This window comes from Actinia tenebrosa, unplaced genomic scaffold (genome assembly GCF_029948245.1).
Source record: "Actinia tenebrosa isolate PJP-AT-01 unplaced genomic scaffold, QUT_ActTen_1.0 PGA_scaffold2__45_contigs__length_23673736, whole genome shotgun sequence".
Lineage (NCBI taxonomy): Eukaryota > Metazoa > Cnidaria > Anthozoa > Actiniaria > Actiniidae > Actinia > Actinia tenebrosa.
The window spans coordinates 5,569,416-5,641,504 of NW_028292579.1; the positions used below are offsets into that span (position 1 = coordinate 5,569,416).

Genomic DNA, 72,089 nt, shown 5'->3' on the forward strand with positions numbered 1-72,089 from the left:
AGGATAACGATGCAAATATTTCTTCGTATTTGAATGTGGACGACTTGCCAAAGGACGTCAAATTTTCATTTTTTTTGGCAAAGGACGGTTGAATTTTCAAGTAAAAGTTGTTGTGCGAAACACTAATAATGTCAATGTTGTCGTTGATTCCTCAAGATGAAGAGAGTAAAACTCTCGTAAAGCACATTGCTTACACGAATTGGAATGCAAGAAGATTTGAATACTCAAAACGAAAACCGCCGTTGGATTCAAATAAATCTAAATCTAAACTCTTCAGTGTCGTCCGCCTTATCACGGGACAGGCCTGATGGCTAGTCCAAACGCACGATCAGTATATGATTGATTGCTGTCCATCAAAGATATTTAAGCCGAGCCAATCAAAAGGGATGCTGGCAGGCGTTCCCTTCTTTCCCCTCCCCCTCCCCCCACGTTCCTTTTTTTGCTAGGTCCCATAATTCTCGCGAGCCCTTGGTCGAAACAGCCCAAATCCTCGATTCTTCCTCAAACCCATCAAAAGAACGCCTGCTCTGCAGGCTATCATATTATAGCCATAATAATTTTTTAAATTTCATAATGTGAAGGCACAAAACACTTTCCAGCCTCCTTAAATCACTTTTCTAAGAATATAATGACACTTTGTTGTGATCGTGACACGCATATATTCGTATTTAGCCTACAGCCTTTCCCCCTATAGAATAAGATATCGTATTGTATTTTATAGTTTGTACTTAACCAAGATAAAATTTTCTTTTCACATACAGAGAGTCTAGCTGGTCGTCTATCCTCCAAAATGAAGAAATACTTGTCTATGAGAAACCACTGTGGTCAAAACAAACACGAAGATTTAGGTAAGATACGTGTGCTTGTTACTGACTGTCTTATCGCCTGTCATATACAGTCAATTCAAAAAACGTTGTCGTCGACCCTCAAGCCTACTAGCGACTGGACCGAAAGGGAATATGGGTAAAAATCACAGAAGCGGTTAGATATTCGTTCTGAATGAATGGACTCGTACTTCACGATACTAAACAAAGACAACGGGAAATATACAGAGTTTCGTGTTTTCTATTATGGGTTAGGGTGATAGTTGTGCAGTATTAATTCATCTTTTGTTGTATTCACTTAGTGAGCTGTTAATATTAATCGATGTTGTTACTGTAACGAAGCTTTATTTGCCCCCTGAATGCCTCATTGTAACACCTTGCGATCCAAGATGGCCGTCGTATCGTCGAAGTAGTCCCGCTAGTATAGTAATAAGATAATAATGGTTACCAACCACCCATTAATTCTATGTCTTTGGGTTTAGCGAGAGTAGGCTTGAGGTGTTCGAAATATACTTTTTTTGAATCGGCTTGTATATATGTGTGGCTTAAACTGTAGTACAATCCTAGACTTGGCATCACATGTGCATACGCCCTATGCAAAATGAGGAAGACTGGTGACGAGCAGCATGAAAGCGAGGTCCTACAGGCCTTCGCGGGATTTTCCTTCGTTGTTTTGAATAATAATGGGTACTTCAATTAAACTTTCTGAAGAAGTTACACCGGGCGCTTCGCTTTTAGGCCGAAATCCTTCAACTCTCAAGACAGATGAACTACGATTTTGGCTTACATGTAGAGGAGATCGAGGCAAAGGCTTAAAAACAAAAGCTCAATTGGTGAAGAGGCGAGTATCGCTTCTCGCGCAATTTATCGTACAACCGGGCCCTGTCAAAGAATAATATCGTCTAAAAACAACAATTATGCATAAATTTGTAATTTGATGAATGAAAGTTGATTTAAGATTAATATGTACGGCTGCTGGAGCACTCAGAAATGTAATATTCCACAAATTCGAAGTTCGCGAAGTTATTTTTTCGTGTGTGCGAACCGATAACTTATGCCTGAAAATATTATGAATATTGTTGTCCTTCTAAACTAAACTAACTTGTTATTCTAAACTACTTTTTGAATTTCCCTAGAGTTCAAGATTATATCGATACAGGTCGAGATAAAAATATTATTGACCCTGATCCTCAACAGACTAGAAAACGTTCGTGACAGTCATGAACAACATGTACAGCAAGCTTTTGTTGAATGTGCCGTAATTAATGTTTTCGCATTTCTCGCCTGGATCAAGGAAATTATAAACGGCAAGAAATGTTTGGTAGTTAGGGAATCCAGTGTAGTAAGAAATGTATTCATTTGAAGTAAAGTGTACAACAGTAAAGACTTTTGATTGTGATGTTTGGTACCGACTTTCTAATGTTGACACTTTAGATCGCAGGTCAGTTTAAAGTGTTTCTCCGAGAGTGAGTTTGGCATGCGTGCCTTGAGTTTAATCAGAGCTTTTTTTTACAGACATTAGAGGTTTGCAAATAATTGGGTAGTATCGAGTATTGCTTCTATAAAATGCAACATAGCCTTAAATTAGCTTATTTTAAACCTTTGCTTTTGAAACTAAGGGAAGTTTCAATATTAGCTTCATTGTTGTAGACGCTAGAAAACTAATACCGAATTGAAAGCGCGTAAAACTGCCTTAATGCAATAGCTATTTCGATAATACTTGAAATTAAGTTTGAATCTAGCCGTTCCAAGCCCAACCGAAAAGCGCAGTATAGCAGAGTTTGACTAATTGGCGTGCATCGTGGATCGTGGGTGAGGTCGCGGGACAGAAATATTATAAAAATTAATTATAAAAGTAAAATTGTTGATTGAGATGCAATGATATATGAACCAATATAATTCTCTCTACAAAATACCTTTTTCAAAAAGACAGTCTCGCCGGACTGTCTTTGCCTTGTAACCACGATGGTTAAAACGAACGAAACTAAGATCAAGGTGAGATACTGGAGCTTGATATCCCTTCTAGTGGCTGTTTTGTCAACTGTCACATATATGGAATGAACCTCCCTCATTTCCGTTCATGCTATTCATTCATCTCTGTTATCCCTCTTCTTCCCATAGGGTTGCGTTGCACTAGTGCTCTTCCCTCTCAATTCTGGGGTCATGGATTCAATTCCTGGACTTGGAACCAGGTGTGAGTAGATCTATTATAGATCCTTCCTTGAATTGAGGGTTAACCTAACGAGCTAAATTCGATTTTGATCTGGCGGTCTGAAAATTATTTGTTGGGATAGGAATAGGGTGTGGGACTGGTGCTAACAAATTTACTTATATAAAATGTACAACTTAACTTTTATAATTTGTTGAAGTTTTCCTTTTAGTTTCCTTGTTGTAGAAAATGGCTATTCTTAATAAATTGCAACAACATTTCGATAGTAAAATTGCTAACGATTTTCCACATGTATGAAGATAATTTTATTTTTTTGAATTTCGAAATTCGTTTTTCATCATACTTAACAAATTTACGATGGTTTAGCGTGGTATGTCCTCTTATTTATCACGATATGACGTCAAAAGTTGGTCAAAATGTTATGGACTCACGAGGCGTAAGCCGAGTGGGTCCATAACTAATTTTGACCAACGTTTGGCGTCATATCGTAGTAAATAAGAGGACATACCAAGCTAAACCATCGTAAATTTGTTTTTTACTACAAAACTCACAAAACTCTAGGAAATAGACTGCACGAAATCGAGAGGAAGAGAAAAAAACAAGGAAATTAATGCCAGAAACCACTCCATTCAAACTCTAAAATAAAAATAAAATAAAACGGTTTTTCTTGCTCAAGCTGAAAAATAATTTTGACTTTATTTGATGGTAAATTTTCACAAACGTTTTTGTAAACAAACTTTTTGATTGGTTTACAAGTGACAAGCGAAAGTGACATGTGACTTCAAATTGGCTTTTCAAAAGCACGAGGTGATGAAAACTAGCGAAAGATTGTTAGAAATACATTTCAAGAAGAATGAAATAATATTCAATTAAAAGTTTGTTGAACTTAAAAGTTTCACTTGTGATAACTCTCTGGTGGAACAACAAAGATTTGGGCTTGCGAAATATTGCAAGATTGGAAAGCGACGTTCGGATAAGCAACGGACGAGAATGAAGAACTGTACTGGCGCTTGGTTTGGTAGCCGGACGATTCCATTTCACACCCAACAGCACTGGAAATAATCTCAGAACATCGCTTTATTTGGCTTGTGGATGGTCTGGAATTGTAGCTTACCAGACTCTGCTCACTCTTATGGCCAGAAATGGCCATGATATGCCTCGAAGGAACTCCTGAGTTTGACAGCGTTGTGATCGATGTGCTTCGTACGCTATGGTTGGTGTAGACCTTTGATAAATTGGCACCAATGGAGATATTTTTCATCATTTTTGCCAGACTGTTGACACCAAGTGGCTTGTTTTCGTACCATACTGGGTCTGAGGCATTTTTGAGTTGCTTAGGCTTTTGGAAAAAGGCTTCTTGCAGAGGGTTTAGCTTTGAGATGTAGAGCTTGAGACACCAGTATGCATCTCCCTCGGTGTTGGTGCTGTAGAGCCTTGTTAGTACTTCGTTTGTGTCTCCATAACCTCCTTGGTGGTTTTTGGTGGCTTCTTGGTGAGACATGATTGCATAGTCACAGCCCTTGGCATCTTTCTGAAAGATGAAACTGCTTTTGATAAGCCCTCGTTGGCCCTCACATCCACGCCGGCACCAAAACAAGGTCACATAAAACTATACTATACGCAGCAATCCATCGGGAGTAGTTGGACTCATGAAAGGACTTTCTTTAATCTTGGCAATATCTGCTGCTTCGACTACTGGTTTGTGCTGGACTTTTTCTTTGTTTTCACGCCTTAGAGACTTCAGTTTGGATTCAAGCATCTTGTTGCTTTTGTGAAAACTCGGGTTTTTGGTGATTGATACGTATCGACCTTCCGATGCAAGATGCCTTTCCATGGCATTTCTAAAGCCAAGCAGTGTGGAGCGGCTATATTCTTGACCAGCTTTCGATCTAGCTTCGGCATAAAACCGGTAGAGATGGGCATCTAACTCTTTATCTGTCATCTCTGCTGTGTTTTTCAAGATGCCTTTTTCGTCGCACCAATCTGTTTGAAAAGAAAGCAGATTTTCCTAGCGTCAATTTTGATAATCAAGGTAAGCTAAATATATATAGTTTTTGTTCATTTTTTTAGACTAATATCTTCAAAACTGGATTCCAAAAGTTTTTCTAATCGATAAGATACATGATATTTACCTCCAAAAGCTTTTAAAAACCACCTTGTTTGCTTTTTCGTCCCTTTTGATTGTGCTTTGGAAACAATTTCGGTGAGCTCGCTGTCTTGCAAGGCTGGGAAGCGACTTTTCGGCTGTTTTTGCTGTATTTTTCTGCTTCCATACAAGCAGACAGTAGTTCTTCGTCATCGTTATTGACGAATGGGATATCAATATCGAAAGAAGGTAGAATTTCACTCATTTTTTGGTTTGGAAAAACCCGAAAAATTTCTTGACAATCGTGACAATCTTGCATGACGCCATTTGTTGGTATGGCCTCTTATTTACGACGTTTTTTAACCAATCAGCGCGCGAGAAAATTTACAATTGTGGTAAAAATTTCCATCTAACATTTAGCTTTTATTTTGATTATCGATATTCTGTTACATTTCATTGGCAAAGCTGCTTCGAGGTCTTCAGAATCTAACGGCTCTTTGGACTCTCAGTTGTTAGCCCTACAAGCAGAGGGAGCGGTTAAAGTGTATTTACTGACTGTCAGCTCACTCTTGATGTCAAACCAGTCTTTGACATTCCCTGCAGCGTCGCCACAGGATTCTGCCATTTTGGAAATTTCAGTTTCCGTTAACAATCTGTTCCAAATATTGACACCCGATATCTTGCCACGGAAATTTTTATCCCTGAATCCTCCCAAATGCATCGTTCCTCCAGCCTCTGGAACTCTTCCCGGCTGTTCGATGAGAGTAATAGTAGGGCGGAGGACGTTTTTTCCATCAATGAAAAGACTCATGATGCCTGTGCTGCTCTCTCTATTGACACAGTATAGGTGCCATTTGTCGTCTTTTTTGAATTTCAGAAAGCGTCCACTATTAGGTTGTTTACTACAAATCAAATAATAAACATTAATTATTGGATGAGGTTGAACGTTATATGATATTATTATCAAGACCACGGCCATGTGAAGTTAACTGCCAAAGACGTAGGCTGAGGCAAATATTACGGTCAAGGTCTTGATAATTTACGACTGATATTATGCGTAAAGCAAATTCAACAATCATTACATTAGTGGTGATAACTAGTAGAGTACTAGCGTGGACTACGTCGGTGTTTCTGAATAGAACAGTAGGAACTTGTGGATAAATTGAATCACCGTAAAAGCTTTGTGAAACTGACGTTTGATCGTTGGTAAAAGATTGCGTAAACGCGATGGAATTAATGAAACTCTAAACATTAACCTAAACAACAAGGCCATCAAACAGGTCCAGCACCACAAGCTGCTTACTCACCACAATACTAGATTTAGTAAACTTAATCTTAATTGCCCACTTTTCAAGAAAACGACCGAAGGCGGTCGTACTTGTTCTGTAAGGTCAATTCAGGATTGGAATTGTCTCCATAAGAGTTTAAAGGAATCCAGTAATTTTAAATCCTTTAAGAAGAGCCTTTTTAACAGTTTAATGAAGAAACAGAAAACAGACCTAATTTTCCATTCATAATTATTCTAATTAACTAATTAACGATTAGTATAGACCAAGTGCGAAACTCACACTGGTGTGGGGCTTGGCTTGTGGACGGAGGGATCCAGCGCTAAAGTCACAGATCGCGCCGGATCGCTTTGTTCACAGGTTGAGCCTTGTATTGGTGTGGGTTTTGCATTTTATTAGGTTTCAATTTTATTAGGTTTTAATTTTTAAGATTTAGATTCTATTACCATTTTAGAATACTTTTATATATATATATATATATATATATATATATATATATATATATGTAGATAAATATTTAATATATAGAGAGTGAGTTAGAGTAAGAGTGTGTGTGTGTGAGAGAGAGTGTTAGATATTGATTTTCTTTTATAGAGGGCCACAGGTTTGTCGGTTTTTAGTACTGTTACGTGTTTACCCTCTTTAAATAAAGTTTATTGATTGATTGATTGATTGACGTTTCGGACGTTAGTCCTTCGTCGGAGTAACGGTGATCCAATTTATCCACGAGTTCCTACTGTTTTAATCATTATATTATACATTTTGGAAACTAAAGAAAAAGAGGTTTCAGTAAATCTGCTTTCAAAGAAATAGAAACGTATTTCAATCTCTGCTATAACCTTGAGTGAATTTATCATGATAAATGTAATATCTGCAGACAAATTATACCTAAAACATTTATCATGTCGAGTTCACGCGACATCAGGGATTGGATGAGGGCTCTCGGTCAATCAGAAGCGGGATAAAGAGTAAAATGTATAATAATACGTTTTGTTATAAATGATTTTATACTATACCCTTTTTCACCAATATAATAACTTATTTTCACGTCGCGCTTTACAACAGCATTGATTTGGAACAAGGTGTGAGCTTCACCCTTGTTTACGTAATTCAAAACAACATAATGATTGTCCTCTGCGCCTTGGGAGTTAATCCAAAAGCAGATGGCCATCTCGTTTAGGGTTGGAAAGCCAGTTATGTCGGAATCTTCAAATCCTGTATCCTGCTTGAATTTCAAATCGAAAGACTCTGTCGAAATACCAAAACTATATATTAAATATCATGTGATAGAAAATCTTCTTCATAAACCTCAAGACTTACCCATGCAGTTTTTTTGTTTATTTGGCTTTTGTCCAGCAGGACACTCGGTAATACAGACATCACTCTGATCTTTTGCGTAGCGACATTCATTACATTCAGACGCTTTTGGGTTACCTTGCGAATGAGACTTGCATCCTGAAATATATAACTTTTTAGGCGCTTCATCTCCTTCTTTCATTGTTTTTATAGTTGTTGTTTTTTGGATGAATTTTAATTACATTTTCCCCTTCTTTATCTCCTCCCTCTTTTTTATTATTCATCTTTTTCCTTTTTTCCTTCGTTTCAACTTTCATGAATTAATTATTTCTCCTTTCTCATTCCCTCCTTCTTTTCTTCTGTTCTTTTTTTCCAGTAATCCTCGCTTGGTTCAATACAATTCCAATCCGGAACAACACAGACTTATGTTGCAAAGTGGACACGTTGCAATTATCTTATGATCGAACGACGATCGATATGACGGTCTTATGATTCAAACATTTTCCTAACCTGCTAAAGGGGCACAAGCTTCGTGACATCTCTGTACACAGTTTGGCTCCTCCTTATCTCTGTACGTATCTCCTTTACAGTCTGCGGCGGTTAGCTTACGAGATACAACATGAGAGTCTACTATTTGTGCTGATTCTTCTCCATTAGCAAAGGAATAAAAGCGAACATGTAGCGGCTGATCGTGATCGATCATGGTCAAGTAGACATCTCCACTGTCGGTGGTGCCCTGGGACTTGCCATACTCAATGACGGTACTTGTTGGTGACTCAGTAACACAGACAAAGTATGACTGGTACAAGAGGGCGTCTCCTAGGGCTACAGCATTGGTATTGACAGTAGATACTTTAAGTCGTTGTGACTAAAAAAGTGAAAATTTAAGGTTAAAGCATATCATCCTTTCTTATTGATGAATATTTTGTATGCGCAGAGCATCGTTTCCAATCTAAAATATACGTGGACTTTTGAGGTGTTTTGCCTATTTTGATTTTGTCAAAGTCGACATTTCGGATTATTTCTACAATACATTATCTTTTGGTACATAATTTGATAATTTATAAAAATACCATTGCTTTCTCTGTTCTTTACTGGGTTGGATAACTTGTCATTCCATTCATTCTTCACTCTTCACTTGAAAAACTTACCTTGTAGATGGCAACTCCAAATGGTGATATCTCGACGTAGTACCAGGCGTCTTTGTTACTGGGAACTGCCGAGAAAACTACATACAGAGCACCTTTGGTAGAAGCTGTGAAATGAAGGCATTTGCCATTACGGTCACTTGGGTCAAACCTGAGCCCGTTGGACCACTGGAGATTACACGGTAACTGCCCTAAAGCACGTTGATTACTTTTCGTGAAAGAATTAGCTGTTGGCCACTCGACCCTTGCGAGCTGTCTTCCCTTCAAAATTTCACTAAGTTCTGGAAAATACCTTTGAGATACTGCATAATCTGCTTGGTTTAGAGCAAGACTACCTTCGCTTTCGTCATACTGCAGAACGAGACCAAATATGGAGATTTTCTTATTTGTTTTGTCACCGCTTCCACCATTGTTAAAACCATCATAAATATGAAACTCTCCATTTTCATTTGTTGTATACCATTTTCCTTGACTGATGAAATTAATTATAGATCAAACGATCAGTTAAGAGAAATATCGGCGATATTAGTCAATAAACTATTGAGCCGTTCTTTCCTTAAAATGCGGCAACATTTGGCTCTCGGATCTTTAATTCAAGATATGGAATCTGATATCAAAGTTGTGGAATTTAGAAGCCAAGTTACGGAATGTGAAACACTGTATCAAGATGGACGTCTATATTTAGTAAAGGACTCCCATCTAACAACATGAACACCGGTGTTAAGTTACTTTGGCAAACGGGATATACCCGGACACCCGATTGGCTTTGTGTACGGCAGGTTTCAATTCCCGCTGCCGACAAGGATTCATAGTCTGAAAAATATTCTAGAAGAGGCACTAATCTGCCCTAAAATATTTGCAAATCTTTCAATCTTTTACTGATCATCATTGCTTTCAAAGAATATTAGTGCTCAGCTTTACTTTTACCTGAATTGAACGATTCTTGACATGGACTTTGGGATATCTATGCCACCATGAATAGCCCCTCTGAGGTCTTTCAGCATGTCAAAAATTACATGAAAGCGTTTGTGTTTTTTTGTCATCTCGTCCCAGGAAGGCTTCGTGGTTTCTGATTGATATTCAGGGTTTCTACTTTGGCACCCGGCTTCTCCAGCGGGCAGACTGACATCAGATATGGACATGGTGCCCTAGAATGAAAAGATGCAAAGAGCCGGTTGAAATTATTCTTTAAATTGTTTCTTTGTAGCTTTTTTTGTATTGGTTTGCTGTTAAAACTACCTCAGAAATATTGAATTGCCGAAAAATTCCAACGACTCTTCCTTCAGACTTTTATTTTTCTTTTGTTGTCCCACCCTAAATTCCACCAAACCTCACCCATGTTTCTTATCATTAGTCATTGATAGGTAGGAAGTAGGTCTGTATTATGAAGGTCATAAAGTAACGTCAAAAAAGTACTTGATGAACAGTTATTTAAGTCTATTGAAATGCACCAATTTCAAAAAACGTTGTCATCGCAAAAGGCGACAGGCGATAGGTCATTCCGACACAGGAATGGTTTCGTCGACTAGAACCAAGGTCCATGTTCTTGACGAGAATAACAAGCAGAAACACGAGTCATTCCAGCTATTCTTGAATCTTGGAATGACCTATTTCATTGCTTTTTGCCTAACATATATTGGCTATAACTTTTTTTGAAATAGGTATATCATTTTGAACGTTCTTTACTAACCTCTTCCATGTAGACTTCAATCGCTCTTTTCAGACTCACGCGTTTGCGTTTTAAACTGTATTCCATCTCCTCTCGACTCGAGAACTCACAGTAAACTCTTTTATTTTGATTCATGTAGTAGCTCTTGCCAGACTTTTCGTCATTAATTAGTTTGTCTTTATTGATTTCGCATCCCCATACGATGGTTTCGTCAGGAAACAAATCATTGCCACGGAAATTCAACAGATCAGTGACAGATCCCATAAGGAACTTGAAGGCCTTGGGGTAGGCAGGGATGCTTTCAAGCCAAGCCTAAAATAAATAATTACCAAGTGAATAAGACTCGAAGTTTTAAAACATTGCATTCATGAGCCATATTATGTAGATGCTGATTCTACTACACCGTGGCTTGAATGACATCGTGATAGGGCGGCACTTATCGCGGCATCTTTTCAATTAAAAAAACTTATTTTACTTACTGTGAATTCAGTCTTGAATGTAGGTGAATACATATCAGAAATCACCGCTGCTATTCTCTGACTTCCTCCTTGCACAACTACAGATGTAGACATGTAGTTTCGTTGCGATTTAGACGAGCTGCCAGATTTGGTGCTTGATTTTGCTCCTGCACTCCAAAACAGACTTTTGAATTCAGTCTCACTCTCTTCGGCAAATTCTTCTTTGCTGGCGGTCATGCTTGCCAATTGTGTCTTCCGTAGTTCCAGCTGACCACCAAATCTGGCAGACTTGGTGTAGTGAGTTCCCCACCGAAGAATGAAGTCCTCTGATAAAACAAGAGAAAGAAGTCAGTTTTAGGATTCATTTTCTGCAAAGACGCCATTTCTATATCGTATTGTTCTAACATAGGACAACTGTTTGCCAGCGGCGTAGCTTACATGTTGCCAATAGGAGGCCTTTAAGGGTGAATAGTTTTGTCATCTCATCAACCTCCAAAAAGCAGTCCCCTCTACTCTTAATTAGCATTATGTTTTCTTATGTTCAGAACACATGTAATTCTCTTGTTTAAAAAAGAACATGTTCCATATCAATTTATGTACACATATCATAATTCTTGGGACGCAACCACATGACTCAAAATCCCTTGAGATATAAGTAACAATGAAACAGTCGCATTGTTGGTTGATTTAACAAGAGAAGCTTATGAGGAACAATTTGTTATCGTTAACCAAGATGGCGACCATGACGTAACATGCACCCCAAGAATAGCGTTCAAAGAAATGATTGTCATGCGATAGGCATATAATGCAACCCTGACACAAAATGAACCTTACAACTCTAGGCCAAAATATCTTTTTGAAAGGATTGAAATGTATCTCACGGAATTTAGCTGGTGCTCCAGGTTCAAAATAGGAGTTTGGAAGGTTAATAAATTCTCTTAAGAAACTTCTGCTCAGATCCTGTGGCTTGACTTCATCTTGAAAAATCTCGTATCTAGAAAAGCGACAACAAAATTAGCACCAATGATGGTCATTGACCGAATTCAAAAGTGGTTTTCTTTCAACAAAGGCAACGTACAGCAATTACGTTTTCTCAAAGAATTAATTTTAACTTCCTTTTTTAGCTAAACTAACAAGATAATTAGCATACTCAAACATTTCCAGTTCATCAATGATATAAAACAAAGAATGGGTGAAGAAAGGGTGTTCATTTAGCACAAAGATTTAAGAGAGAAACCTTTTAGGCATAAAGGGATAAAAAGAACAGATAGATCAACAAATAACTTACGCGAGGCTCAAAATGGATACTTGAAAATGTTTCTCCTACCTGTCCACATCGATATCAAAGATGGCAAGATTGGTTTGTTTTGCGCCGCTTTCGGAGCTTCCCCACGCAGTCTTGACACCAGCGTAGAACCCCAAGACGGACCCTGACACTCCTGCTTCATTTTGTAAATACTTTTGATACTCAGATCGTGACGTAAATACGGTCATGTGTGCACTAGTATCGTAGATTCCGTGAACGTTCATCGTGTCTGGCACTTGAAGATTATCATATCTGGAGGCAGCGTAATATCCTGTTAGTTAATTTCAATAAATCAATCGTCTTTGGACCTTTCATTTCAGCACTTACGATGAATGTCCACCACAGCTTCTCTGGATAATACTCATCTTCCTGGACTCAGGGCTGTATTGACCACGACCATCAAAACCAACACCAATAAATGCAGCACCATCAATCATATCCTGAAAAAGAACAAGTCCAATTAAGGTAAGGAACAAAAATATTTTGACATAAAATTTTGAAGTGAAATGTTTACTCACTCTGCACTGCTCAGTTTTTTCCATCGCATTATAACACGGGTCTCCCTCTTTATAATCAGTTCCCCAGCAACCATTCATTAATACACCCCCAATGCCTGCCGGGTAGTTATAGGGTTGTACCGTGTCATCAGCACCGGTTGATGGTTCTGAACCTTCAACTTCGGCATTGATGTGGTATCCAGGAGGAACAAACATATCTTCAGTTTCCCATCCTTTGTCTGGCATTATATCAAGTTTAATCTGTGTATGATAAAAAATATTGGTTTATTTACACATGCGCAGAAATAACAAGGAATGTTTCCTGCAACTATACATGAAAGTCTTAATCAATCCCCCCTTAGCTTACTCCTTCAGGGATTGTTCAACAAAACTAGAAAACTAGTTTAACTAGAACTGAAACCTGTTTTTGAAGTCTCAGACGCCATATTGGAATGGGTTTACCACAGAAATTTCTAACAAATAAAACTGACAAAAAGCGTGTGCGCAGAAGTGACGCATGAAGAGTGCACGCCCACATTACCTTAATCATAGGATGGAGCCATGCAAGCATTACAAATTATATATATATATGTTTTTTTTCATAAAAGAATTGATTATTTTAAGAATTGTATTCAATTCAATGCCAATGGGCCACTTACTTGTTTCTTAAGAAATTCTGAGGATTTTTTTTGAGCTTCGTCAATATTTTCAAAGTATTTGTCAACCAGTTTTCCCGCTACTTCGATTCCTTTATCGACTACGGCTTCTTGGACCTTCTCGTTTCCCGCCAACTTTGTTAATGCGCCCGTTACAACAGGAGCCACCCTTTTCGATGCCGTCACATCGTCATTAGCTGGGTTTGCTTCTGGATTGATAGAAGTCTTCTTGATGACTAGAGATGGAAACAAAATATGTAAATTAATATTCAAGAAATACACCACAAGTGTCACTTGTCTGACCGTTTATACCTTTTGCAAGAAGATTTTTTCTCTGTTGTTTTGGCAACTTCAAACTGTCGTTTTCGCGTTTTGTCTCATTGGGGTTGATATTAGCAAATTGATTCTTGTCCTTTCGGTTACCTCCATCTGATAAAGAAACCTTGTTCAAAAAGTTGTTCCAATAAATTTGGTTGTTTGGCACATTATTGCTGACGCGAGGAACAGATCGATCGTTATGGTTTTTCAAAGCCGGATAGTTGTAAAGATGTTCAGCGCCATTTTGACGGACCTGGTGCTTGCTGTTCAATCCAGGTTGCTGATTACCTGTATTTTGACAATGAATTTACTTACGAATCTTTTAAATTTAATCTTTATTAGAATTAATATAAATATACAATGCGGGTCTTAAATTACTATTGCCAGCATATTCAAACTGTGAAACAGTTACCATGGGAACAGGCAATCTAACCAACTTCCAGAAAACAGTACTAGTGGAGTAAGTACCAGTTAGGAACGTAGTCTAAATAGTTGCTTTTAAATATTGCAAGAACTGTTTATAAAAGTAAATATGCTAAATTTAATTAAAAGTAATGCAACCGTGCAGCTTTTTTTTCAACATTTTTACCAAATTTGGCATAATCGTTTATTATAAGTTTTAGTATGAAAATATGAAATAAAAAGGGACCCCGAATTTGTAAATTTTGCGGCCGTGTTTTCGGGGAAAATAGGATCATGTAAATTAGGTCAATTAGTCCATATCGCTTGGAAATAATAACATGAAATATAATACACACACATAATACAAAATTACTCGATTCTGATTGGACAAGAGGAGTACAATTAAATTCCAAATTATACTCTACAGAGTGTATTATGAGAAAAAAGCACAATCTTCTCGTACAATTCGGAATTTATAGATACTATATAGATTTCCTATACCAATTCCAAATGATACATACGTTAACATATTACAATTTATACAAACTGGAAGTCTCTAATTTTTTACAGTTTTTTAAGAATGAGTTCTCAATGGTTAAATTTCCAAAACAGTACATTTTGACAGTGCTTTACGATCCGAATTTTCGGACATTTTCGCGATTTACTCAAACTCTAACCCAATGTTGTAGCCTTAGTAAACCTGGACTTACAGTAGAAAAACCAGGGTAGTTCACCATGTAAGATTTTTAGATAATAGCCGTTGAATATGGAAATGCCTTATCCGCCATATTGAAAGAGCTTTACCACAGGAAGCCCAATCACTGAAAACTTCGAAATTGAATAAAAATTGCGTGCGCAGAAAAGATGCGCACGAATGACGATCGCATTGCCTTAAGGTAATTCCCTTGCTTTGCACTGCGCATTTTCTTGCGCGTGCAACTAAAAGCATGAAACTAACAAAGTTTACGCATCTTTCTTTCGGAAACTAAATAAGAAATACGTTCAAAACCAAGTATAAATTGACATATTTGGAAAGCATGTAGCGAAAAAATGAGCAGGCTCCTTTAATAACAATAAGAAATATCTTCAAAGCAATAGTTTTGATACTTACATAGATTTTCCGTCAGAAACGTTACCAAGGTAACCACTACCAACAGAGTCTTCACCATGACAACACTATGTAATGACTGTTAAACAAAGAATCAAAAATTACATTCATCTATTATTATTATTATTATTTATTATTTTATTCACTATTATCATTATTATTATTATTTTTAACATTATTAAAAAAGCCGGAATAGGAAGAAACAGTCATTTTTCATTCCCGTTAATTACGACTTGTTCTAAGAAATTCAATGGATGTCGTGCCGAGCTCGCCGTTGTGTGTGACTAGATTTGTTTGTTGGTTCTTGTACTTCAACGGTTTTTGTGTCCACTGCATATTACCGGCGTTTGCATTACTACGCGGCCACCCCAGACAAAAACCGCGTCGTGTAGTTTGCAATAGACTGCCGTCAATCAAACATCTCATTCTACTTGGATGTACTCAAACTCTTTGCAATCGCTTTCGGAACTTTCCTTCGTGATATCTGACTGAGAAAGCTTGATAGAAAAGCCAACTCACTGATCCAAACGTGTGTAAATGGCGTCAACATGAATGACTGACAGTAGTCTATTGCAAACTACACGACTCGATTTGTGTCTGGGGTGGCCGCGTAGTAATGCAAACGACGGTAATAAGCAGTAGACACTATGCCATCGAGTTTACCCAGATTTGCTTCATATCCTGTTTAACTAGCGAAAGATATAGTTATATGACATACGATATGACTGACATAAAGTTCATCCCGGTATAAGGGTTGTAAAACTTAGGATTACTTTCAGATCCCACGTGCACAGCTAGCGGCGCATGGCGAGGATAGCCGATGTTATCCGAAAGTCCCGCGTACTGGCTGGTCAACTTGGCTGCTCTGTTTGCGACTGCTTACGACTTTTTATCGACTGGGAAACGTTTGATTAACGTATCAAACCATGATTCGGTAGGATTCAGTGATTTCTACAAGGTAATCGCAGCCATTTTTGTAGAGAATTTTATCAGTTTTTTGGAACAAGCTTAAGGCACACAGGTTTCATGGAATGTGTCAAGTGCTGTTTAATTAAAGTGCTTTCAGGTATTTGCAATATCTAGGAAGAATTTATCGCAAAAAACGACCACTGAATTGGCGTGTTTGTGCTACACGAAGCATTTCAACAATGTCGCTTCATTGTTACAGGCCAATGCGATGTGAAACTGACTAAGATTGTTACAGTGACAATATTTGAGCCCTTTCAAGGGATAATTGAGCTCCGTAAGCAGGATATTAAGCCATGAATACCTGCAAGTGAATATTCTACACATACATGATTGAAAAATGTTGCTGTGTATCTATCAGCAGAAGACACATGTACTCATCGAATACGTATTTTTCTCTTTGTATTTTCGTTTTTCCTCCCACCCCAAAAATGACCTAAATTTACATTGGAATTGAGTTGGTAAACTTTTATGTATTTAATAATTTATTATTGGAAAAACTGATAAATGACAAGAAGATCAACTGGTGGTAATGAATCAAGACATTTCATGATTATAGTTACTGAACCAGCTAGTATTTTTATGATGAAGTCTGGAGCTGAGGTCCGCTGAGGCCCATAAGAATAATGAAGAGCTGTTAAAATCGATCTTGGGCTTCCTCGAAATGAAATTTATGAATCTAAAAAAAATCCTTTAACCAAAATTAGACAATTTCCTAATACCTCAGCAAGGAACTGTACGTAAAATAAAGTCACCCGGCCTCTGCTGAAGAACCATTTGGATTAAAAGTAAATTATGCATCACTGTCTACGTATACGACGAGCAAAAACTGTAGAAGCCGAAATTCAGTACTAGGTATGAACAATAATCAAGCAATTTTAGGTCGGATCTCCCGGTGTTTTTTTAGTCTAAATGTCCTAAATCTAAACTAATGTCGAAAAAGAGCAAACTAATTCAATTTATTGTTCTCAATATTCAATGGACAAATAATAATATAAAAACAAATGTCAGAACGGAACACCAAGAAAATATATTAAGGATATCGTTATGTCTGCCTCGAACAGGTTTCGTCGGATGTCGAGCCCAAACAACCCACATTTCTCTGAATTCGAGAGTTTCGTATAAGGCGCTCATTGAATAACCCAAGCTGAATTTTGTATATGAATTAGCTTGACATTCGATGGTATTATGGCTAGAATTTCAGATAAATACGAACACCCGTTGCACATGAAAATGCACTTTGCTAAGTAAGGGGGAAATTTAAAACGTTCCTGTCTTATTAGAACGCGTTTCCCTATTTATATTTTAGCTTAAAATAAGCATTAATATTTCCTTTACCATATTCCAAAAACTGATCTTCTCTAGTGTGCTTCATTTTTATACGCGAGCGCCTTTCTCGCGCCGACGGCCAAAATCAATTTTCACGATTTTCTCAAAATAAAAGTGAAATTATTCAAAATGAACATCCTTGGGTGGTATCACACATCTTTGGACCAAAGATGAACAAAATCGAGTTTTTCAACGTGGCCACGGATTTTCGATTATGTTTGATTTTTACAGACATTGCCTATTAATTTTAATATCTTCTTACCTTTCACTTGTCGCGTTGTTGAAATCACCGATACGATGTGTTGACTGGCTATTAGTGGTTTAGGCCCCGTCCACACGTATCCGGAAATTTTTTTATCCGCAAATTTTTTTTTGCGGATACAGGTTGCGTCCACACGTGTCCGGAAATTTTTGTATCCGTATCCGGAAATTTTACGAAAACGGATACGTGTGGACGGTGAAAACGATTCGAATACGCTGCGTGTGGACGCAAACACTTTCGTATCCGCAAAAAATAATTTGAGGATACAAAAATTTCCGGATACGTGTGGACGGGGCCTTAGAAACCTTAGTTCACAGGTTCATATATTATGTATGAACATGTCGTATCAATACTTCAGTTTCAAGTTCTCGCTCTCACTGAGAAATGCTCTTCAAAATAGCACATGCGCTCGAGGGTTCGCTTCTGGCCCAACAGTGTTCTTTTTTCTAGAGGTACTAGTGTACCTCTACTAATCGCTGTTTTAGTAAATAATGTCTTAATGTCTCGGAACCAACAGGAAAGCACTGTGTTTAAGCGTCTGGGATCTTTTTGGGCGGAAAGATGTTGTCCAATATTCTCTTTGTACAATAGCGTAAGGCTCAGTGACAAAAATCACGGTTTTCGGTTTGGTCGGTTTCGCATTGTATTCATAACTTAAGGTGATGACACACGGTGCAACATTGCATGCAACATTGCACGCAACAGGACTGTTTCAGCGTGTGTCTACCCCAAATTTGCTGAACGAAACGTTGCATGCAACAAATCTGAAGTCGAATTGCGCTCTACTCTTGTAACATTGCGCGCAACAAATTTCATCATGTGAACATGGCTGCGACATTACCTGCAACATTTTGAAATTTCCAGCCAATCAGTTTGCACCAAATTTATAACTGCTGACCAAATATCTTAACACAGCAGGCTGACACAAGCGTTGTTGCGTTATTTCGTTGCAATGTGTGTCACCCCGATTCATTGCGTGCAATGTTGCACCTTGTGCCAGCACCTGTATTCTATCCATGGCTTCAAAGACAAATGAATGTGACTAGACCTGTTCTAGAATATGAGTTAAGTTTAAAGTCCTAAAAAATCTATAAAAAAATTGCAACAATTTTTTTAAGAATCAGTGATATAGGCGATTAATTTTAAGAAATGATATTTAAGGTTGACTTAAGCATTTAAAAAGCTAAAATATTTGATTAATATGAAGGTTTGTGGCTGCAATAGTCCTCCAAAAGGTTACCAAATCCTTTAGTGGCGCTAGATATCCCTTCTAGTGGGTGTTGCGACGTATAATATTTTGCCTCCGGCTAAAAACCTTTTTTTTTTTCCTTTCATTATTCTCTCCTTCCCATTTTGCCTTTCTCATATCAAGCTTTACTCTATATATGTTAGTGTCGAAGTTGGAGTAGAGAAAGCTCACTTCATATATGGCATGATCAATTCCATATTTCGATTGTGCGGAAAAGCGGCAAACAAAAAGGCCGTCGTTTTATAACGAATTTGACATGAACATTTTTGAAGAAGAAAAGAAGAAGAAAAAAAGACAAGTAAAAAAGAAGAAAAACTTTGTAAAATCGAGGAAGAATATGGGGACGATGTTAACTCGTGGGTCTGCCCGCAGACAACAGACACAAGGAAATACGACACTCAATGTTATATTTAACACCCTCTATTTTTAAGTCTCTACTTTTTCTCTCTCTTCTTTCGATTCCCTATTAGATCTAACTTTATGTGTTCCTCCCGTTTGCTCTTTGCTGTTGTTTTCAAAGTCATGAAAAATCTTAGATTATCATGAGTCGTCATTTATTTTAATATCATTAATTTGTTTTGCACTTGGAAGGCGATGTAATAGTGTATTTACTCAGGTTCAATTCATTCTTGATGTCACTCCAGTTTTTCACATTCCCTGGATTACTGCCATCACACGACTGAGCTATTTTAGCAATTTCATCCTCCGACAAAATTTTTCCCCAGATATTAAGACCTGATATCTCTCCTGGGAAGTTGTTCACGCCAAATCCCCCGAAGTGCATCTTTCCTTCTGCCATGGGAACTGCTCTTGGAATCATAAATTGGTTAGAAATATCCGCGTTTTCTTTGATGCCATTGCCATAAAGATTTGTTGAACCTGAGTTACTGTCTCGAGTCACGCAAAAATGGTGCCATCCGTTGTCGTTTTTAACATCTGAAGTTCTACTATGATAACGCATATCTCCCCTGAAAAGTAGAAAGCAAACTCCTATCAAAGATATTAAACCTTAAATATTACAATTTTGAAAAGATTTCTGAAGAAAAATCTAAGTAGTATATATAGAATATATAAATAATTTATAAGTAGTAATTTATTACTATGTTTACTTATGAACAGTTTATTAACCTGTACTCGAATTAGAGATAGAGCGACCACGAAAACTCGCGGGCGTGGACCGTGGACCATTAAATCTCGATGGTTCTTCATTTCTGATATGCGAAGTGAGCCCAAAAAGGTTTCCATGAATATAGCACGCAAATAAAAAGACAAATGCGCTAGTTGACAAGTATTTGCAGGTAGTTAGCGATTGTTAGATGGTCCATGGTCGCTCACACTGAACAAAAGGATTATGAAGCCTAGCAACCAAGCCGCAAGCTATGAAACCTACCTGACAACCATATAAACGCCGACAAATATCCTTGGTATTCCTTGTGTAGTGCGCAGAGCACTCACTTCAAACACGGATTCTGTTGCACCTTTGTTAAAATATTTCAAAATATCCAAAAATTTTCCACTTGGACTATTGGAGAAACGAGTCCAAAAACAGATCGTGAGTTCGCTTAAAGTCGGGAATCCAGCGAGGGCGGAGTTTTCAGTGTTAGGTTTGAATTTTAAATCGTATGATGCTGTGGACAAAAAAAGATATATAGCTATTTAAGAGAAGGTTGTCTTCGCCAAAGACGATAGGTAATAGGCGATGGGCAAAAAGCTATAGGAGATAGGTCATTCCAAGATCCAGGAAAAGCTGGAATGACTTGTGTTTCTGCTTCTTATTCTCGTGAAGAACATGGACCTTAGTGTTGAGACTGATTAGATGTTGTTTGTAGTCGACGAAACCATTCCCGTCTCGAAAAAACCTATCGCATACCCGCCTTTGGCGATAACAGGATTTAAAAAAATAGGCGTTCAAGATAGATTTGCAGCTTTTTCAAAAGAGGTTGGTGAAGGTTTTGTTTCTTCGGTTGCATGTTACATGTTGCAGACCATGTTAAATGTTGTATTGTAGACCAACCTTTTAGAAATAGCTGTAAAATCAAAACCGAAAGAATATCTGCAGCTGTAGTATAAGGATATGGAAGACAGAGGTGTATATAAAGTTGTAATGATGAAAAGGTAAATTATACACCGTGAAAAAGATGAAAAATCTTACTGACGTTTCGAACGCTAGTCCTTCGTCGGAGTAAATGACTCGCTTCCGAAACGTCAGTAAGTTTTTTCATCTTTTCACGGTGTATAATTTACCTTTTTATCATTACTGTTTCATTAGAAACTCCGACGCAGCTCACACTAGTTTTTAGCTAGTTATATCTTCTGTATATAAAGTTGATGATGGAGATGAAAACGAATAATAGATCATTGGTATAATAAATATATAGTGATGAATAACTTACTAGCACAATATTTATCCTTATTTGGTGACTCTCCTGTAGGACACTGGTCCACGCACACACTATTCCTATCCCTGGCATAACGACATTCGTTACATTCTGATGCTTTTGGTGCTCCCTGGGAATTGGATTTGCACCCTGAAAGAAAATATACTCAATAAGACATTTTTTCTCTCACGAAATGATCTTTTACTTTACTATCACTATTGAATCAAGGAACACTCTAGTTGCTTTGTTTACCTGCTAAAGGGGCACAAGCTTCGTGACATCTCTGTACACAGTTTGGCTCCTCCTTATCTCTGTAAGTATCTCCTTTACATTCTGCGGTGGTCAGTTTACGAGATACCACATGGGAATCTACAACTTGCGCTTGCTCTTCGCCATTAGCAAAAGAATAAAAGCGAACATGTAGCGGCTGATCGTGATCGATCATGGTCAAGTAGACATCTCCACTGTCGGTGGTGCCCTGGGACTTGCCATACTCAATGACGGTACTTGTTGGTGACTCAGTAACACAGACAAAGTATGACTGGTACAAGAGAGCGTCTCCTAAGGCTACAGCATTGGTATTGACAGTAGATACTTTAAGTCGTCGTCCCTGATAGGAAAATGCATTTATCTTTTTTTTTTTTTCAGTCCAGTTTACAGTCATACAAAACTCCGTAGATTTGTCAATTTTCAAAGTTTTCTCAGCCGATATAAAATCTGAAAAATGTAAGTATTATTTCTTTTGCTGGGATAGGTTTTTGATTTAACTAATTTGAATTTGCGGCCGTCATTTTGGAAAAAGGTCTATTAATCTGGCGTGCATTTGGAATGATGAAACGAAACACAAAGCAATCAATTACTACCAGTAAATTAATAAAGGATCGGTTCTTTGCCTAGCCCTTACCTTGTAGATGCCAACTCCAAATGGTGCAATTTCAACGTAGTACCAAGTGTCCTTGTTACTGGGAACCGCCGAGAAAACTACATACAGAGTACCTTTTGTAGAAGCTGTGAAATGAAGGCACTTACCACCACGGTCACTTGGATCAAACCTGAGCCCGTTAGACCAATGAACGTTACATGGTAAATGTCCTATCGGGTTTTGAACTTTACTGCCACCACGCTCCTGGAAAACTTCTTGAACTGGCCATTGAGCGCGAGCAAGCTGTTTACCCTTTAAAAGTTCGCTTAGACTAGGAAAGAACCTTTTAGACTCTATATAATCTGCACTGTTTAGAGTGAGGCTTCCGTCGGCCTCGTTGTAAGTCAGGACAAGACCAAATATGGAAATTTTCTTGTTGGCAAGGTTACTGCTCCCGCCATTATTAAAACCATCATAAAGATGGAACTCACCATTTTCGTTTGTCGTATACCATTTGCCTTCACTGACAAAAACACAAACATGCAAATAGTTAGTATTTGGACGGAATTATGTATATAGAAATTATGTGACCAGCCGATCAACAGGAAATGAACCCCTGAAATTTCATCAGGCGATCATCTCAAGAGAGATATCGATATCTAGAGATACAGAAATTTTAGTGCAATGGCTTCTTTTTAATACCTGTATTGGGCAATCCTTGACATAGACTTTGGGATGCCAATACCATATTCGGGTGCCGCAAGTAGATCTGTCAACATGTCGAAAATCACACGAAAGCGTTTGCGTTGAGTTGTAATCTCCTCCCAAGATGGTCTCTTGGCTGCCGACTGATATCTTGGATCCCAGCGAGGTCGGAAATTAATTTTTCCGAATTTAATTCCAAGGGCTTTCGCCCGGAATAACCTCGTTCCCAAGCACTACAACTTACCTATATTATCTTCTATCATCTTGGATCATTACTTTGACAGCCAGCATTTCCAGCGGGAATACTAATATCAATGATGGACATCGTTCCCTTGGTAATAAAACGAGTTAGTGATTGGATATTCATCCCCTATTATCAAACCCTGATAACTGTGGTGCTTACCGTTTAAACCAATCCCAGAGAATAATCCCAGAAAAGAGCGGGAAAAATCGTAATGACTCGTCCACCGAAAGAAGCGAAAAGAGCGGGGCGATTGGGCTGATTAAGTCCGGACACAAATAATTAAATCCGTATCTTAGATTAGCTTATAGGTTAGTTAAACTGTTTTGTGTTGCTGTTACAAGGTCAGTTTTTCTCTTAATGACAGGTTATCTAGCTAGGCAATTCCATATTCCATAAACCAACACACATTCAAATCATTTAGCTTTCGTGGCCGCCATCTTGAAAACAATCTAAATATGCGTTTTTCTCGGAATCAAAAATTTTCTTTTTTAAAACGAGACACTTTTAATAACTGATTTGAGGATTTTCCTGAGGCTTAAAACATGCTGCACATTGCTTAGGACCCAGGAGCAACAGAAGACTGTGGATTTTGTAGTTAAATCCTGCCAAGTAATAGCCGAAAAAACATTTTGGTAGCTTCTTCAAGACTCGAGTGCGTTTAAGTGATCATTATTTTATAAGATAAACGATTTCCAACAACTTGAGGTAAATTCCTATTCTCATTTGAACAACCACATTTATAAATACATACTGTTGGCACTGCTTGTCCCATACTCTTGATTTTATTTCTTACACATACGTAAAACGTACGGTAAAGACTGAATAAACACATTAAATAGATAAATAACTTAGTACGTATGACAAATAGGAAAAACTACGAAACATTAAACTGCAAAACGATAAGAACTATAGAAACGAATAACTTACGTATGTGTAAGAAATAAAATCAAGAGTATGGGACAAGCAGTGCCAACACATACCAAATAATTGTTTGAAGTCATCATGTTTCGCTCAGATTTGACAACCGCACTCGAACGACGCCATATTGATTGTTTGTGAAAATACTCGTTTTAAGAAATATAATTTTAGGTGCCCCCTCTTTCATCGACAGACCGAGGGTGGTAGAACTTTTACTGTTAGAGCCATTAAATTATGGAACAGTATGAACAATGACATTAAGCAATCACAATCAATTAAGGGCCTCAAAAAGGGTTTGTAGGTTAAGTACTTAGGATATCAGAAAGAAAGTTTAACATTTTATTAGATTATTAGATTATTTGTATGAAAGTCATGTTCATTTTAGTAACGATGTAAGGCGTTTGTTCTGAGTCATGGGGGCTCCGTGCCAGCTTCACCCCAAGTCTTCCAGGTTGCGGCCTGAGGACTTGGAGTGGAGCTGTGCTGCGGTGCTCTTGGCTTGGAGGAAACGTCTTACGTTATTATTATAATAATAATAATAATAATTATTATTATTATCATTATTTTATTATTATTATTAGAGATTCCTTAATTTTATTTAATTTTTATTCACGTTTAGTTTGTTGTTAAATTTTGTTGATTCATTTCCATTTTTTCTTTTTTTTTTTTTTTCGATTATGTATTTTTTAGTATTTCTTAGTTTTTTATAGTTTTAATTTTCAGAGGGCCACTGGGTTTTTAGTACGATGTGTTTTATTGTAACTGTTGTGTGTCCCCTCTTTAAATAAAGTTTTATTATTATTATTATTATTATTAAGGTCAAGGTCACGTGATATAAAAACAGTCAAACAAAGACACAGTCTTTTGTAGTTTGCCGACATTCCTAACCATCTACCTCAGGTTATTCAGGGGATTTGGATTAACTTATTAACTTATTAACCGACGCGTACGCTTATGTAAACGAACACGAGGCAGGTATAGGATACAGTAGTTCGTTACGTACGATTGGACCGTTGGTCACAACAGTATTGTTGGCGTATATAGACGGCGGGAAAACTTAAAAAGTCGAGCCAGCACATTACAGAACAGATAAGTAACAGTTTAAACAGTTTCTAACGGCCAAAATAACAGAGTCTAACGGCTAAAAAAACAACAATTTTTTCCCTAGCGCTATTGATTTAACTATGAGACAACATATTGCTTAAAGTTGAACCATTCTTTGTCCCGAAACCTTCGACTAAAGGATACTTTTCCTTTTATTGTCCTTGATGTCCGTTTGCCCTTACCCCTTCTCCTGATCATCAAGGATTGAACGCGGGCGGAATATGCATAGGATTAATGCTTTTTGGAAAACACGTTTGGCAATCTCATTAACTAATCTTACCTCTTCCATGTACACTTCAATCGCCCATTTCAAACTCATACGTTTGCGTTTCAAGCTATAGTCCATCTCCTCCCGACTGGCAAACTCACAGTAAACACGTTTGTTGTTGTTGCCAACATAGTAACTTTTTTGAGATATCTCGTCCAGTGTAAGATTCAATTTATTCTTTTCGCAACCCCAGTCTATGTTTTCCTCTGGAAACAAGTCGTTGGCACGAAAATCCACCAGATCAGTGATAGATGACATGAGGAACTTGAAGGCTTTGGGGTAGTCGGGAATACTCTGTAACCATTCCTTGTAAAATGTTATAAATGTCATAAAGTGTCTTTAGTATTGAAATATAAGTTAACCTCTCTACTTTATGGGATGTAAACTGCACTAAAACGTCTTTCATTAACTACTAGTATTAAACTTGATTTTAGATAATATCTCATATTTATTCGCAAAGCTACACAGCACAAGCTAACGTCACTCCTATAAACCAAAGCTGTGTTGTCGGTCTTCAAACTATTTAAAACATACACGTTTCATCAGCTGTTTTTACCTTTGGGGATCAACCTCCAATTTTCGTGCTTGATCAGGTATTGATTTTTGATTATGTTAATGACACACTTACTGTTAATGACACACTCGTTTTATGTGCTTGATGTCGCCAGGTATACCAAAATCACGTGATTATTTTAACCAATGAAATGCTTCAGTTTTGGACAGTAAACGAAAACTGAATATTAAAACTGTAAAACTTGCGCGCTGTTTCATTAAGGTACCATATTCCACTCTAATAAATATAATGTTTAAAGGCAAACAAATACTTAACTATATAATCAAATAGCATAATATTTACCACAAATTCAGGCTTAAATGTTGGTGAGTACATATCGGATATTGCAGCTGCTATTCTCTGACTTCCCCCTTGCACAACCATAGATGTTGACATGTAGTTTTGCTGTGACTTGGACGAGCTGTCAGATTTGACGCTCGTCCTTTTGCTTACGCTCGAAAAAAGAGTTTTAAATTCCATTTCACTTTCTCGAGAGAATTCTTCTTTGCTGGCGGTCATGCTTGCTAACTGTGTCTTCCGTAGTTCCAGCTGACCACCAAACCTGGCAGACTTGATGTAGTGAGTTCCCCACCGAAGAATGAAGTCCTCTGTGAATTTACATAGAGAAAATATCACCTTTTTAGTGCCTACTTTCTATATTTCTTTCACAAATAATTTCAAATCCCTAGATATTGGTTCCTTTATGAAGCCATTAACGTGAAATTCAAAACAACTTTATCGTGCGCGGTCAAAACTATGCATGGAAAACTGAATGTCCTGAACAGCAAAAGGAAACCAAAATTTAGCTAGTATTCTAGAGGTAAATTCCATTACAGGGCTAGCTATAACGCAATAGTGTAATAGACCATATGAAAAAGGCCGTATCCTTTGAGACACCTTACTTCATCAGTTATAGAAGACAACAAAGCTTTCATTAGAAAGAGTATATCGAAATTAGTGATCTTCCAAAATTTTAGTGTAGTAACATTAAATAATAAAAAGCTACAGCTGGTTGAAATTAGAAAGGTTTGTATGGAAACAACCAAGGGCCTACCAGCCTCGCTATCATGTTTTCGGTACATTTCAATGCACATAACTCTTCAGGGATTAAATGTATGATAGCAGAAATCTCCCAAAATTGCTAATTTAGACAGTCTTTTTCGTGATGAAAATATATTTTTGAAATCATTAATTGTTCGTGGGGCTCGTTCCCAGTCTTACACTCGTTTTTCATATGGTCTATAAAAGTGTTGTTGAAACATCGCGAAGAACTCACGGAATTTTGCTGGAGCACCAGGTGTGAAGTAATGCATATGGAGACCAACGAATTCCCTTAGGAAGTTTCTGCTCAGATCTTGTGGCTTTACCTCGTCTTTAAAGATTTCGTATCTTAAGGAAATGCAAATTAGTCAGATTTATAATGCATTAGTTAACTGCTGATATTAGAGTGCTTTCAGATAATTGTTTTAAGTCAAGGCATCTTGGTGAACACAATGAAATGTATAGAAACTAGACCCAAATGCAACAATTCTTGGGAGGCGAATAGGGTGTTACTCTAACATTTGCTATCGATCGTTTCCAAGCATACTCAAGAGAATAAAACAACAAAGACTAGCGGTCATTTTGGTAGTATGAACAAAGAGAGTGGCGTAGCGTAAAAACAAAGAATAATCTGTTTACCTGTCCACATCGATATCAAAGATGGCAAGATTGGTTTGTTTTGCGCCACTTTTGGAGCTTCCCCACGCAGTCTTGACACCAGCGTAGAATCCAAAACTGGACCCAGAAACGCCTGATTCTCGCTGTAAATACTTTTGATATTCAGATCGTGACGTAAATACACTCATGCTTGCTGTTGTATCGTAGATCCCATGAACGTTCATCGTGTCTGGCACTTGAAAGTTTTCATAACTACAAATGAAATAGACGCAGTTACAGTACAGAATTGATTACGATGAAATAGATGCAGTTACAGTACAGAATTGAGGACGCCCTTTAAGATAATCACCGCGCGCGGGAGATTTTCCCTGTTTGTGATAGCACTAGAAAAACTATTGCTATAGTGATTGTTCCAGTATTATTTTCTTAATCAAGCAAGCTTAAAATTAAATATTATTTTATTTCCAGTGACCCCCAGACTTACGTGGACCCTCCAGCACAGCTTCTCTGGATGATACTCATCTTCCTGGACTCAGGGCTGTATTGACCACGACCATCAAAACCAACACCAATAAATGCAGCACCATCAATCATGTTCTGGAAAAGCGGACAAAGAAATAAGAAAATATATAAATCATACAAAAATGAAACAACAAAAGGTTAACCTTGTTTTACAGGTAAATATAATTCTAAATATATAAATCTAATGATAAAATATTTGAAATTTAATGCGCGCATTGATTGGCTGGCTACAGTGTTTATATCAACGGATGCTTATGTCTCTGTACTGTTATTAAAAAACACGCTGGGAGCTGTAGAGCACTCGAGAAGCAAGAGAAACTCTAGGCTTCTATTCTCGGGTACCTAAGCTTGTTTCTTTTTTGCTCTACAGCTCCCAGCGTGTTTATATCACAGTACAGAGACATGCGCGCGCTTTTTATATTCGAAACGCTCGACATTCATTTAATTAGTATTACCTTATTATGTGCAATTTTCCGACATTAATTTTGCGAGTTTGAAGGTGGCATATTTCACGAAACTTTAATCTGCGGCGATTGTTTCAATTGTATCATACTTAAGTCACTTTCAGTAATTTCGCGATTTCATTAAATCATCCATGATTTGTTTCCAAATACACAAGTTATCACCTGATACCATTACAACAAAAACGCATTATATTTCACGTTAGTTCTTTAGATTTGACTTGAGTATAATCCCTACTGGAGGTGCCAGTACATTATTCCTTGGATGTGACTTGAGTATAATCCCTACTGGAGGTGCCAGTACATTATTCCTTGGATGTGACTTGAGTATAATCCCTACTGGAGGTACCAGTACTTTATTCCTTGGATTTGATCTGAGTATAATCCCTACTGGAGGTGCCAGTACTTTATTCGTTGGATGTGACTTGAGTATAATCCCTACTGGAAGTGCCAGTACTTTATTCGTTGGATTTGACTTGAGTATAATCCCTACTGGAGGTACCAGTACATTATTCCTTGGATTTGATCTGAGTATAATCCCTACTGGAGGTACCAGTACTTTATTCCTTGGATTTGACTTGAGTATAATCCCTACTGGAGGTACCAGTACTTTATTCCTTGGATTTGACTTGAGTATAATCCCTACTGGAGGTGCCAGTACTTTATTCGTTGGATGTGACTTGAGTATAATCCCTACTGGAGGTGCCAGTACATTATTCCTTGGATTTGACTTGAGTATAATCCCTACTGGAGGTACCAGTACTTTATTCGTTGGATGTGACTTGAGTATAATCCCTACTGGAGGTGCCAGTACTTTATTCGTTGGATGTGACTTGAGTATAATCCCTACTGGAGGTGCCAGTACTTTATTCGTTGGATGTGACTTGAGTATAATCCCTACTGGAGGTGCCAGTACATTATTCCTTGGATGTGACTTGAGTATAATCCCTACTTGAGGTGCCAGTACATTATTCCTTGGATGTGACTTGAGTATAATCCCTGCTGGAGGTACCAGTACTTTATTCGTTGGATTTGACTTGAGTATAATCCCTACTGGAGGTGCCAGTACTTTATTCACAATACCAACGCCTTTTATCACTGCTTTCTTTATTATTTCTTTCTATTCTTTATTTTTTCAATAATTGAAAGTCACTCATTTTCACAGTGAAATTTCAAAGTGTTTGTACTGTTGAAGTTGTACATTCTTTACCTTACCGTTGAAATCTGTAAATATTTGGACACAGAAATGAGGCTAACTCTATTTAAATGAGTCTGTAATCAAGGAACACAGCGGTTTTTGACAAATAGTTCGAAAATGGTCTATTTTGGTCTAGCGAGGTAGGATTTATTTACAAGTAAAACATTTATAATATGGATAATTGTCAGGTAAAGCGTGTTACAAAGCAACAACTTACCCTGCATTGGCCAGTTGCCTCCACAGCATCAAAGCAAGGGTCCCCCTTCTTATAACCAGTCCCCCAGCAGCCATTCATGATCACACTCCCCATGCCTGCTGGGTAATTATATGCTGGGGGAGGATTTTCCGGAGAACTCGATGGACTTTCATCTTCAACCTTGGCATTAATCTGGTATCCCGGTGGAACGAACATATCTTCTGTCTTCCAACCCTTTTGTGGCATGATATCCAGTTCAATCTAATCCAGGAAGAAAACGGTTTTTTACGTAATATTTCAAAGCCGAGAATGAGGACTGGACGGGATTTCAAGTCTAAGCAATTAGTTCCAGTCCGAGGCGCAGCCGAAATGAAATGACTTCTCATCTCATTACTTATTCGACTTAGAGTAACTGGAACAAAATTAATTCAGTCCTTAATTTTGTTCCAGTTACTAGGACTGAATTAATTTTGTTCCAGTTACTCCAGACTGAATGCATTCCTTTCACAGTACTTTACCAGGTTTCAAGTAACATCATGTGACCCAAAAATAACCCATTGATTGGCTGGTTTACTCATGAATTATTAATGAGTATGAGAATGTTTGATGCAATGGTTTATTTTATATACATATGTCTGTTTGTAAACGAACAGACCCTTTTCGAGTTCCAAATTACCGCTGTGTTCCTTGATGACAGACTCATTTACTCAGGCTAATCCTCGATTTTGTGTAGAATATTCACGTGTCTCAGTCTAGGTCCGTCGAATTTCAAAGCGTTTGTATTATTGGAGTTGTGCATTCTTTACTTTACCGTTGGTATTTGTGAATATTTAAACTCTGATGCGAGGCTAAGCCTGAGTTAATGAGTCTGTAATCAAGGAACACAGCGGTAATTTGGAACTCGAAAAGCGTCTATTGAGGCTTGCCAAATGCGTAGCAAAAACGATTATTATGATTGATCTTTCTCGTTTAACAGATAAAGTGACAATTCTCTGTACACCCTAATCAAATAATTGGTAAAAGTGTAATGGCATAAGTCGTTGCCAGCAGTCTCTATTAGGCCACGTTCAAGAGATATAGTAATATAGATTCTCAACATTGTTGAGTAGTGAACTGACTAGCATTTCTACCAAAATATATTTATCACCAAAAGGTATTGGTGATCCCATACATGAAATACCATATACGATAAAAGTCTCTCAATCAAGCATGAAAGCCCATGTTGAAGCACTCCAATGTCGACTTATACAAAGACTTACTCTTTTCTTAAGAAAATTTGAAGCTTTGTCTTGGGCCTCGTCAATTATGTTCAGATGTTTATCAACCAGTTTCCCCGCCACTTCAATTCCCTTATCGACCACAGCTTGTTGAACTTGCTCGTTTCCCGCGATTTTTGTTAGCGCGCCTGCTACAGCCGGAGCCACCCTTTTCGATCCTGTCACGCTATTAGGATTTTCTGGCTTCTGCTCTGAATCCTTCGAAAGTGTCGTTTGAATTACTGAAGCAAGAAAAAAAAACCTAAAAGGAATGTGAAATAAAAGGTATTAGTTAAGATTTTTATTTATTTTAATTCTAAAACAAAATTCACGAACGCAACCAGCGCCGCGCTTGACATTATTTTTTCTTAAAAAACTTTTCGCCTTTTTTTAGCTACGTCTTGTGAGTAGATAACATTTTGACCAACAATTGACGTCATATCGTTGTGAATAAGAGGACATACCATGCTAAACCATCGGAATATTTTTAGATTTTTACATACATAACTGTACTGTGCTATTATGTTTGAAGATTCATAGCCTTGAAAGTAATCAAAGAATCTTCTTTCATTAGCCGACCTATAGGGAAGCTTAAATATATGTGTAGTCAGGACCTCTATGTTTTTACAATTCTAGTTCTAATAATTATATAATGGTAAAATATCATATCTGGACTCCTTTCATTTTGAATTAGAAGAACTTTTTCTTTAAATATCTTGGGCTTTGCCCTTTGCTTTAGAGAGCAACAAGATTCACCTTTTCCGAGAAGATTTGTTTTCTCTTGTTTCAAATAACTTCTGGTTATTTTTGACGAGACTGGATTCTTGACTGCACCAAGAACACTGCGGTGTAAGGGCAAGTCACTTTGATTGTTGTATTGATGGGTTTTCGATCCATTGTATTTGATCTCTTTTTTACTATCTAGAAACAAACGTTGAGAAAGGTTGAAAATTTAGCTTTTTGTTTTGGTATATATTTAATCCAAATATTTTGTAAAAATACAACCCAATGCTTACAAGAATATTCAATCATTAGCAATGTTACCAAGTTAATCGCTATCATCGGAATCTTCACCATGGCAACACACTTTAGACTGCAGAAACAAAATTATTTCAATTGGTTTAATATTGAGGCGTATAACAGCGAATAGCATTACAAACAATATATCCGTGAAACACTAATTGTTAAATTGTTCAAAATAGTGCTAGTTAAACAAAAGAAAACAATAAAATTAGCATAAACTAGTGTAAGTTAGTATTACTAATATTTCACAGATATATTGTTTGCACTCTACTAATTAGTATTTAATTACTTAATACTCTATTAAGCTCATTTTCAATAGTATAGAGTACCCCGCAAAGTTTGTCCTCTTGAAGATCAAAACATGTATCCATTTGGTTCTCAATCTAATTATTCAGCAGTTTTTGTGCGCGCGCACGTCATGCAATTGTTTTGTTTTGTTTTGTTTTGTTTTGTTTTTTTTAATTAAAAAAATGAAATAAAGATATTAAACTGATGCTATAATTTGAATAATACTTTTTTTAGTTTCTTTTTTTTTTTTTTAACAATTTTTGTTGCGGAAAAATATATCAACTATAAACTTTCAGGAGCAGCAGTAAGGGGGACTCGCGGAATCCAAGTCACTAAGCATCGAATTTCACGGGTATTACCTGCGTTTCAGGCCCCTCTAAATGTATGCGTCCGCAGCGGGTATTACACACGCGATAATTCCCTTACTGCTGCTGTGTTTGCGAAATCTATGTATTTATAAGAGCATATTTTTGCCCATTGTTTCGGCAACCATTTTCGGCTACCTTTTCTACTCCCGCACGGGTATTCCTCGTAGACACATTTTTGCACAAAGTAGTATTTTTTTGTGCCCACTGTTTTGGTAGCAAGCACCAGGAATGTCTGTAGGGAAGTAGGTAGAGGCGAAACACCTCTTCTTTTCGTATGGACCCCAAAACGAGACACCGCTACCTAGCAAGGGCTGCGAAACGCCGCTCTCGGAAAGTTTGTACTACGCAGGAAGAGAGGGACGATTCGTTCCCCTTCTACTATCTACGTCGCGGTAGTTGTGCCAAAGTTGCTACGTAGCCCGGTATGCGAAGTCTGTAGAGACCTTCTAAGATCTCCAGAAGTATTTGCGTCGTTCTTTGTTTTCCTAGCATGTAGCTAGCTATGCCTAGAGCTATGTAGAATTACATTTATATACCTATGGACCCACGGAATACCCCAAGCTATCTAGGCATAGCAAACCCGTATCCACAGATATATATGGCAACACCCAAAATACTATCCGAGGAAGAAGTCGCAGGATTGTTAGAAGATAGGCGAAATGGAGTAGGACTGCAGAAGGTAGCCAAAAAGTACGGCATAGGCATACCAAAGATACGCAGGATAGAGCGAGAGAATGGTTTGGAGGTAGCAATTTCCGAAAAGCCGCCTACTACGGATTTGCAGAAACATTTCCTAGAAGTGCAGGATTCCTTTGCTATAGTCCTGGACGATCTCCAAAAAGCTAGAGAAGAACTGCGGGACGCAAAGGAGGAATTGCTAGCCAGAATGGACCAAAAAGATGTGGAAATAGATCCCGAGTTGGAAAATGCGGTAGAGGACTTGTCCGACGAAGTAGAAGGAGTGGACAAAAAGATAGACTGGCAAATAGCCGGCAATGTGCTATTTGCAGTCGTAGGCATAGCTGCCATTGTTTGGGCGCGCATGCAACCACCCAAAGTTGTCTACTACAGACATCCGGCGGAGGATACGAAACCGCAGAGAAATTCTAGAATTCCGGAGATGGAGTAGAGACGTGCACCAGTCTGTCTTTCTTCTTTGCTTTGGTGGTCTTTTCTCTACCTATCTTGCAGTACAAGGGCGGCCGCGATGTCCAGTCTATCTTTTGCGTCTCCAAGAGTGTTCTGCCACTCCACCAATATTTCTTCTCCTGGTATGGCAGTGCGTATGTTGCCGTTGGCTTCGAACTTTGCAGCCGCACACGCTTCCAATAGGGCTTCTGTGGCCCATGCTACAGACGTTTCTCTATTCCTTCGCAATACTACGCGGTGCCCTCTTGCCAACCAGTTGGCATCCAAGTCTCTGGGGATCGCATATCCTAGTATCTTGTAGTCTCCTGCAGGTATTTGCTCCATTCTATGCACTTTGGCCCTAGGCGTCTCTGGGCCAAACGGGCTTTCCTCTCCAAAGAACAATCTACGCAGATTGTCTGTCCTTCTGGAAATCCTGTCCAATGTTTTGCTGTACTTCTCCAACTCTTTCTCTATTCTTTTTCTGTCCTCTTCTTTTTGCCGCAGGATGGACTGCCTTTGCTCCGACAGTTCTGCGTGGTATCTTCTTGTGGCTTTTACCCACTCGTCTCCTTCCAAGTCGTCCCGTATGTCTTCCAATCTTTGCTGTCGTTTTCTTTTGGACAGGAAGGAAATCCTGCGGTCCGTAGGCACTTCTAGTATTCCGAAGAGACTCTTTTCTATGCCTATCTTTTGTGCCTTCTTGGTGCGCCAAACCCACTCCACGTGTTCCGTAGTTGGGAGAAAATCTGCGATAGTAGGAGGATCTTTGTGTACGCGGGTGGGTTTGTTAGACTCCGCCAACACCGTGGGAGAATCCTTCGTGTAGCAACGTAGCGGTGCTATGTCCACCGGGTCCAATCCTCGCACATCTATGCGGAATATGGGGCATTTGCGCAGGCCAAACTCTGCTATGGTCCAAAGTACGCACTGTTCCTATCTTTCGTTGCCTCGCACGCGTATGCCAGCTATGCGCCCCGTTGTTGCATGGCAGTACCAAGCTAGAAAGATTTCTTTTGTTTCCTCGCAGCAAATACACAAACATCTATCCAAGTGTTCCGCAAGCGCCAACCACATATTTTTGGGTGGTTGTACTACGAATATGTCTGCCAGTGGCTCTATGGATTCCGCAATAGCATTTGTGTTTTCTTTGGAGAAATCCCTACCATAGATGGATATTTCCACTCTGCTGCATCCTCTTTTCTGCACGTCTGGGTGCAGGAATGTCCTACGCAGGTGGTCGTTGGGACAATCCACGTACTCTGCCAACTTTGCGCCTACTGGATTCTGCACTTCTCCGGCCTCGAAGTTGGATACTATCTTGTTGTATATTTTCGTGCGTTTCCCGTCTTCCATCCAAGTGCAAACATGCCCGCCTACTTGGTGCGTATTGTCCAAAATAGTACCTTTGCGTCCACCCAGTTCTCCCTGGTGTTCGTAGCCCAGCTGCAACAATCTGCGCACCAAAGCTTTTCTATCCAAGGTTCCGGAGAAATCCTGTGTGTAGTCCACGGAGTAGATACCATATCCGTGCGCATCTAACAAAGTAGCAAACTTGGGTATCTTTTCCTCCACGGTTTCTATGGACAATTCCGAGGTGTCCACTTTGGCTACAAATACCGCTGCAGGTTCTCCATGCAAACTGGACCACTTGGCTGCCATATGGGAGACGCGATCTACTATTTTTCCTTGCCTGCAGCTGTGTACTATTTGGACATGTAGGAACGTACCAAAGGCTTCCTGGGTCGCAGTGGATATTTTGGATACCAGCGGCTTCGCGTTTCTGCATATGCGTCCATACATGTCGTTCTCTGCGACAAATCCATAGACAAACACATCGTCTACGAACGGTGGTAGCCCGGATAGCGGCTGCAGGCTGGTAGTACCTTCGTTTCCGCGCAAATAGTCGCACTTGGATATGTCGGGCAGTAGATTCCCGTCGTATGCATTGTCCAGCAGCAAATGTGCTAGCACCCTATTTTTTGCACGTATACCCATCTCCTGCAATGTTGCCGAAATATTCTTTTGCTCTTCCATGTATATCTAGGAGTCGAAGGTTTTTGGCTACTAGTAGAAGGGGAACGAATCGTTCCTCTCTATCCACGTCGGTGTTTCTCCATGCAAAGGTGTCGCGATTTACGACCCCTTGCTACGAGGGCACTGTTTCGGGGATCTGGAAATTGCTACTATGTGGAGGTGTTCTACAGACATTCCTGGTGTTGCTACCAGCGCAGAGGGCACAAAAAAATACTACTTTGTGTAAAAATGTGCCTACGAGGAATACCCGTGCAGGAGTAGAAAAGGTAGCCGAAAATGGTTGCCGAAACAATGGGCAAAAATATGCTCTTATAAATACATAGATTTCGCAAACACAGCAGCAGTAAGGGAATTATCGCGTGTGTAATACCCGCTGCGGACGCATACATTTAGAGGGGCCTGAAACGCAGGTAATACCCGTGAAATTCGATGCTTAGTGACTTGGATTCCGCGAGTCCCCCTTACTGCTGCTCAGGAAATCCCAAAGTGAACAATTCATCTTAATGGTTTTGTTTAAAAATAAAATTGTGTTTAAACACCGGAAAACCAAGTCTTCCAAAAATTGGCAGACATATAATATTTAGCAAAAAGGACAGGACGTAATACCCGCATAATCATCAGTATTGTACATTCGGGAGTGGTATAGATATTTATTACACATTTAGGGTCGATATCCGTGAAATAAAGCCGTGAATAAAAACCATATCAGTGAAGTGATACGATATCACACGTGAATAAAAACAATATCAAGCTCTAAACATGCATAAATCTCTATTTATCATGTAAATCAGGGGAATGTTAGAAAAAGAAAAAAATCCTCAATCTGTGTCATAGCCTATTAACCAGTCTCTTACCTGAAGAGTGCCGGATGTCGAGTGACTATAGTTATAGGATTTCTTTTGGTTTTGGAATCGTCAATACACCTGCTCCATGAATTATTGATAGTATTTAGTCGTGTGTCTCATTAGAAAATCAATTTCCTGGAAATCACCTAAAGACCTATCAAACTTTAACGAATAAAGAACTAGCAGATCAGGATAACTTTAGTGAGGAACGCTATTTATAATAATTGACAATCTTAATAACCCCATAATGATAATTTATAAAGCGGAAGCTTTCTAAAATATTAACCATGGCCATGATAAAGAAATGTAGTTTTTATTCGTTTTCCAGTCATAAAGTCAATAAATATCGTACCACATAAATCATACCTGTAAATGGTGACTTTTACTAACACCAACACAGTGAATGACAGTTGGAGAAACGAATGTCTATAATGAAAATCCGCCTCTTAGCTTCAATAACCTGTCAAATGACCTGTGGTACCCGAGTGCGCTCATTTGGAAAATGCTTTTGACATCAAACTGTATCTTTTTTTTCAAGATCAAAAATTGGCAATAAATGAGAAATTTTTTTTGAAATAACCCTATTAAAACGATTTTTTTTAAACATTTCCGTTAAGAAAATGATTGTTCTTCAGCCGTTATTATACTTACTTTTTCCCCATCACCAAATCCTTAAGATTTGTGAAAGTTGGATCATACCAGAAATACTAATCACTTAAATGAAGGCCATAACAACGTGAGCTGGTTTATTAAAGATCCTTGAATAAGATCCCCCCTCTTTCAATTAAAATGACCTATTAATAAATGACCCCCAAGTAACCGAGGACATGCCACTCATAGACGAAACATTGATGAAAGATAGCAACTAGAAATGTAGACAGGAAGTCGGTGTCAGTGTATGAACAGCTGAAGAAGATGACATTCTTGCCAAGACGGGATACAAAACAATGGCATCTAGGGAACGAGAAGAAATACTGACCTGTTTCGAGACTATACATTCCCCTTCCTCATGTTCTATAAATAGTATTCACTCCACCACTCCAAAAATATCTCGTTGCGTCGTTTAATATGTTTCGTAAATCGTAATAAATACTTATTGAAAGATAAATTTTGGTAGCGCTTTCTTGGGCTGAAGAATTCAAGACCAAAATGAATAGTAAAATAATCTTTTTATTTCATTGGTATAAAACTCTGAGTCCAGTAATGCCAAGAACCAAAATGTCTTGGGCTATGTTCTAAAGTGATGCAGTCTCAGCCACATCACAGAGGTTTTTAGTTGGAACTATAAAGATGCTGCCGGTCCCACAAACAACGAAGAAATACCATTTATCAAGGCAACGGCGGATCTAGGAAACTATTACTATACACTAAGAATAAAAGTCAATTTCATTCTTCTTGGAATGAATGAGAAAATAATTTCCAGCTGACTATGGGATTGCTATCCGTATAAATGCGTCTTTACATGCGCAACCGTTAAACAAAGAAATAATACTCTAGGCAATGACCTGTGGCCTGAAATGGGAAAACATTCCACCCATCCCGAAAAGGTATATAGATATCAAAAGAGAAATATATCGGCTTTGCGGTTCAACCCAAAGTAATGCTAACAAGATCGATTCAGTTTTGAGTCCAGAATGATAAGTTAACTTTTTAAAACAAAACTATGTGACTTGACAAGAAAACCTATTTTCGTTACGTTTTGTTATGTTTCAATGATTTTTTCTGTTTTCATTTTGCCTTCAACCTGAATTGCATTAATAGGTTTCGTATTTCCTTTCAACCGACAGGCACGTTTAGCACAACAAAATCTCTCAGGATATATCCAAAAGGCTGTTGGCAACAACCTGACATTCTTATCAAAACGGCGTCCAGGAATGCTGGTGCTGTCATTTGTGATTCAGTTGCGATTGTGGTAAATCTGCTGAACAACACTACAGTTTGCTTCATAAATTTGCAAAATTTCAGACACTTTCGTGAAGTATCGTAAGTATGTTATTTTTTAGTATACATTCACTTATCCTGTCAATCGTGACTTTCGAACTTCAAGGAAAAAGCTTTGTCATCTCGTTTTAGCTTACAACACCAGTGCAAGCGGCACTACGGGAAAAAACATTTTTGCATTCAACACCTTTTCTAAGAATTTAGAAGAGTTTTAGTGAGCTAAGATAAATATTCCTTTTCTCCGAGTATACCTTTTTTAAACCGGCAATAATAATTGTTTAATAAAGAAAATATGAAGTATTGAATTTTCATATTTTTACGATAGTATGAAAACGTTTCGACTTATTTGTTTACGGACTTAGAGCAAGCGCAGACGATTTTAACTCTTGTCAGTGCAAAGATGTTTGTCTTATCTCATGCTTATCCTCTATTCTCCGGTTCCTTATTCTCGACTTTAAAATTGAGGCATTACTTTAAACACTTACTATACTTTTTCTTAATTGCCGTCTTTTATTATGGCATACAGAAATGTCACATAAGAAAATCTAGTTCTCCAATACCTCTAAAATTTGATCTTAATGGCCACAAAGAAACGCATGGTGGGATATTACAATATTGCAGGAAGTTCTTCTATTGTGCACCAGCTATACATTCTACATCGTACTATCTCCTTAAGGACTGGCCAGAGCCTGAGGTTTCAGATAATCCTAATACAAAGTAACTTAAGTATTCTTTTGCCATTGCGACTTATATTCAAATACACCGACTTTAGCAAGCTGGGATTTAAATTTTGCTATTGACATTCCAAACTTCAAACTTCAAACATTAGATAAATCAACAAACAAGCAAAAAAGTCAATGGATTAGGAGGGGAATAACAAATACTCGAAGAATTTCCTTCAGCTGAAGATGTTTTGGAATGAAAAGGGACCTTTTCAGACATTTTCGACAAGTTCAGTATGAGTTAATAAATGATTTTTTATTGTTGTTTTTGTTCTCATTCCTTATCAACCCGTTTTTTAGCCTTACATGTGGAAGGTTTGGTGACAGTATAGTGACTGGGTGTGAGCTCATTTTTGATATCACTCCAGTCCTTCACATTCCCTCGATTACTGCCATCACACGACTGAGACATTTTAGCAATTTCATCCTCCGTTAACATTCTATCCCAGATATTGAGATCTGATATGACTCCTTTGAAGTTTGTTTTCTGAAATCCTCCCAAATGCATCTCTCCTCCTGCCTGTGGTACTTTTCTTGGAACTAGGAATTCAAGGGATGGATCCTTGTGGGAGTTAATGCCATCACCATAAACATTCGTTTTCCCTGAGTTGCTGTCTCGAGTTACGCAGTAATGGTGCCATCCGTTGTCTTTGTTGTCGAATTCTACACCTCGTCCTTCCTCCTCATTGCTGGGGAGTTAATAAATATGCACACAATGTTTTTTCGTCCATAAATCATCTACTCTTCTCTAGACTGAGAAAGAAAGTATTTCATATAACTTAAAGGTGTAATATTATTACTACAAGGAAAATTTTGTCGATCTTTGAAAACAATTTCATTTCATTTCATTCTACGACAGAAGTACTGATATTTTCTGAGAAGACTGAAAACACAGGAGGAATTCGCAGGTCTAAGCTAAAAGATGTTTCCACTGGCAGCCCAAACAAGGTTCCTGTGAATGGTTTATAAGGGAATATTTGGGAGCTATGATGAAGATATAACAATAGAATGTTTCACTCAGCAATTTGCTTCAAAACTTCATGCTGCATTCGTTAATTGAACTTTGTCCAGTCTTCTGATGGTACATTCCCTTAAAAACCATACAGAGGAACCTTGTTTGGGCTTCCTGTGATGTTTCTAGACAAGGCGAGGGGATTTTCTTTTAAGCTTCTCCCTGTATAATATTGCATGAAGATCAGTGGGTAGAATTAGCGTACGCTGCTAGCTACTAATAATCTACACTCACCTTGTCTTGGTCACTGAAAAATAAACAATAACTTTATCCTCTTCTTCACCTCCTTGGATTTGCAAATGGAACCGATCTTTATCTGCGTTGTTGTTGATATACTCTAATACATTATACCTAAAGAATGGTTTAATATTTCCGAATTTCGCCCAGAAACATAGAGTTAACTCGTTCATCGTCGGGAAACCACTAAGTACAGATTGTTCGGTCTTCGTATTAGGTTTGAAACTCAAATCATACGAAACTGTTGAAATAATATAGATAGATATTATTAGAGTTGTTAATAATTCATAAAAGCAACGCAGTGAATAATGTCAGAAATATGTCATTTATACAAATTGAACAAGCGGCCTTGAGCCTAGTCTCCTACGCAGCCGCTATTTGTGTCGTCACGCCACGCTCACTCTCCTAAGTCGAGGGAGTCTACGCTACTAGGTCGAAAGAGAGCAGCGGAGCTCATCTGGAAAGAGAGTATGGGTAAAAATCACTGAAGTGGTTGATTATTGGCAATGAATTAATGAGATACACAATTATTGCAAGCAACAATCAACTGATTGTTTGCATGTCCGTTGGGTTTGGCGAGAGGAAAACATAAGTCGTTATAGAGGCTTGCACCATCACGTGATGGCATCCATGACAGGAGGCACAACAATAGAGTCTTTTCCCCCTTAGAAACTGAATCCTTTCTAATGTAAATCAGATTAGATCATATTCAACTGTTTCTGCCCCCTGAGAATAATATGACTTATTTATGATTATGAAAAACAGATTGGCAAAAATCATAGCCTGGGAGCCACTTACAGTTGAAAACGTTTGGTTCAAAAGCACCGGAGAGAACAATAGTGTTGAGAAAATGACGTCCTTTACTCACAATTTAGATGCTAAATAAGATTGATAATTTTTATTCGCCACTTTGAAGACAATATGTTGCTTGGCAACTATTGTGTCCATATTAATAAGTTTAACCGAGTTTCAAGCCATTTCCAATTTTCATCGATTTTAATCCAAGTGCCCCTTTATGACTCATATATTGAGCTAATAGTTATGAGGGCGTTACCTATTTGGAAACTGTTTTCTTTTAAATCTCCTTCAACAATGCTTGCTTGTCATCGGGACATATCTTATTGGCCGGGATACAGCTGTATGCCCGGGCTTTCAAAATAGAATTTTGCTGATTCCATGACTTCAATGCTTTCTACTTTTACTCCCTTTACATACAGTTACGTACTAGGCTCGACACCGGTCAATCTCAATCTTTTCTAACTTCACTTTATACGGATCGAAAGCAAGCGTTCTATATTGCTCACTCAAACGTCTAGGAGTATAACTTCGAATCAAGAAGTTTTTGAGTTTGACCCACCAATCAAAATGTGGGACACTTTGATTGGGCCAAGAAAAAGATGTCAAAATGTGAAAAGTTGACTGAAACAAATGCAACAGTATAAGGAACTCACGGCATTGACTTACTGGTGCAATATTTGTCCTTGTTTGGTTTCTCTTCAGCGGGACACTGATCCACGCAGACGCCATTCCGATCTCTTGCATATCGACACTCGTTACATTCAGATGCCTTTGGCTTACCTTGCGACGTGTACTGACAGCCTAAAAACAGTTCATGGGGTTTAGAATCTTTTAGGTTATCATTTAAAGTTAGTTTGGACGTTTGGTCAACTCTAGAATGCAGAAAAAACTAGGGGACATTGCATAACTTATTGGTTGGGGATATAGCTATGTAGAGGGTTGATTATTTCAGCCATAATTTAGGGAAGGGCTATCAAATAATAGGGGTTACTTGATATTTATATTCATAAAATATTTGAGACATAATCCGTGTGCTGTTTGCCTGGCTACACTCTGCGAGATGCAGAGCACTCGCAAAATAAGAGAAACATTCGGCGTAAAGCTTGCTTATCTCGTGCTCTACAGCACCCAACCTGTTTATATAACAGTACAGAGACATATAAGTTTGATATATTTTTTTGTCTTGCTAAACTAGATGGTATGCCAAACATGTTTGAAGTTAAGCCAAATATCTTCAAAATGTACACAACGTGTCTCGAACTGATGCTCAGGCATTTGAAAATTGAGCCCTGTTATGAGAATGTATCACCTGCTAAAGGGGCACAAGCTTCGTGACATTTCTGTACACAGTTTGGCTCCTCCTTATCTCTGTACGTATCTCCTTTACATTCTGCTGTGGTTAATCTACGCGATATCACATGGGAATCCACAACTTGTGCTGGTTCTTCGCCATTAGCAAAGGAATAAAAGCGAGCATGAATCGGTTTATCGTGATCAATCATTGTCAAGTAGACATCTCCACTGTCGGTGGTGCCCTGGGACTTGCCATACTCAATGACGGTACTTGTTGGTGACTCAGTAACACAGACAAAGTATGACTGGTACAAGAGGGCGTCTCCTAAGGCTACAGCATTGGTATTGACAGTAGATACCTTGAGCTGTTGAGACTTAAATGATAAAGGCTTCATAGTTTAGACTATAGAATGCGATGTAAGGTGAGGTGTTAAATATCGAAAACCGCAGTAAATGCAGCTTTAGACATCACTACTAAAGCCTCATACAACTTACCTTGTAGATACCAACTCCAAATGGTGAAATCTCAAGGTAATACCACGTGTCCTTGTTACTGGGAACCGCCGAGAAAACTACATATAGAGTTCCTTTTGTGGAAGCTGTGAAATGAAGGCACTTGCCATCACGGTCACTTGGGTCAAACCTGAGCCCGTTGGACCACTGAACGTTACATGGTAAATGCCCAACTTGATTTCCATTTTTCCTATTACTACGCTCCTTGAAAACTTCTTGAACTGGCCATTCAGCGCGAGCAAGCTTTTTACACTTTAAAAGTTCGCTTAGTCCGGGAAAGTACTTTTTGGATTCTGCATAGTCTGCACTGTCTAAAATGAGACTACCCTTGGCCTCGTTATAAGTCAAGACAAGTCCAAATATAGAAATTTTTTTGTTTTCAAGATTACCGCTACCACCATTGCTGAAGCCATCGTACATGTGAAAGTCTCCATCTTCGTCTGCCGTGTACCATTGCTCTTCACTAGTTGAAAAGAACTTCAAGTGATTAATAATTGCCCTTCCAAGAGTTAAGACTTAAGTTGGACATTCAATAGCGAAAATGTGATATCATATATATTATTTATTTATTTACAATATCCGTTCTCATTATTCTCTGTAAGAACTACTGATAGCTCATCTAGGTATATAAATATGATTTGTTGGAGCATATCGGTAGCTAGAAGCAAAAGACAAATACTCTTGTTTTGTCGGAGAAAGCTGTTCACAACTACTAAGACAACCTAGAATAAAAAATTCTGCTCAAAAAGGCTTGAGGGTTCAAAGATTGGAACCAAGGGTACAAACCGGCAGTGCGTTGCTTAAGCGGTATGCATCATCCATGCTTATAAATGTTAAAATTTGTTGGGATTCACCAATATAACTTAGGTCTAATCATTCTGTGAAGCATCAAGGATATTATCGTAAACTAGTCAAGCATACTAGATGAATACTAAGGTAATGTATATCCTAATTGCAAGCTGTTATTTGTTTAACGCAAAGTTTATGCCATTATAGTTGCTATAACCTCAGAATTCGTTCCTTACCAGAGACATTCTATGGTGTAGTTTTAGGTATATGCCAAGCTGTGTTTTGTTCAACTGAATGATGCTATCTTTATCATTACCATAAATTCAGCTGAAAACACATCACAGATGTTACTTTTACCTGTATTGAACACTTCTTGACATGGATTTAGGAATGTCAATACCATCGTCAACAGCCCCCTTCATATCTTTCAACATGTCGAAGATTACAGTAAAACGTTTCCGTTGAGTTGTAATCTCCTCCCAAGATGGCCTCTTGGTTGCCGACTGATATCTTGGATCATTACTTTCACAACCAGCTTTTCCAGCAGGAAGACTGACGTCTGATATAGACATTGCACCCTTGGAATTGAAAGAAGAATCATATATTTATTAAACAATGCATTGATATACAATGCCCCATTTTCTCTGCTAGGCAAAATGACGGTTTTTTAGGTGAAGTTTGGAAATCCAGTTCCATTGGTCTTTTAATTGCTATTCCTGCTAGATGTTTTACGATCATCATGATGTAATGATACATATTCACTTGAAGAAAGATGTTATGAATTTTGGCAAGAAATCTAAGGTGATTTCGAAAGCCGTAATGTCTAACAGTTGGACAAACGAAAATTCATCATGTTATACTAAAGAAAATCTCTCTGAAACATTCAGTCTATTTGCTATTGAATGAAAGGAAGGATCGGAAACTTTGGGAATTTGAAAACCAGTGCATGGAAGAGCTTCAAGAACGATGTAGGCGAACGATTTAAATAATATAGGTGCGCAGCGTGCATTGTAGCTGACTATTCTTTTAAAAAAAGATTTAACTGCAGACGGAAAGTCAATATTGATGCCTCAAGTTTGCAGCAATGTGACCGCTACTTATACAGCAACAGTGACAGCGATCAGCCAGCAACAATTAAGAAAAAGTACAATTAGTATAATTAGTACTAATTAGTATCAATAGATAATACATGCATCATCTGCAATAATAAGAAGTAGATCATTACAGTAATGGTAATCTTCTCGATTGAAGTATGAATCATCACTAGGTTGATTCTACTATTCGACTTTTTCTCTCATGAAATATGAACATGCATTTCCATTGAAGTCAATACAAACTTACCTCTTCCATGTACACTTCAATCGCCCTCTTTAAGCTCACGCGTTTGCGTTTCAAGCTATAGTCCATCTCCTCCCGACTGGCAAACTCACAGTAAACACGCTTGTTGTTGTAAACATAGTAGCTTTTCTGAGATATCTCGTCTAGTGTAAGATTCAATTTATTCTTTTCGCAACCCCAGTCTATGTTTTCCTCTGGAAACAAGTCGTTGGCACGAAAATCCACCAGATCAGTGATAGATCCCATGAGGAACTTGAAGGCCTTGGGATAGGTGGGTATGCTCTCCAGCCATTCCTGAACCACAACAAAAAACATTGTTTTCATATAAAGCCTGTGGAGAATCACTTCGTGATCTCCCTAGATGATCCTTTATGGCTCTTGGAGTAAACAATTATAAAATATATGATTAAATGAAAATGAAAAAAAGAAGCACTTTGTACTTTTATTGTAAGGAGGTCGTATGTTGCTCACTGGTACTATTGTTAAGTCAGCCGTTCATCTATTGCCCCGCATAACCTGGATGATGTTGCTTACCGTAAACTGGGTCTTAAAAGTAGGTGAATACATATCAGAAATAACCGCTGCTATTCTCTGACTTCCTCCTTGCACAACTACAGATGACGACGTGTAGCTCTGCTGTGACTTGGACGAGCTGCCAGATTTGGTGCTTGATTTTGCTCCTGCACTCCAAAACAGACTTTTGAATTCAGTTTCGCTCTCTTCGGCAAATTCTTCCTTGCTGGCGGTCATGCTTGCCAATTGTGTCTTCCGCAGTTCCAGTTGACCACCAAACCTGGCAGACTTGATGTAGTGAGTTCCCCACCGGAGAATAAAGTCCTCTAATACAAAGAAAGGGATCATGTCAAACAAGCCCTCTGATGAAAGAGCTAAAACCGTTCGCAGGAGCCTATGTGACATTACATTGCCGGCCCTTTTTCGCATTTACTCAATGACGAATACCGGTTATTAGACACCACAAAGTTTGTTTGTTGATTTGCCACGTGATTTAAAACACCATTTGTTATATAGGGGATTAGGTGGGGTAAGCCTTGCTCGTGGTTAAGAAAGTTGGTTACATAGTATGTCATGCAGGACACGAACCTGGAAAAGGTTCCTAAATGAATGTTCAAATTTGTGAAATGTAAATAATGACTCACGAAATTTAGCTGGAGCACCAGGGGCAAAATACGAAAGTGGAAGACCAACGAACTCTCTCAAGAAGTTTCTGCTCAAATCCTGTGGCTTGACTTCGTCTTGAAAGATCTCGTATCTAGGAGAGTTTTCAGTTATAAAATCAAACAAACTATCAAAAGAAAAAACTAGACGAACTAGGAAAAAGAAAAGGAAAGTAGTAAATGTAAGGTACCTGTCCACATCGATATCAAAGATGGCAAGATTAGTTTGTTTTGCGCCGCTTTCGGAGCTTCCCCAAGCACTCTTGACGCCAGCGTAGAACCCCAAAACGGAACCTGACACTGCTGCTTCATTTTGTAAATACTTTTGATACTCAGATCGTGACGTAAATACGGTCATACTTGCTGTAGTGTCATAGATCCCGTGCACGTTCATCGTGTCTGGCACTTGAAGGTCATCATAACTGTATGGAGGGTAAAAAGCTATTTTGATAATTTGCCAAAGTACTGAGTGATGGGAAATAAGGTTTTTAGGGCGGATAGTTAATGCAATAATAATTTTAATAATAATCATGTCGTCATTCTCAACAACATGCATATGTTACTCAGCGTTTACATAGAGTTAATAAATTTTGTTGAGAATGACAAAATGAGGTCGTCGAAACAACGTCCAATTTTTTTGTCTCTGATTTTTCGTTTAAAATGTTTTTCTAAACCACTACTCATTACAATAATATTATCTTGAATTTTATTTTCAGTGACCCCCAGACTTACGTGGACCCTCCACCACAGCTTCTCTGGATGATACTCATCTTCCTGGACTCAGGGCTGTATTGACCACGACCATCAAAACCAACACCAATAAATGCAGCACCATCAATCATGTTCTGAAAAAAGTAAGGTACGTCTGAAATATTGATTAAAGGGCTTGCCAGGAATAAAAATTTCTGTTGCAAGCAATTCTCTGTCAGTTGCAATTAGCAGTGTCAGAGGCGATGGAAATAATACTCATACTGAGAGGAAAAAATGACACTCACCTTGCATAGTTTCGCTGCTTTAAGAGACTTAAAACAAGGGTCTCCCTGCTGGTAACCAGTTCCCCAGCAACCATTCATGATCATACTCCCCATGCCTGCTGGGTAGGTGTAGGGCTGTGGGTCATTAGACTCGTCAGATTTTTTTCCGCCTTCAACTTTAGCATTGATGTGATAACCCGGTGGAATAAACATATCTTCAGTCGCCCATGCCTTGTCTGGGGTGATGTCTAATTTGATCTAAGAACAGATAAATTATCAATCATTTGCAAAATACAAAGGCAAAAACAATAGTTACAATAGACAAAACAAAAAAAAAAAAAACAAAAAAACAAGCAAAAAAAAAAAAAAAAAAAAAAAAAAAAATAGACAAAACAAAGCAATGAGAGGCTTGTTGGAAAACGATAGCGATTGGTTATTTCGTGCTAAGCAGCGTAGGCCTTCTACAAAAACAAACTTTAGTGAATTATACTCACTTCTTTCTTAAGAAAATCTGAAGCTTTTTCCTGCGCTTCTTCGATGTTTTTTAGTTGTTTATCAACCAGTTTTCCCGCCACTTCAATCCCCTTTTCGAGTACAGCCTTTTGGACTTGCTCGTTTCCCGCGATTTTTGTTAGCAAGCCTGCTGCAGCCGGAGCCACCCTTTTCGACGCCGTTACATCCTGACGAACGACTGACTTTGCTTCTGGATTCCTAGGTTTATTAATGACTAATGAAAGAAAATATTTTATTTTAAATAGACGGTTTTTTTCATCGTTTCGCACTTTATTTCAATTCAAGCTCATGTTTACCTTTTCCAAGCAGATCCTTTCTCTTGTCCGATGATAATCTTGCCTCGGTTGACGTCGCATTCTTGTCATCCTGGGCGGTAGGACTGAAGGACTGTTTTTGTTTCTTTTCCAGAGTTTCGTTAGGAGTAAAATATTTACTCGGTTCTTCGTCACTGGCTTGGTTGTCTACTCGCTGAACATTTCCCATCTCACTATTTTTCCTTTCTTTTCTACAGACTGGAAGGTTATAACATTAGAAATTAGAAAGACAAGATACTACGGGTGTTATTTTTGGCTGACAGCTGTGTAAATTCGAGTCTGTGAAGGTGCAGAGTACCATCATTTCTTTGTAAGTACAGAATACCCTTCGTTTATAGTAAAATATTTATAAGCGACGATGTGTCCTTTCACGATCATCCGTGGATCATGATGAGTAGTGAACGGCGCAATACCATATTAAAACTGAGATTAAGCAAGACGTTTTCTATTCCTTGTTTTCAAATCTGCAGTACTCGTCTTGGTGGATGGAATTAATCAGAAAGTCTTTCACCCAATAAGTCTTCTTTATCATGTCAATTAACTACAAACTATCCAAATACCAACACATCTTGAAGTTGAAGACCAATACAAAGTTTGGATTTCGAAGAAATGTCTAGAGATAAATGCAACCATACTTACGAGAATACTCCGTAAAGAATGTTACCAAGATAACCGCTATTATCAGAGCCTTTGCCATAGTGATGTTTCAGACAGAACCTATGTTAAAGAAAAAGTATTTATTCATTAATTGATTATAATCACACAGAGATACCAGACCCTCCCTTTCGGCACTAGCCGCACTAGTAGAATTGAGTACGCTGCTAAAAGTGACCTTTATAGCACAACGTTCTCTACTGCGACTTGATCGACGCTAGGCGTTTTCTGTCAAACTTTCGACAATGAAAATTTAGCATAACTTGAGCCGCCATATTGAATTTTATTGATACTGAGTGTTTCTCCGTGATTGCGGGCGTGTTTCGGGCCCTGATTCCAAGTTAGTGGTAAAGCTGATGCTAAAGATCTATATGTATATGAATAGAAATTTTTGTTGGTTGTCTTCCGCACTTCAAAGCGGTCCTTCGGTTTTTCCCTTCTATTTTTACTTTATATAAAAGGGACACGTTCATTCGCTAAGGATGTTGAGTTTGACATTCAATGGTGGCCTGACTTAACGAACAACTCTTCGATATTTTGAATTTTGTATACCGCAATAATTAAAGAAAACAAGAGAAGTGGAGAGGAGAACAGGAAGAAGGGAGGGGAAGAGGAGAACGAGGAGATTAATGAGGAGAAATAGTTGAGGAAGAGGAGAATTAAGGCGTAGCAGGTGACACCGTCAAAACGCTTATAGCTTTACTGATACAAGAACCTATGATTAATTGACCGCAATATAGACAACATGTCCTTGGACCTCTTTCATAAAAGGGAGTTATTGTCTTAAACCAATGACCCGCAATAGGTAGTCACGTTTGAAAATGTGCAAACCAGTAACGATACAAGAAGGCGACTAATAAACCATGAGATATTGAGAATTTGATATATGAAACTTTATTTGTTATAATACTCTTTTCTTTTTTTTTTTTCATTTCTCCCTACCTCGTTTTGTTTTGCGTCGGTGTACGGTGTCTTATTTATATATTTATCAATTTTATGTGTGATTTATTTTTTCATAACATGGGCGAAATAAATAAGGAATTATTATTCTATTTTTTCATGTTTCGTGTTGATAATGTGTCCGTTGTCATTTGTTTTGTTTGGTGTTTTCTTTTGAATAGAAAAATTACCCTAGTTTTAGTTCAAGTATTTAAAATATTTTTATCGAATAGTTATGAATGTGCTTGCTTCTTGATTACACACTCATGTTATTGTTATTTCGCATTATCGTTCGTCTCAAAAAGAATGAGTTAAAGTTATGGGTTAAATTGCCATATGTAAGCCCATCGCCAGGCCATCAAGCCAGGACTTGGGAAGGGGGCTTATTTTTCCATTATTAGGTTGAAGGGATGTCGTAAAGAGGGGAAGTGGGAGAAATAGAGTGTGTCAGAGAGAGAGAGAGAGAGAGAGAAAGAGAGAGAGAGAGAGAGAGAGAGAGCTAGATAAATGGGCACTTTTGTAACCTAGAAAGGGCACTTTTGTAACTACATAGGGCATTTTTGTAACCTCATAGGGCACTTTGGTAACTACATAGGGCATTTTCGTAACTACATAGGGCATTTTTGTAACCTCATAGGGCACTTTGGTAACTACATAGGGCATTTTCGTAACTTCATAGGGCACTTTGGTAACTGTATAGGGCATTTTTGTAACTTCATAGGGCACTTTGGTAACTGTATAGGGCACTTTTGAAACGACATAGGGTACTTTTGAAAATAACATTTTAAATTTCGTAATCATAGCTCTAAACGATACAAAAATGAATCAAATAATCTTTGAATCATATAATAACGCCTAATGAGTCATAATAATAGCGCCTGGGTTACTTGTCCAAATATATGAAAAACATATCGAGTAATTTTTAAACCATGCTATGAAATAACAATGGCTGCGTTTCCTGTCAAAATACAATAACGAATCGAGTATTCTTTGAATCACATTCTAATATAACAACGCCTGGGTTCACTGTCAAAATATAACAACAATGAATAGTGTAATGTTTGAATCATATTCTTAAATAAAATCGCTTGGGTTTCTTGTCAAAATGTTACAACAATGGAATAATCTTTGAATCATATTCTAGCATAAAGCCTGGTTCACATATGATCGCAGACGATCGCTCGATTGCGGAATCCTCTCAACCGAGGATCTCAAATCGAACGTTCACATATCGATCGCCGGCGATCTGTTGACACCTGAATCCGCGAATTATCACTCAACCGTAAAACAAAGTACATATGTATATTCAACATAGACGACGGAGACGAAGTAGTATTGATCAGCGCGATATTCTACTCTCGTTAACCTTACTTAAACAAGGAATCGCTGGCAAATCAAAAAAGAAACGTTCGGATTTATGATTGTGAATATTTGAATACTTGAATAGTTATTTACTTGCCTATATAGCTTACAAACGTAAATTAGCATATACAATCGTGAGTTGATACTTTTGAACCAGTTATATCTGAAACAAATCTAAAAAGACATGTTTTTTGCTTGCGAAAATCAACACGTGTTTTATGCAAGGCAAAACTGAGAATTGTGGGACACTTACAATCTCACGATCGCAGAATTCTGTTCACATATAATCGAAAGTGATCGCAAATGATCTCAACCGATCGCAGGAATAGAACCCGATTCTATTCCTTCGATCGTCTGCGATGGCGATCGCACATAATCGCATACGATCGCAGAGCTGTTCACATATAATCGCACTCGATCGCCAGCGTCTGCGATCGTCTGCGATCACGTGTAAATCAGGATTAAGAGTTTTCTTCTTGTCAAAAAACTTCAACAGTGCCTAAGTAACAGTTATTTCTTCTCTTAATAGTTTTTTTTTTCTTGATAAGAAACAAACTCAACAACGATGAACAAATATCATGTTAAAATAGTTTTAAACTAAGTTGTGTCAGTTGGGAGAGGAACCTATTCAGCGAAGCATGCAAAACTGTAAACTGAAGGTGTCTTCATGATAGTTTTGATTCATCAGCTTTTTAATTATAAATTAAGCCAAGCTTTCGAACATCTTGCTCTTCATCAGGGCAAACGGTTGTGACAATTTTCACTAGAAACACGCAACATAACAATGTGCGCGTGTTACAGTCAAATGTATCCGTTGTTAGGAGCGCGCGTGTTACGAAGGGATAATTAATTGCGCGCGCTATTTTTTTGGCTATTAAGATACAATTTTAATTGTCTATCAAGCTACGATAGCTATCAGGTAAAGTTCTTGCACTATCTCTATTAAAGAGAGCATGCGATTCACTAGCAATCTTCCATGCCTCCAACCATTTCCTCTGTGTGCCATCGTTCTTCTTTATGAACTACAGAACAAGGCAACCAATGCTGTGGCCAGTCTTCATGGCGTGCTGTGCTAGAGCTGAAGAGCAAGATGCTCGAAAGCTTGGCTTAATTTATAATTAAAAAGCTGATGAATCAAAACTATCACGAATCTCAACTCGCCTTACAAACTCTTATTGGATGGTGGTGCATGACTTATTTCGTCTGGCGTCTTTTCATTCTTCTTTCATACTTAACCCGATTTAAGAGCTGTTCAGATGTGAATTTCTCCAGCATTATCTTTCCTGACTCGGTTTTCTCCAGATGGTTGCTGATGCGTATTTTCGAGATGGGACCAAAAGCGATGATGTCGCGACAAGCTTTCTGAATTATAAAGATTTCTCCAGTTGAAAATATGCCATGCCCCTGACTGCCTTCAGTAGTTGGGTAAACCACGCTGACGGAAAAGGCGCTTGCAGCTTCATCTTGGTCATCATCAGTACCATCTATCCTTTCCATTTTATCTCTGATGTTTTCTGTCTCCACGGGAACACAGTCGCAAGAGTCGTCTAGCTGTGTTTTGCAGCGCCATTCTGATCTAACTCTGTCATAAACCCTTCTCGGTCTGAGGCCTTTCAGGATTTCATTTTTTTCGATTTTATTTCTTACATCATCCATGGATATTGATTTTGCAATGATCTCTGCTTGAAAAATCCTCCTTATTTCTTTTAGTTCTTTGTTGCTGAAACGAAAAGGTCGATGTTCGTCATCGTTGGTTTCTACTTTCTTTCCACTACTGTCGTGGGTGTCTATGGAGGTTTCCATGGAGGTAACCGCTGCAGTCTCTTGAAGCTTTCTCTCGTCTGGGACATCCCTCATCGATTTTGAAAGTTCTTTAGATGCTCTTGCTGCCACCTTTTTCTTGTTTCTTAGTCGATAGTATTTCGTCTGCGTTTGGACTCGATGACCCATCAAGTCTGCGAGGTCAGAGCTCATGCCAGCTTCTGTGTTATCGCAAGTGACAGTTACAGCAGCCTTTCGCATTGCTGTGGCAGAAACTACCCCTTCTAACCCCGCCTTCTTCCAAACGGATTTTACACACATTGTTATCTGGCCGGACGTCATCTTCTCTCCATTCCATGACAAAAACAACTGCGAAGCATTAGCTGCGTTTGGTAAGCAGGACCTTACATTTCTCAAAAATATATTAACCCAGCTGTGTAACGTGGGGTTAAAAACTACTTGAGCTGGTCCATGTATATGAACTGTTTTGTGCTCAAAAACGTCGACAACTATCTGGTCTTGTTCTTTTTGTCCGCGCTCAAATTCTGTGAGCTGCATGTTGGCTATTACTCCAGATCTGTGAGCATTATTAAAACTGATTTCTGTCATCAAAAAATCGCGTATAAGTATGTACACATGCTGGGTGATTTCGATATTGTGTGCACCCGACAGTTTTCCAAGATATGAAATAGCCTGTCTTACTGCTTCGCTTCTTTCGAATTCTTTTACCTTATCAGGTGTTATCAGGGAGTCAAAATCCTCTTCGGCTTTCTTCCACATTCTTTTACCAGTGACCTTTTTGTACGAGCTATTCCACCGTATGACCTTCTCTTTTAACGATTGAAGCAATTTGTTGTCAAATGGTACTTCTTCAGGTTCTTCCGAAATTAGAAAATCATAAAAATGACGCAAACTTGTGAGATAAGACTTAATGGTGCCTGGATGAAATTTTGACTCAGCATATTGATGCAGAAACTTATTTCTTACCGCTTGTTTGTCTAAAAGCAATGTTAAATTCTGTTTTACGGGATCTTTTTCAATGATAAACAGAATCTTTTCCACTTGCCTACTATGCTGGTTAGCTGTTTTTTCTTCTTTATGTCCCCCGTCAGCAGAATGAAGCCAGTACGAAAATTCTGATAGCACAGCCCTTAAGGAAGCTGGTGTGTCTTGGATTGAATCTTTATCAGCATTATAGACGATATGTTCATCAATGTCATTATTTGCATTTTCTTCTTCTCCTTCTAAGACTAATTCATCGTCAACTTCTAGTGATAATTCGCTTGCTTCTGGTTCCATATCATTTCTCTCGTCTACGTCTGGTTCCATATCATTTCTCTCGTCTACTTCTGGTTGCATATCGTCTTTCTCGTTTAATTCAGGTCTCACATCATCTTCTCGTGCCTCGGGGCAGCGAGTTTTCTTTACAAGGATACATTTGGGGTTTTTAATGGCAGTACGTAGCATCTCAGAATACTCTTTTGATTTACTGTTTACTTTGTGTACGTTTTTCAAGTGCTGAGGAAGACGAAGAACTATTGACATACATCCAGGAATCGGACATAGTCTTCTGGTATGGTAGTCTTTACGATTCTCTTGTTTGTTGCCGACAGCTTTTGGGTTTGTTTGAAGGAGTTTTTCTTTATAAGTATACTTCTTACGAAGACCATATCTGGTAGCAGCTTTCCGTGCTTTTTCTTTCTCCCACTTATGCACACTTACGAGATGTCTTGGAATGTGTATAACTGATGCCTTGCATCCTGGATGTGGACATTGCTTTTTTAAGCGGCTGCCTTCTGTTTTCATCTTCTTTTCCTTGTTACTACATTCTTCTTTTTCTTCTTCTTCTTTCCTTTTTTGGTTTTCAAGTTTATGTTCCTTGTCGCTGTAGCTTTCGCCGTCTCCTCCACTGTCCCATTCCTCTTCATTTCTATACTCATCCTCTTCGTCGCCTTCACATTCGCCCTCTTCTTCATCATTCTCTTCATCTTGGTCACCATCACTGTCGTCGTATTCGCCATCCTCAGCTCTCTCAACCCGAGCATTTTCCTTAAATTGCTCTTGAAACGCTTTCCATTCCTCTTTGATTAGCACTAGCTTATCTTCGCACTAGAAAAAAAGAACCCAAAACAAATAAATAGAGTGTTATGATTAACTAAACAAATAACTATGAAGAATAATTAAGGACGTTTGCGGGCATTGTTTGCGTGCATCATTTCTGCGCATGAATTTAGAGCGCACGCGCTCATCGTGATAATGTCATTCTAATGTTTTGCTGGGCAAAATATCAAAAAATGAAGATTTTCATTTCTTCAAACACATATCTATAAAAACCGCATCCAGTAGAACTGCATATATCGACTGAAGAGCACAAGAGAGCACAAACTAGGTATACAAAGTTGTCTGGGGGTGCACACCACAACCGAAGGGCACAAAATAGTAGCAAAACGTTGCTCGAGGAGGGTGCGCGTATCCCTCCCTTGGATCCGCCCCTGAAAAAGGCGATTCATTCAAAATAAGTTCAGCCTAAACTAATTAATGGTTTATCTCCTTAATTACACCTCATATTTCTTTACAAAGAAAGAATCGTTATATACCTACCCTTTTAACACGTTCCAAGTCACCTCGTTTTTTCGCTGTAACCTTTGAGGTTAGAATGTCTCTCACACGTGCCTCATAAGCAAAACGTGATTTACTTAGTTGTGGATCCATATCTCTGAGCCAAACAAACAAATGAACAAACAATTATTTTTTTTATGCTTTACTATGCCTTAGTATACTCTTATCTTTACTGTTTCAATATTACCTGGGGCTCTACTTATCGAACCAATCTATGTCGATTGAAAATATTACAGAAACGCATAGTAAGAATCATTACCAACTCTAGCTTTGATGCACATACTTCTCCTTTGTTTTCTCAAAATAATATATTAAGACTTAGTATAGATGATACACATACGGTGGCCATATCGACAGCATACGTTTTATTCAGATTATTCAGATTAACTTGCGATCGCGACTTATTAACTGTAAATTCACATGTAGAAACAACCAGGGTTCGTGCTGAATTCAAAGGTACCCAAAAATGATTTACTTACCCTTTCCAACTCGACACTGGGACCATCCGCCATCTTGCGCTAGACGTATGCGCGTCTTTCGCAAGTTAATAAGTCGCGATCTGAATCAAATCTATGATGTCGATATGGCCCTTCTGGGCCACCGTATATACACTCCCTTCAGCTAGGTTTATTTATGTATTCCATTGAAAAAAAGATATTTCTTAACGTTTTTCTTAGGATGTTCTCAAAAAAATGTCAATTTCACTCCTTTCCCACTAGACAATGTAAGAACTTTAGACCAATTTTTTGTAGAACAAATATCAAACAATTCACAGTTGCTAGTCAGGGACCAAAAGTTTGGGACTCCCTGCCTTACCAGGTAAGATCATCATCCTCATATATATTTATATACAGCCATTTACAAAAAATATGGCCGTTTCAAATATAAATACAAGTATATCGAAAGTATATCAGACAGGGTGAGATATCTTTCTTGATATTTTTTTAGGAAAGCCCTAATGATAGACAACTCGAAAAGAATATAAGGGAGGCTATCCCATAATTTTTGATATGAATTGATATATTAGTATATATATTGGAAGCGGCCATAATTTTAGCAAATGGCTGTATATATTTATCTATATATATCAAAATCCTTCTTTCATTATGCATTCTTGCAATTCAATTTACATAATTATCTTTTATATTCTTCTTATTCAATTTTCTCAATAGTAATCACTTGGATGGAATAATGATTAAATAAAAATGATTGATTGATTGATTTAATTAGTAAAAACAAGTACTGACAATATTGTTTTGAATTTTTAAGATTTTTCATCACGAAGTTCTATGCAATTCATAGACATGTTTTTTTTTAGTTCATTATGTTAGTTGTCATTGTTTAAAGAAATGAGCCAGCTTGAAAATTCTAATTCTTGAAATTTCTTGAAAATTCTATAAAAAAAGATTTTCGCAAAAGAAACCAACAATTTAGAATATATAATGTCTGAGAACATCAAATGTTTTAATCTGTAAGCAATCGAAAAACCAGTAAGATTGAAAAAATATAAATCCACGAAATGAAAAACGTTAAGCTTCCTTTCGTTATAGTATCAAAATATTAGTGATTTAATTCACTACTAACAATTTTCCAGCAGGTTTCGAATCATGAAGGGAGTGTTGTTTAAATACTCATTTGCTATTTTCTTTCTAAAATGATTTTAAACATATTTATGCTCAAAAGAAAGCTTAATTCTCGAAAACATTCACAAAGAGTTTCAAAGAAAATTTGTAATTCTTACCAACAACATTTTAGGCCCCGTTTTTATTTCGAAATAATATTGTCTCGGAGTTTAAATTTGAATTAAAATGACGACTTAACTTATTGATCAACATATCCCTAATATAAAACATTGATAAATGCATGGTTAATAAAGATATTGAATTTTTATACTCACCAAATCAGCAGCGATAGATCATCACTACTTGATCTGTATGTAGACGTTTTCAACCGTCACCTCATTTGAATTTGCTTGTTTTTGTCACGTGACTATTCCAATTCTACTAGACTGCGGTTACCCTGTGGTGTGCATGTATGCGCTGTTTTTAAAGTAGACAAAGGTCGATTCTTTTTTGTATTTGAGGGAAAATGTTCGGGAAATCTTTTATTTGTAGTTAGAAGAAATGGAAGGCAGCGAAATTAGTTTTTTCTTTTCTGTCCTTTTCCCTTTTTGTTAGCACTTTGAAGGCTTAATAAGGGTTGGGGTCATATGTCCATGAATTGGAAGTTGAATCACTTGATCTATGATTGAAATTAAATTATTATCATTTAAAGTTAATGAACCTACATGTTAGATGTATAAAACATGTAAAGTGTTATTGACTACCATTCCGACCCAACTGAGTTACAAAAATGCCCTATATGTAAACTGTGATCATAATATTTACTTAAAAAATTAAAAGAAATTTTAAGTTGACTAGTGAAATAACTTGTTTTAGTTATTGCGTTACCATTAGATAACAAAGAAGGGGAATTAATCTTAAATGTAGGCTTTTTTTTTGCATTTTCTAGTATGATAAAAAAAAGGGCACTTTTGCACCATTTGCCTTTCGAAGAAAATTTTGGCTAAAAAGATAACACAAAAGCAATTTTTCTTTCTGAAAAAACCGCTAAAGGTAGACGATGCTGCATCCTAACATATCACGAAGTTTTATGGATATTGGTTTATGTGCACTAGTAGAAAAACGCTTTCATTTTAAAAATAAGCTAATTTTGAATCGCACTTTTGGACACCAACTCAAATGACACCTTAAGTGTAATAAACTCAAAGCATTTTTTTAACCCAAAATTTTCTCCAAAATAAAAAAACGTTGGCTGAAGAGTGAATCTTAATGAGCTCAGTCATCAGCCATATATCCATCATCAACCGTAACGAAGGCTTTTTACCACTCAGGCATTAACAAAACCACTGCAAAGGCACTTTAGTAACAATTTCTGGACAAAACCTGATATATATAAGGGAAGGAAAAAAGATGTGAAGCTATAATTTTGTTGCCATCTTGCATTTTCTTTGCACTTGATCGCTTTATGAAATTGGGGATTAAATTAAAAATTTAAAGATGAAAAGTGAAAGAGAGAAAAATATGTGACAAAAGTTCCCTACGTTAGATCTAGAGAGAGAGAGAGAGAGAGAGAGAGAGAGAGAGAGAGAGAGAGAGAGAGAGAGAGAGAGAGAGAGAGAGAGAGAGAGACCTTCCAACAATCCCTATTCAGACTAGCCTTACATGAAATAGGTGTGCTTTTCAGAACGACAACATAACCAGAATTCAGCACTAATAAAACAATCCATTTAAAAACAAAACAAAATCAAAACAAAACCAAAAAAAGATAACAAAACAAACGAACAAAAGACAAAATAAACAACAGTAGAGTATACACATTTTTAAATTGACCTGAAATAGAGGAATAAATATTTCGGAAACGTCCTTCGTCTAAAAACAAAATTCCCTGCCTTCTAATTTTCGAAACATTTTAAAATTTTATGGACACCCTAAAACAAACCTCTGGGCTGATCTAAGTCAGGTCACGGCTAACTCACAAATTAAGTTGGAATTTATAGCGCGTGCGGAGGGAGGAAACCCAAAGCACCCGGAGAAAACCCTCCCATAAAGTATTATCATTGTCGAGTCATGATTTTTATTGGCGATAATTGCATAATTCTAAATATCAAAGTATACCATTCCTTCCTTACCTGCGCTTTCTTGTGCTGTCAAACTGCCCGAATGACCGATTAGAGACTTTCAGGGGTAAAGGGAGTAGCCCTAGGCCTGTTAATCATTCATTAATGTTTATTTATTTCGTACTAGACTGTTGATGATTGGCTCAAAAATGTGTAATGACAATTACTAAAGTAGAAGTGTCATGCTCCATAAGGCAATGATTATTGCTTTCGTCAAAAATTTTGGATATTTTTTATTGGTAAATTCAAACTTGCTTATAATAGCCGGTCCTTATGAAACGGTGTCAAGTTTAACAGGTATTATAACAATTAATCTATATTGTTCGTCCTAAATAATTCAAAAGATATGTATTTCGTTCGAAGTGTTTATTTAATTAAAACAAAGACTATTGCAAAGTTCTTGTGATGGGATCAAAACAAAGTTAAAAACCACATCCATTTTCAACGTTGTGAAAACATTTATAACTCTTCTTGAATTTTGTTTTCGTCGATTGCTACTCTCTCAGTATACAAGCAAGCAATTCGAAGATAGGAAATTGGGGCTAAGGAGGTCAACTAAAATAACTCGCCTATCATGTATCTTCCTCATGGTAGATTTTACGACTATCACACTATCCGCCATTTGAACAGTTAAAAAAAACTAAAACTAACTTAAGTAATTAGGCCAATTATGTTTTTCATAGGAAAACATGCATTCGTAGATAAAAGCCTTTCTGATCCATTGTTTAATTTTGATTTAGTAAGGGTGTTAAGTAATTATGAAATTGTACAATGTTGTTGTTATAGGGCCTTCAATGCAAAAGCTACAAGGGCAAGTATAACGCTGGACTGCAGGACAAATGCAAGGGCAAGTAGACTAGAGGGAAAAGGCAAAGTCAACGCTATAAAAATTCTTTTAAATTCCTTCGCTTTTGGTATAGGGAAGCCAAACATCTAAATTACCAGGAAGCACACTAACCAACGAAGACACACTTGCTCCTCTCACTTCCCAGGCACCACACTAACCAACCGAGACACACTTGGTCCTCTCACTTACCAGGCAGTACACTAACCAACCAAGACACACTTGCTCCTCTCACTTACCAGGCACCACACTAACCAACCGAGACACACTTGGTCCTCTCACTTACCAGGCAGTACACTAACCAACCAAGACACACTTGCTCCTCTCACTTACCAGACAGTACACTAACCAACCAAGACACACTTGCTTCTCTCACTTACCAGACAGCGCACTAACCAACCAAGACACACTTGCTCCTCTCACTTACCAGACAGTACACTAACCAAGACACACTTGATCCTCTCACTTACCAGACAGCGCACTAACCAACCAAGACACACTTGCTCCTCTCACTTACCAGACAGTACACTAACTAACCAAGACACACTTGATCCTCTCACTTACCAGACACCACACTAACCAACCAAGACAGACTTGCTCCTCTCACTTACCAGGCACCACACTAACCAACCGAGACACACTTGGTCCTCTCACTTACCAGGCAGCACGCTAACCAACCAAGACACACTTGCTTCTCTCACTTACCAGACACCACATTAACCAACCAAGACAAACTTGATCCTCTCACTTACCAAGCAGCACGCTAACCAACCAAGACACACTTGCTCCTCTCACAAATGAATCCCTGCGATAATTTTTAACCATTTAGAGAATCGCTCTAAAAATGTTTTTCATTTTCTTCTTCTTAGAAAATCCGTTCATTTTTGACCAAAGAGATCTTGGACACAGATAAAAGGTAATGCAAAAGCCTCTTATTTTTTCAAACGTTCACTGATAAAATCATTGATCAGGAAGATTTCTTGAATCTTCTTAGGAATTTTTCCTTTTTTGTTGATGTAAGTTGTGACATCGAAAACCCTGACAATCCACTGCCATTTTACGACTCTGCCACCACACCCCACATTCCTGTGCGAGGTGTTGATTTAGGTACAGTTGTTGATTTTATCTAGTAAAGTAGACCATATGTATATCTCTGCATCTCAATGTTTGCTCGCAGTAGTTCTACACTTCAGGTACCATTGCGTAACTGTGTTCACGAACTATGATTGGACTAATGGCAACATGCTTTTGATTGGTTAAAAGCTTAATAAATGTAGTGATGGTGCGTCGTAAGTAGAAGACCGGAAGCTATTTAAGTGCCATGACATCATTTGCTTTTCTTGCGCTATAGACACTAACTTGATCATTGATCATAATTGTTTGTTTTTTTTGTTTTTTCCCCCCAGTAAATCAAGCAAGACCCTTGAGATTCTGTCTATTGATTATCTACCTTCTTTGCTGCTGCGAGAAAGCAGCTGACTCGATTTTCTGATAACGTGACACCATACTTGGAAAAGATTAAAGGTAAAGTAGTCTTTCGCACATTTAGTTGAATATTTTTGTCATGCGCCCGATTAAGGGGGGATGGGGCGAGTGTCCCTCTTTTATTTTGAGATGAATTATTCTTATCTGGTTTTGGCCTAAATATTCCCAGAAAGCAGGAAATAGCTAGCATTCTTGGAAACCATATTTCAAACATTTCCTTGGGAGCATACCATAGTAAGTGGTGAGACTCGTCTAACACCGAATGCTTTTAGCACCCATTTCTTAGATTTCTGTATCGGTCTGCTTTTTGTCAGTACTTGTAGGCGACATCTGAGACCATCATCTCTTACATGACATCAATTCTTCATCGGCATTATCATCAGCAAGCAGAACATCATTATCGTCATCGTCACCACTGCCATCGACATTATCATCATCAGCAGCAGCAGTAGCAGTAGCAGCAGCAATATTATTATAGTCATTATCAACGTCTCCACCCATCACCATCATCATATAATCATCTGCATCTCTTAGCGCGGTTTAAGGTTAAAGTAAAATACAGACTACAATAATATGTATGTAATTAATGATTCTTTACCTTAGGATGATCCTGATCCAGCTTGGATACGAACCAGGAAAGTCTTTGAACGAAAGATGCAAGAAATATTTGGTGGAAAGTGAACTTTTTCTCTGGTCAAATGACACATATATAATATGTAACATATAAAGAATATGTACTAACGACGTAACGGGTAAAACCAACATATGGTTTAGATAAAGTACTCATCTTTATGATGAAGCCTGGGATATTTGAATGCTTGATATGTTCATGCCAAAAAATTTGGCTGCTTAATTATGAGCAATTGGATTGACAACTATGATAGCTTGAGAGCCAAAACCCCCGACATTCGTTTTGTCGTCACATAGATATAAAAGCAGGTCAGTCTATAGCTGCTTGTGAGCTTAAGGGGAAAGGAATATATTAATAATGACGTATGTTAGTTAAGCTACTAAATTGATTCAGTTAAACTAAATTAATAAAGTGCTCTTTACGTTGTGGGTAATGTTTATAGCTTATATAGATACTGGTACAAGTAAACTATTTCATTAAACATATAGGTTCGATATGAGTGTGATAAAGCCGTGAGTAAAAACCATATCAATCTCTTAACATGTGATAATCTCTATACATCTTTCTTATATTCTTGACTACCTTTAATATTTTTCTCCTCTTACCCTCTATTTTCGCTACCTACTAAATTTCGTCACAACCAAATGATCCGACGACAAAGTTTCAGTACAGCAAACCCACTTTCATGGATGCTCCACCCTGTTTCCTGCTCTCGTTCCATGACATGTACGCTTTAGTCCAGCATGATTGTAATCTCAATTCGGAAGTTGAACGCCTTTTATTGATATGATAACCATCATATCGAAAGCCCAGATACGATTGGCGGTAGGCGCCAGCCCCATTCTGTTTAAAATGTGACAAATCGAATCTTAGTCGTATCGAAAAAATTGGGAGAAATTTAATGTGGTGTTTTATCGTGTGCCGCTCACGGAGGATAAACCGGCGCACACTTGTTGCTATGCAAAATTATTCTTGTATCGTATTGTTTAATTTTGTGCTGTGCTGTCAGCTTTGTGTTGTGTTGTCGGTGTCGTGTCGTGTCGTGTCGTGTCGTGTTGTGTTGTGCTGTGCTGCATTGCGTTGCGTTGCATTGCTTTTTAGGGGGGGGGGGCTAATTGAGTTTCTTCCGTCAAAACAACGGAAAACAATTAAAAAAGCATCTAATTCTTCAGTTTTGCTTTGTTTTTTCCTGCTCGAAGGGGGCTTCAGCCCCCTCCCCCCCCCCCGGATCCGCCCTTGACCATGATAATCACGGTTTGTATTAGCTTCGTGGTTGTTGTTACTCCCCCTAGGACTACCCCACCCAAACCAATTATCATATTGTACATGACTGAAACATCTGTAGGAGTCCTTAATTTATGAACGATTCTGAATAAAACCAACCTGAACTTGGGGAATCATTGGAAACATCTCTGCGCAAAGCCTCCAAAGCGTTTCCCAAAGAATATTGGGCAAGATATGAGCATAGGCGTGCTTAGAATAACAGTAGAGTATGCGACAATCATGAAAGCAGGAATCAAAGCACTCAAGAGATATAGACTGTACTTCGCACGACCTGCATCTATTAAGTACGCATCTGGCTCGTTCTTTCTCACTGATTGCATTTTAAAAATCACCTATTGAATTCTAAGCTTCTAAAATTGCAGTCTCGATGATGCGGCATATTTTTAAAGAGTTGGGCTACCTGTGTTCTCCGCAATCACGTCTTCCCATGATGCTACATTGTCATCGAGCCCAACATGGCGGACGAGTAAGAATTTGATTTAGACGAAAATATCGCCGTTTCAAAGGTAAGAAATGTCGAAAACCACGAAAGAACTAGCTAGAAATACATTAAAAGTGTTTTTGTTTTTCCAGGAGCGTTTTATTCTGATTTTTCTCTTTATTTTTAGTTTATTTTTCCAATGCACTTTTCACCCTGGAGATTGTTCCCACGTGATGTTCATTAGTTGCTGAATATCTACTTGTTGGCTGCTGGAACGCTGTGCTGGACATTGTTATCTCGGAAAACACATTATTAAGGATGTGAGTCAGCTTTTGTTGTCATTTCTTACGTTTGAAATCGCTCCAAACACAAGACAGTTGTTTTGACATTGGATGCAATATTTCATACCTACCCCTCCCCTGACAGAACTACACTCATAGGAATGCATAAATAAAAATTTTCTACATACCTCTGGAATTTAGAATACTGCAATATTAATTTTGGAAAAAACACTGTTGGTCAGATTTAGTGAGAATACTGGTTTTCATATCTGACATTTTTGAGGAATTCAACAAAACATTTATTCCTGCCATCATGTCTTCCATCATTTATTATTTTGGGGATTATTACAAACCTTCAACCCATTCACACAGCTTAATGCATAATAGACTGTTTTCACAAGGTTGGGTGCAAGTTGGATGAGCACGCAATGTTGAGAAAACAGTCTATTACACCCGGGGGAGGGGGAGGGGGGGGGGGTGGGGGAACTCCCTCATAAGAGGGGGTGGGTTCCTCGTCGGAAAATTCCGAAAATGACCCCTAAGACGGACCTGTATTTTGTGATGATGGGCATGGCAGTGATGAAATTTCACCCCTAAGAGGTACCAATCAATGACACATTTTTTTTGTTTGGTTTCTTGATTTTATTTTCATCAAATGCCTTCTGCTCTAACGAGTTTATGGCGACGCTGTCATAAACAAATCATTTGCCTTTTTGTATTTTATAGTCTAAGAGGGACCACAAAATTCAATGGGTGCGCATTCCCGTTGTTATCACCCTAAGTGGGACCAAAACCCTGATTTCAAACCCTAAAAGGGACAAAGAGAACCCCCACCCCCTTTTATAAGGGAGTCCTCCCCCAGGCTATTATATACCTACTGTGTCATAGCTATACTTTGGGTGACTTAAGTCTTGGTAAATCACATATCAACTAGATATTGATTGGCTGGTGACTCAGAGCAGCTTTGTGACAAGCTTTTGTGAAAATGGTTAGCATGTAATCATTACAAATTATGCTTCTGTTAGTAAACAGGAATTATTGTTATACTCTTGCAATAATCTTTTGTAGAACAAGGCGGTAAAATTGTCATTATATATTTTCTTATTTTGCAACTTATTTTTTCCTTTTATTTCAGCTATACAATGGAATTGAGAGATCAATGATTATTATTGTTTCAAATTGTAAGTTTTCAGAGTAATGCATATTGCGCTGGTATATACATCACAATGGTATTATATCTGCATTCATAAAAGAAAACCAATGGATGGCTAAAAATTACAAGATAAAAAAGTTTGTCCGTTTAAATAAATGTTGGGATATATCTTAAAAGAACCTGAACAGGAGAGTTTCAAAATTTTGAATCGAAACATTTTTGGCAATCCGCAATCTATTTTCCTGGTAGTTATGATCTAAATGTTGCCTAATGTTTGACCATGAGTAAATGAATGAATTAGACAAACAGCTTATTTGGTTCTGACTAGTCTAGAATTATTTTCAACGTTTCATTAAAAGAGAGTAAAGCAAAAAAATTTGATGATAAAATTTACAACAATTATTTTAGAGTACTCCTCCTTCAAGAGTTTCTTACATAGCAATAGATTCTGGTTTTACTGTAAGCCTGTCTTGCAATATTTGTAAGTCTGTTGGAAGCAAAAAAAAAAAAAAGAAATTAACAATATTTTGGAGTGGGGAGGGTTTTAATTATGATATAATAGATATACAGCTACTGTAGTTGTAGTGAATTATAAGAAAGAAACTCAAAGACAGACATTAATTGCTACATATATACCAAAACTATTTATAAAAAAATTGGTTGAGAAGTATACATGTATTCATAGTATTCATGTATTCATTTAAAAAGGAAACTTTGGAAAATTGTTGACCATTCAGACGTCAGTCCTTTGTCAGTGTAAAAGAGCTACATATATACCATAGCTATTTATAAAAATATATTTGAGAAATATACATGTATTCATAGCTCCCAGGTCAAACATCAGTAATACGAAAAGCCCTTAGAGGTAAGTTGACTTTACCTATAGAGAGTGTATCAAAAACATTCAGTTTTGATAGGGATTCTGGCCATATACAGTTCAAAAATTAAGGTGAGCAGTTTGTTATTTAAGGAAATTACTATTGCAGTATAACGGACCAAAATACAGCATAATGATCACCATGCAGTAGAATACCTAGATTTCTTTGTGTGAGAATTAATTTTAATATGTAATTGAAAGCAGCTGAGAATGAAAGAATTAACAAGTCAATTGAATGAACAAGTTCCTAATTAAGCTTGGAGTTTTTTCTACTGACAATTTCAGTGTAATAACTACAATAATCAGAAAATGTCTTTCAGTTGGATCAATTATTTTAAGCTTATTACTTTTTGATAAATTTAGAATTAACCTAGCAGATCGAGGCACTTATGACTTTAGGATATGAGATTGACAAGAAAAGAGCCTAAGAAAACTACTCTACGAGAACTTCTTGATTGCTTTGCACCTTTAAAATTAGATGAGCTAAAAGGTGTTAATTTATTCCTTAAGGTCTCCCAAAATTTCCCAAAATCACTTCTTAGGAATCTTCCCCTAATTGCAAATACCAATTTTTTGTTTTTCATTTTTTTCTCTTTTTTCTTTGGGCCAAGCTGTTCATAAGATTATGTGTGTTTTATTATAGGTTTTAGCTATTGGTTAGTGTCATGACTACTCCAAAACATCACTCATTGAAACTTTTTATTTTCCTCTAAGTTTTTTATTACTTTCTTATGTTGTACTAGTCATTTCATTTCCATTTGATAGCAAAGTCTCTATAGATATCTACAGTGAAATGGCAGTTTTGACTATTGCTACTAGACCATGCAGCAAAAGCCAATGATTACCTCTATATACATATATCTTATTCTTATTTTGAACTTGAAGAATTTTAAGGAAGCTGTCTAGAAGATTATAGGAAGCCTTATTTAACTTGAGAGATTTTTACTTCACATTGGCTTACTGGAACAGGCATAGTAGATCAAAAAGAAAGAAGACTTCTGCAATGATTTTTTGGAATAATTAGTCCACAACTAATAATACTGGAATTATAATTTGTTCAATCTTGTTTTAATTAAACAGTATTGAAAAAATGTTATATATATAAACTCTAATTCAATACACATGCTTACAAGAATAACAAGGAGTACCAGCAGTTTGAATTTTACGAGCAGTACATGAAAAATATGAACATGGCAAGAGCTAAATAAGTTTAAACTAGACCACTATAGCAACAAATGAATTGTGTCAAAGGGGTGCCCAGGGTACTTTAAGTTACAAGTCAAAGTCATTCGGCAGCTGGTTTAATTTAAGTCTTCCTAATTATGAGCACAGCAGAACAGAATATCTTTCTAAATTATGCAGTCACTTTTATTGGTGAAAATATTCCCTATATATTTTACTTTGTGTCATTTGGAAAATGGATTGCTTTGGTTACATTGATTAAACATAATTTTTGCCTTTGTGCCCTTAAAAGAGAGATTACATCATGTGGTAAAGTGAACAGTAGTCAAGAGATATATACTGTACATTACATACGATCAATTCAAAGCACATTGTTGTCGACTGGCTCAAGCCTATGCGACTGGACTGAGAGGAAATATGGGTAAAACTTACTGAAGTGGCTAAATATTTGTTCTGAATTCATTGTTCATGCTAGTAATGAGATAATAATGGCGAGCAACAATCCATTAAATACATGTCTTTGGGTTTAGGGAAAGAAAAACAAAGTAGGTTGTAATTTAGTTCACAAATTCAAAAATATGAAAGCATTAAAAAATGCTCCCCGCTTGCTTAGGAGGGTTCTTTGTGTAATGCAGAGGCATAACTATTCGGATAAAATTATGCAGTCAGCTGCTCCAGTGATTTCTACCCAGAGTCCCTTTTGGTCCAGTTGAGTAGGCTTTAGTTGGTTGATGAAAGCAACGTTTTTTGAATTGACTGCATATGTGGGATGCAACTACATACATGTACAGATAAGCAACAATATTAGAGATTAAAGCCACTGTTTGCCACATTTATTTAGAAAAAAATAAATTCTGATTATAGAAGTAGGTAATTAGTAGGATTGCACACTTTGAGCATTGCATCGTAATAGTTTTTTGATTCACAGTAAACTTGAAATCATGTGTAGCCACCCATAATACAATCACTATAATTCTTCAGTGTAATCAAACAACTGTTGTTGTTGTTTTTTACTAGAAATGTAATTAAGTAGAATAATTAGCTTACTGAGAAATTGATTGGCTACCAAAATCTAATAAGGGATCTTCCTGGGCATTGATAACCTATATGTACTGTACATGTATTGGATAGCCCTTTTTTCTCATCATTTCAGGTTGCAATAATTGATGAGAATTAGTACATTAATTGTACAATCAGGATTGCAGCATGCTTTGTTTGAACATAACCGACCCATCTTTGGTTGGTATTCCACATAGTAATTGCTCTCATTATACTCAACTCTCATATACTAACACCTGTCTACAGTGAAATACTTACCTCTAGTGTACTTCTAGATTCAATTAATACAGGATACAGGTGAGTAATTGATACAGGTAAGATATCATCACAATATAGCTGTAAGGTACTAGTTAATATGTTTAAAGATATTGTCAATTGTTCATTTGTATCTGGATTTACTGGATTTACCTAGTGTTAAAGAAGTCAATAATTTGATAGAGTGAAGTCACTAAACCTGTGAAATAGATATTCTCTAATACTCATTAGTAGACCCTAGTTCCATAGTTTTCTTTTGTGTCTATTTGTCTATTACGTATTGACTAACATTTTGTATTTCATGGGTTAAATGCCTTCACTCTAGCAGAATCAAATAGAACAATTAAAGTAGTAAAAAGAGGAGAATCATCACATTCTAGATACATACTCTATAGTTTAGTAGTTATCAGCTTAGCTAGTGTTTGATTCCATTAGATGAAACATACAGGATAAGTAACTTATAGCAAAAAATATGATCATGAGGTAAATTAAAGATGCAATAGCAAATGCCTGTTATGACATAGATTTCTTTTATTCTCTGTCACTACATGTATCCAAGGTTTTGAATTTTTTTAAAAGTATAGGGAACCTGCCTAAAATGATGTAAACTTTAATCAAACTGTATGCAAGGTTCTGAACATTTCTTTGAACTAAATGTTTATTCTTAAGAATAGCTAGCACAATTACTTTTAATTGTTTTTTTAATCTTAAAAAAATAAAATATGTTGTCTTTACTTGATGAAATTACCTTTGTTTAAAATTGTTAAAAATAGTTAGACCAAAATAGTAGAAACAAAACTGATAAACTATTGAATTTAACAGTATTTTCAAACTAAAAATTAGAAATTAAAGTAAGTGGATTTTAAAATCATAAAAAAACAAAGTTACATTTAAGTTAAATAAACACCTATAATTGCTAAGCACTATATGTTAATATTGTCCAAAAAAATATCTGAAAAAGGCACACTGCTAAAGATTGTGAAGAAGTTCTTTCATCAGCAGACATGGCCTTACATCACTTTCTCATTACTTGATCACTGACTGTTTAACCTTGAGAACTACACATTGTCAGTTTTTGTACAGTGTCTGTATTGGTTATGCGGGTTAGCCCACACTTACATGTATCACAAGCTTAAGGTGTCAGTACCCTTTGGATTTGTTGTAATTGTTGAAAAAAGAATGTACATGATCAAGAAATATTGGAAATTCACTGAAGAGCAAGAGGCTGGTGATCCTGCCTGTTAATCGCTTTCTGTTCAGCTAGAAGCTTACCATTGATGTTTTGTCCATTAAAATAGAATTGGGTAACAGAAAGACCTCCCACAACGTTAGGAATGGGACCTGAACCAGTGCCAGATGTTTAGGCTAACTTTTTTTTGAGGCACATAACACTCAAGCAAGAAGACTCAAGCTTATACCATTGATGTTTTCTGTCCAGCTGAAGAGGATTGGGTAGCAGTCAGGCCTCCCAGTAGATTTGAGATTGAAGTTCATTGAAGTTCAGTTTTCTGAGCTAGACATACCATTGATGTTTTCCGTCCATGCTGGGATGATGACACCCAAAGATGATTGATAAGCAGACAGGCCTCCCACAAGGTTTGAGATGGAACCAGTGTCAGGAAGATGGCAGTGACGTCCACATGACAACGAGTCCAAAGCTTATCACTGATGTTTTCTATCCATCCAAAGATGATTGATTAGCAGACAGACCTCCCACAAGCTGTGAGATGGACCATCGCCAGGGAGGTGAGATGAGGTGCCCATGACAAAAAGTGCCAAGCTTATCACTGTTGTCTATCCATCCAAAGATGATTGATTAGCAGACAGGCTTCCCACAAGGTTTGAATTGGAACCTGAACCATTGCCAGGAAGATGGCAGTGAGGTGCCCAGGACTAAAAAGGTTCCAAGCCTATCACTGATGTTTTCTATCTATCCAAAGATGATTGATTAGCAGACAGACCTCTCCCACAAGGTGCGAGATGGAAACTGAACCAGTGCAAGGAAGAGGTGCACATAACAAAAAGGAAGTGCCAAGCTTATCACTGATGTTTTCTATCCAACCAAAGATGATTGATTAGCAGACAGACTCCCACAAGGTTTGAGTTGGAAACTGAACCAGTGCAAGGAAGAGGTGCACATGACAAAAAGTGCCGACTTATCACTGATGTTTTCTATCCAACTAAAGATTAATGGTTAGCAGACAGACCTCCCGCAAGGTTTGAGTTGGAACCTGAACCATGGCCAGGGAGAGCTGCCCATGACAAAAAGTGCCAAGCTTATCACTGAGTTTTCTATCCAACAAAGATGATTGATTAGCATACAGACCTCCCACAAGGTGTGAGATGGAACCTGTACCAGTGCCAGGATGATGGCAGTGCGGTGCCCATGACTAAAGAGGTTCCAAGCCTATCACTGATGTTTTCTATCCAGCCAAAGATGATTGATTAGTAGACAGACCTACCACAAAGCTTGTGAGAAGTTGAAGTCAATGTGAAGTTGTTAACAACAAAAATCACCTTTGTTGCCAATGAAGTGCTTTAGCAAGGGTTAAGCAACTGCCCTAGTAGAGTTGGTAAGAAAGGCATCACAGTTGTTGAAGAAGTATGGAGGAGATGGAAGAGACCATAAGAGTACTGTAGGCTATCGTTTTCTGTTTCTAGTCAACTGGTTATTCATCAAATAGAAAGGAGACAAAAAACAAATACAAAGGCAGAAGAGTAATGACCATTATTCTAGTTGTGATCACTTTGAATTACTTTGGAGAAAAAAGATTCAAAAGAGTCAAAATAAATTTTCCAAAAAGTATTAAGTGGATAAATTTCCTTTTTTTGCCCTGCTTTGTTGTTGCAAAGATGGCCTGTAAGTTAGCTTTGAAGTTGAACTTCATCTGTAATCTTTGACTTGTGGGAAGGTGCATTGTGTTTTAACTTTTGGTTGTCA

At 37.7% G+C, this 72,089-nt stretch overlaps 3 protein-coding genes and 1 pseudogene across 3 annotated transcripts; all 4 read right to left on the minus strand.

Moving 5' to 3' along the window:
* Window positions 1-3,889: 3,889 nt before the first annotated feature.
* LOC148909064 (uncharacterized) lies at window positions 3,890-4,936 on the minus strand (annotated as a pseudogene).
* A 546-nt stretch (window positions 4,937-5,482) lies between these two features.
* On the minus strand, window positions 5,483-15,285 carry LOC116292779 (uncharacterized). Its single transcript, XM_031700134.2, has 15 exons — window positions 15,228-15,285; window positions 13,709-14,002; window positions 13,400-13,632; window positions 12,762-13,001; window positions 12,571-12,683; window positions 12,265-12,495; window positions 11,819-11,931; window positions 10,959-11,263; window positions 10,501-10,791; window positions 9,738-9,958; window positions 8,814-9,282; window positions 8,173-8,530; window positions 7,687-7,821; window positions 7,383-7,614; window positions 5,483-5,982 (listed from the first exon to the last, which is right to left on the minus strand). The coding sequence occupies exons 1-15, from the start codon at window positions 15,283-15,285 to the stop codon at window positions 5,586-5,588; spliced, it is 3,690 nt and encodes a 1,229-aa protein (XP_031555994.1). The 3' UTR covers window positions 5,483-5,585.
* Window positions 15,286-19,598: 4,313 nt separating this feature from the next.
* LOC116292765 (uncharacterized) lies at window positions 19,599-32,748 on the minus strand. Its single transcript, XM_031700117.1, has 16 exons — window positions 32,667-32,748; window positions 32,111-32,275; window positions 31,358-31,596; window positions 30,120-30,359; window positions 28,206-28,318; window positions 27,743-27,973; window positions 27,339-27,451; window positions 26,366-26,670; window positions 25,522-25,815; window positions 23,252-23,306; window positions 22,973-23,039; window positions 22,313-22,793; window positions 21,661-22,018; window positions 21,424-21,558; window positions 20,421-20,658; window positions 19,599-19,998 (listed from the first exon to the last, which is right to left on the minus strand). Exons 1-16 carry the CDS (start codon window positions 32,746-32,748, stop codon window positions 19,599-19,601), a joined length of 3,516 nt encoding a protein of 1,171 aa, XP_031555977.1.
* Window positions 32,749-39,980: 7,232 nt separating this feature from the next.
* On the minus strand, window positions 39,981-49,359 carry LOC116292766 (uncharacterized). Its single transcript, XM_089034010.1, has 15 exons — window positions 49,302-49,359; window positions 48,645-48,860; window positions 48,330-48,562; window positions 47,857-48,093; window positions 47,594-47,706; window positions 47,053-47,283; window positions 46,844-46,956; window positions 46,221-46,525; window positions 45,690-45,980; window positions 44,706-44,926; window positions 43,542-44,022; window positions 43,063-43,420; window positions 42,420-42,554; window positions 40,953-41,196; window positions 39,981-40,395 (listed from the first exon to the last, which is right to left on the minus strand). Exons 1-15 carry the CDS (start codon window positions 49,357-49,359, stop codon window positions 39,981-39,983), a joined length of 3,651 nt encoding a protein of 1,216 aa, XP_088890136.1.
* Between the last annotated feature and the right edge of the window lie 22,730 nt (window positions 49,360-72,089).

Excerpts from the sequence above, each read along its gene's own strand:
- LOC116292779 (XM_031700134.2), bottom strand. The coding sequence starts at position 15,285 with ATGGTGAAGACTCTGTTGGTAGTGGTTACCTTGGTAACGTTTCTGACG. Across the intron at positions 7,822-8,172 it reads AGCTTGTGCCCCTTTAGCAG|GATGCAAGTCTCATTCGCAA; the intron begins GTTAGGAAAATG and ends TATATATTTCAG. Across the intron at positions 7,615-7,686 it reads TAAACAAAAAAACTGCATGG|AGTCTTTCGATTTGAAATTC; the intron begins GTAAGTCTTGAG and ends GTATTTCGACAG.
- LOC116292765 (XM_031700117.1), bottom strand. The coding sequence starts at position 32,748 with ATGGATACATGTTTTGATCTTCAAGAGGACAAACTTTGCGGGGTACTC. Across the intron at positions 30,360-31,357 it reads CAAATTTTCTTAAGAAAAGA|ATTGAACTGGATATCATGCC; the intron begins GTAAGTCTTTGT and ends TTCCTGGATTAG. Across the intron at positions 28,319-30,119 it reads AGGCAACTGGCCAATGCAGG|AACATGATTGATGGTGCTGC; the intron begins GTAAGTTGTTGC and ends CCGCTTTTCCAG.
- LOC116292766 (XM_089034010.1), bottom strand. The coding sequence starts at position 49,359 with ATGGCAAAGGCTCTGATAATAGCGGTTATCTTGGTAACATTCTTTACG. Across the intron at positions 48,563-48,644 it reads AAAGGATCTGCTTGGAAAAG|TCATTAATAAACCTAGGAAT; the intron begins GTAAACATGAGC and ends TTCTTTCATTAG. Across the intron at positions 44,927-45,689 it reads TTGAAGTGTACATGGAAGAG|GGTGCAATGTCTATATCAGA; the intron begins GTAAGTTTGTAT and ends TTCAATTCCAAG.